The sequence below is a fragment of the Ornithodoros turicata genome, chromosome 4 (assembly GCF_037126465.1).
Source record: "Ornithodoros turicata isolate Travis chromosome 4, ASM3712646v1, whole genome shotgun sequence".
Lineage (NCBI taxonomy): Eukaryota > Metazoa > Arthropoda > Arachnida > Ixodida > Argasidae > Ornithodoros > Ornithodoros turicata.
In genome coordinates, this window is record NC_088204.1 from 52638471 (window position 1) to 52710559 (window position 72089).

General features: G+C 45.7%; 1 protein-coding gene and 1 long non-coding RNA gene across 3 annotated transcripts in view; both read left to right on the forward strand.

Annotated features, from left to right (window-relative positions):
* Positions 1-513, forward strand: part of LOC135393175 (uncharacterized) — a 763-nt gene extending 250 nt beyond the window's left edge. Inside the window, exons 1-3 of the long non-coding RNA XR_010422511.1 lie at positions 1-32; positions 329-408; positions 473-513. The exon at positions 1-32 is cut by the window's left edge and continues 250 nt beyond it. This is a non-coding gene — a long non-coding RNA (uncharacterized LOC135393175). The remainder of the gene's footprint in view (positions 33-328; positions 409-472) is intronic.
* A 30782-nt stretch (positions 514-31295) lies between these two features.
* LOC135393176 (uncharacterized) lies at positions 31296-44099 on the forward strand. Of its 2 annotated transcripts, XM_064623681.1 has the most exons (5): positions 31296-31376; positions 41810-41969; positions 43163-43259; positions 43385-43410; positions 44013-44099. In XM_064623681.1, exons 1-5 carry the CDS (start codon positions 31359-31361, stop codon positions 44090-44092), a joined length of 381 nt encoding a protein of 126 aa, XP_064479751.1. In that variant the 5' UTR covers positions 31296-31358; the 3' UTR covers positions 44093-44099. The 2 variants fall into 2 exon arrangements, with proteins under 2 accessions (XP_064479751.1, XP_064479752.1); XM_064623682.1 differs by lacking the exon at positions 43385-43410.
* The last annotated feature ends 27990 nt before the right edge of the window (positions 44100-72089 follow it).

Sequence of the window (72089 nt, forward strand, 5' to 3'; positions counted from 1 at the left end):
GGCTCTGTTGCAGCTGCGAAGACTGCTTCATCGTGAGTACTATGCTCAAGTGTTTTTTGATTCCTGCGAATAAAGCAGAAATATAAATAATGGTACCGTCCTGCTGCACGCAACGTTTGTCTCCCCAGTGTGTTGCACGAGAACATATTGACGCGTTTCTTTCACGACCAACGCCCGGTTTATGTAAATGCGATGTTAACGTTAACAAAGCAACTTTTTGCACACCACACGCTGTGAAAAGTCTCACTTGGTTTCTCGTTCTTTTATTCATCATGTGCCGTTAGTCTGCGCGTTCCCGCTTTTAATGCATGTCATTCTCGTGTTTCAGATCCTTCACACGGAAAACACGGGTTGCTCTAGAATCCGCATAGCTCACCAGAGTACTCGTGGCGTGGATCGGAAAAGCATGTGAGTCTGTCTGAGTAGTTGTGCCTTTCAATTCATGTTTTGGTGATAATATTGTGCTTCACAGGACGACTGCGAAGCAATATGTCGGACTCCACAAGCGCCTTCTCTAACGGGGGATACACAGGAAAGGTGAGTTTTCTGCGACATATGTGTGTATAGTGAACTAAATGAATTAGTAATGATAGCTCTTCTGCAGCTCTATACGTAGAAAACCAACTGATGACATGACTTCCACGGCTGCCCGGAATGCTTCCTGTTTTCCTCAACCGTTTCTGTAAAGTCAGTGAGAAACTGCATCGTGAAATACAAAATGTCTGTTTCAGAAGTGCACAATAAAATAATTCATGTTTATTTCAGTATCATTGCATCTGTGGGTTTCATCATGGAGATCCAAATGAGCTCCCGAGTGGCTCAGTTCCGCTTGGAGGAGAAACGTTGCTACTTCGGCTGCGACCAGTTGCAAGCTGGTATTTTGAACTGGGACCAGTTCAAGCTGGGACCAGCTGCCAACCGGTTTTGAACTGGTCCCAGTTCAAACTGGGACCAGCTCAAGCTGTGTTATTGAACTGGGACCAGTTCAAGCTGGGACCAGCTGCAAACTGGTTTTCAACTGGTCCCAGTTCAAACTGGGACCAGCTCAAACTGTGTTATTGAACTGGGACCAGTTCAAGCTGGGACCAGCTGCAAACTGGTTTTGAACTGGTCCCAGTTCAAACTGGGACTAGCTCAAACTGTGTTATTGAACTGGGACCAGTTCAAGCTGGGACCAGCTGCAAACTGGTTTTGAACTGGTCCCAGTTTGAACTGGTCCCAGTTCAATAACACAGTTTGAACTGGTCCCAGTTGGAAAATTTTTCATCTGGGTTGGAACTAAACCAATAATCCAGCTGGGATTCCCACTGCAGTTCCAGCTGAAACTTTTACTAGGGAGCGGACGGTCGAAAAACGTCTCAAACGGACCGCTGTCCCGATATCAGTGTTTCTCCTTGTGACGTCTGACAATGCGAACACCAGTGCACACGAAGTATGTATTTACCGATACACAGGAATAATACCAGTACTACATATATGATATGGTTGATTTCAAATTAAGATTGATTTTTGTGATGCTACGCAGCGTAATGTAGAGCACTGCACGGGCCTAGAGTGGAAAACCTCGCCACTTCATCATCAGAATATATCTGTTGTTGTTGCACGGGCCCCAGCTTACCCGCGGCCCGGGCCGGGCTGGACTTGGCGTTTTTGATGCGGGCCTGGGCCGGGCTCGGGTTTCGGCCACCGGCCACACACACACGCCGCCCATGACAACACCGGCCATGGTCGGGCATGTACACGAACATATTTCACGAGACCGGACAGCTGCCATTATTCATGTCAGTTTTTGTTTCATTGCGGGTTTGGGGATATCATGGTACTCTCATCTGAGAACTACCAGTTTCTATATATGTGATCATGCTGATTTCGTGTAATGGGTCTGGATTTCACACGTGCGCTCACACGCATTTGGGGACGATTGGTGTGGCGGGCGCGCTGAGATGTTTGCCGATAAGACGAAAGGAGTTGGCGATTTGGGCAACAGAAGGAGCGTCCTTCGCTTCACCCAAGCAAGAGAGTAGCAGTCGCGTAGGTGTTTCGGCATATTTCGTTCGCGTGAGAGTCCGGCACGAGGGTCAGTTAAGTTAGGTGCTCCCACATATTCGGTTCGCGTGAGAGTCCGGCACGAGGGTCAGCTAGTCCCCTCCCTCATCCGCTTTCATCCTTCCCCCGAGCAACGTGCCGCCAATCTAGGCAGGCAGACCGCTCCCTACGTCACCCACCTCCTTTCCCTCGCTGCCCTGTGCTCTAGTAAATCTAAATACAGCTCCGGGCCTCGAGGACACTTAGAGCAGAGGCGAGCTATTACCGGGCCTGAGCATGGGAACAGTCGGGTACGGGCTGGGCCGGGGCCGGACCCGGGTTGGAAATCTATAGAAGACGTCGGTACGGGCCGTAGCAGCCGGGCACGGGCCTGAAAATTAGGCCCGTACAGTGCTCTAGCGTAATGTACCAAACGGAACACACCCCTTCCATTGGGGAGCCCTGAGCTCTCGCAGGAGAATATCAGCATCAGATAAATTGTGCGCTATAGATACTGACCGTATTCTTCATTTACATCAGCGACACAGGCTTCCATCGTGACTGACAAGACAGTGAAAATCGGAAGTAAAAGCGTGCAAGCCGTCTGATTTACAGTCAACACCTCTCAACCTTTATAGTGATGATTTCAACAACTATTGCCCATACACCCTCATGCTCACAGGTGGGTCAAGCTGTTTTGTTTAACATTGTAAGTTCTGCATTCCTTGCAGGTGCATGATATGACAATATCTTCAATCAGTATGATCGCACAAAGTAGGCACAAATGTTTGCGTCACGCTTCTCACCGCAAAAGCTGAGTGCCCAAGTGGGCACGATTTATCTTAGAAAAATCAGCGAGAGGTGAACAAGATGGCTGCAGGGGACATTTTGCGGTCTGGCACAATCTTTTTCAGTGGGGCCAGTGCAGCCAAGGTGTGAATTCATAGCCTCTTATGTTTTCACAGATTCAAATGACACCTTCTAGTATTTGCTGTTGACCATGTTCTGTGGTTACTCGAGCAGATTAATAATAAAGTGATCTCACCTACAACGCCTACCAGAAAGGTTCCAGACGCCGTCTCGCGAGTCGCGACACAGGTAGGATTATCAGAACTCACGGCCGTGTTGCAGAACATAGAGTGGAAACCAACAGGCAAACATTGGAAAAGTCTAGCACTCGCAAGTGAATAAGATAACTATTTAAAGAGACTGAAACATTCAAATAATTTATTTTACTAAAACACAAGCTTTCGAATAGAGTCCGTCCTTCCTTCATCAGGTACGATACAGACACACACACACTTGGTCCAGGTATATAGTATACTGATGTACATTAGAGAAAGGGGACAAAGAGAGTGGTGAGTAAGAAATACAAATTCTTGTTAGAAAGGACTGACGGTGCGGAAAAAATAATACAAAAGAAGGCACACAAGCTTTGCGTACTTGAATTTTCTGTTACAATAATTCGATCTTCAACAATGGTGCAAAAGGTAAATGTCGTAAAAGGTAAAAAGAACTATCTTGTAGTTACTTATAGTAAACAATTGCAATATGGAATTGCCGTGCTTGGAAATGCTTATGGGCCATGTAGTTCACAAGAGGATCTTGCTATAGAGGGTTCAAAAAAAGCTTGAAGCTGCGTCCAAGCCCCGTGCATGTGCTGAGCTATACGTGCGGATGCAGCATACTTGTAACCACCTTTACAGCTGTAGTTCCAATTCAGAGGGAAATCCCGAGCTTCTTCTGAGCATATTGAGAAGTGTGAGCTTACGTATACAAATGAGCTGTCATTCAGAAAACACTGTACATACTAACTTCGAGGTCTAGGTTTGACCCAGCACGCTATCAACATCCACGACAGCCATGAGGTACTGCTTCGATATAAGGAGCATAGGGAAGACACTTAGCCATGACCATATTATATTTTCTTGGCAGAGGATGTAGATCATCTCCTGAGTGAAACAGCTACAGCTTGCAAAGATGTGAGCTACAGTGAAATAGTAGTGGTCTGCAAAAGCCCTGAGCCCGCACCAGTGACTGCAATTGGAATGGTATATGAGGGCAAACATGGGGAATTTATAATGAGAAATCGAGAAAGGGTTACAAAGATGGATATGCATTGAAAATGTCAAATTTTTCTTCACATGCTTGTGGAGTCAATGCTAGGGATGCCCCTGAAGAGAAGCCTCTGTTGAAAACATTGGCATGTCCCCACTTGAGGCCTTCTTATACTGATGAAGTCATGAACTCGTGATGTATTATAGGCAAGTTGATAGCCTATGTTCTCTTGGAACTTATGGACTGAATGTGTTTGTAGCAAACACCTGTGCACTAAAAAGAAAAAAAAGCATATATACATTGCGTTACTGGTTGGTGGGTGGTGATTAACTTGCAAATTGATATGGACACAGTATGAGGTTGTTCATTCATAAACACAGTGACCAATAAAGCAATATTTACAAGCTTTGATGTCTGTAGAATGTATTTTACTGTGTAGTGGCTGTCTGGTTACTCCAGAAGGGTATGTTGCAGACCTCTATTGTGCACGAAAGGGATACTGTTGTGACCAAGCAGCGTTCACGACCAAACCATATAGTGTACACTTGTCAAGATAGCAGGCACTCAATTCTGCCCACAAGCACCTGAAAGCAAAGTGAGAGCTCCACCTGAGTGCTCATGCTCAGTGCACATGCTTTGAGGACTTTCTGCAGTGCTTTCCTGATGGTCCCCAGAGCCACCTGGTAAACTGTTTGTAGGCAGCGTACCGAAATTTCCTGCATGTATCATGGCCAGAGTAAAATTATGATATGTAACTTTACTGATAGCAAACTGAAGGCACACGTGAATGAACTCACTTGTTCACTTCGCTGTTCCTGATAAGGGCGTGGTCGTCGCTTTCTCTCACGTAGCAAGGACACCTGGAGCACCTCAGTCTCCAGCCACAGTATTTCAAAGTACAGATTTCTTGAAATGCAACCGCTGCGGTGCTTCAGTAACCTCTCATTTCGCTGCAACAAAGGCATTCGTCACCCGCCGGCATCGGCACGCATTTGCCGCAAGGACACCTGAACCGAAGGAGCAATACATCTCAGCATTTTCATTACACATGAAGACTGTTTCCCACGCGGCCAGGTGACTGCGATGACGACAATTCATCCTCCGTCGACGATTCTGCGGATGACATCGTGTCATGCTGTGTCTTATTGTGGAAAAATCGACATCACACGGCGTGGACCCCAAAACATTCCGCCCATTACGGTTTCGCCACAGATCGGGACGCGAATGAGAAAGGCGAGAATAGCCGTAGCCGACACGAGCCAACCCAGTGTTGTTGCTTAGGGAGTACTCAGCTTTGCGCTCGAATGCAATCTTTGAAATTCGGTTACTCAAAGAAAAAATGGATTCCAAAAGATATATTTCGTAACTGAGATGTACTCTTCATATGCTTTCATAAAATCATAAGGTTACCCTGGGTTGAAATTCACTTTACAGTTCCTTTAACTTCTTGCAATAATTGGGTATAAAACATTTCAAGTACAGCTACACCGGGTTAAAACGAACGGATTCCTTCTCTACTTCAACTTGGACGGGAACAAATTTTCTTTTCTTCGAATTTGAACGAGTTGCGAAAAGGAAAGGTGCGCCTGGGGCAATTACGCTTCGCTAAAGCCCTGCCACACGCGGTCACCGTCCTTTTGATTTCCAAGTGTACCAAGCTCATGTGCATCGGCAAAGACCGCATGGTCACCTTCCCATAAAAAAATATATGAGAGCGACATCTTGGAACTCGTGTCCCTGAACCCCGTCGCTTCCTCCATGCTGAGAGGCATTAGCGCTTCCAACGAAACCTTGATTTACGCAAACCTGGTTATTTAATCATCTATACGGAAGAGCAAAGACAGCGCGGGCAGCACAGCGCGTTCTACCTGAAAAACTACGACGGGACTGCTGTGTTTTTCGACAGTTACGGCCTTCCCCCCATCGAAGCAAACCTTCGAAGATCTCTAGTGGACATGTATAACGACAAGTGTATTCGCCTTTTTTGCCTTACTGTGGGCTTCTTTGTATCTATGTAGCCACGCATATGTTGAAATGCTACAGCTTGAAAATTGTGTATCCATATTTTCCTGGACCCTCGAAGAGAACGACGAAAAATAAACCGTCTCCTCGTTAGAGAACTCGATTCGTAAAATAGTCTGTTTACTTTCACGAAATACACAATGCTGATGCGGACTTGCCATTTCGAGATGCGCCATCAGTGTATGCAGCGGCCGAGGTAGAAAACTGTGCTCGAAGGACTTGAGGGGGAACCTGATCGGGGGGCTGCGGTCCCGGAGGTCCGGAACACGTGCGAAGGTGGGTGGCACAGGCAGAGACCAGGGGGCGTTCGGCGGTGTGACGTCCTTAGGTATGGATTCAGTTAGAGCCTGGCGTGTCCTCTGCGCTAAGAGATGGAAATCACTTTCAGGACGGTATCGAATTTTCCAGAAGAGTGGGTGGTGTGGAATGTGCGCACGCAAACGTAGGAAGTGTCGCGCCGTTTCCCGCTCACGGAGGACCTCCACCGAGAGTTCACCAGCTCAGCTAGGACTTGCCGTGTTTCAACCATTCTTGGAACTTCAAGGCAGCGACGAAGGCTTCGTGCGAACAAGGTCCGAAGGGTCCGATGTTGTAGAAACCCTGTGCAAGACTGGAAGGTTGTAAAGCACAGTCGCTCTCACAAAAGTCGCGTGAACGGCTAGAGGGGAGCGTTGATCACAGCCCCAGCCTAAGCCAGAAAGATGTTGAGTTGCAGGAAGCCATCGCTGCACTTTGGTTTCAAGGTGCTTAATGTGGTGAGCCCAGCGCAGGTTCGAGTCCAAGACAACACCAAGGAAGCGATCGGAACGCACAGGCTCGAGCTTCTTTGCACCCACCCAAAGAGGGAAATTACTCATAGCCTTCTGAGTGAAAGGGAGCGCGACGCACTTTTCGGGCGAAAGGTCCGTTCCAAGTCGCGTAAGGTAGAGATAGACACTGTTTAAGGCTTGTTGCAAACGGCGCTGAATGGCTGGTCGTGACTTGCCTACTATCGAAAGGGCAACGTCATCGGCATACACGGAGAATGCTACTTTGCGAGGAGCTATCGATTTTCGTCTTGCCATTATCACATTAAAGAGTGTCATACTGAGAATGCTTCCTCGGGGTACGCCTTTATAAACAGGGTGTTGGTGCTTTGGCAGTGGGATGTGCGGGCGTGCGGCAGTGGATGTGCGACAGTTCGGTCGGTAAGGAAATCGTCGAGCCAGCTGAAGAGTTGACCAGATACACCAAAAAACCGCAAGGCGTGGGGCACACAGTTGTGCGAGACGGTATCATGTTCGCGCTTAATGTCCAGGAAGACCGATACAACGAACCGCCGATGAGCACGAGCATGTTGGACTGTAGAGACTAGGTCGAGAACAGGATCCATGGAGATTCGGTGGCGACGAAATCCGGCCATTTCTTGAGGGAACGCACCTTGTTTTTCGGGCTACCAGTCGAGGCGATGCAAAACCATTCTCTCCATCAGTTTTCCCATACAGCTTGTCAGGCTCACAGGGCGAAAGGAGGATAGGGCATTTGGGGATTTGCCTGGTTTGAGGATGGGAACAAGTAATGCCTCCTTCCAGGTAGATGGTACGAATCCCTGTCGCCAAGACGTATTATAAGCATGAAGGAGAGCTTGGAGTGCGGCATAGGTGATTTCATCTGGTCCTGGCGACGATCGTACATTCACAAGTTTCAACCAGCCTTAAGCTCGATTATAGTAAAGTCGCGGTCCATATCCTCCGGTGCACGGGGTCAGTCTTGGTGAATTTCTGTCGTGAAGCTCTGGACAATACTGTTGTGTACCGCAGACGTTGAAGCAGCCGTCGGTGTCGTTAGCGCGGCGGAGAAATCTGTCGCTAGCGTGATTTCGTCTACACCCTTAACGATAGCCAATGCCGCGAGAGGATTCTTTTGTGGGAGCGCATCCTTCAGAGCTCGAACTGTCCTCCATATCTTTGTGGCCGGGTCAAATGGTGAAAGCTATAGACAAAACTTACGCCAACGCTTCCGGTCTTCTTTCTTAAGTTCTCGTGTTACCTTAGCTTTCATCCGGCGGTATGCCACAATGTCAAAACTTGCCCAGTTCGGCGAGCCGTTCTCTCTGGTCGGTGTGCGTAATGCTGTAAGGTGGTTAATTGCTGGAGTATGACCGACGTGACCTGTTACCCCTTTAGACAGGACCACCGCGTCCTGCATGGCACAACGAATGCCTTGCAGGAGAGCCTCAGGGGACATACCCGTGTGCACAGATGTTCGAAGACCGGCACGAAAGAGTCTCCATTTCGTGAGAGGGATCAGTCCAGTAGTGGGTGACAGAGGCAGTCTATCGTGCGAAATATAGAGGGGAAAGTGGTCACTACCTCGGGTGTCGACATCGGTAGCGCATGACAAGTGGCGAATTATGTGTGCTGAGCACCACGCAAGATCAAGGACATCGAGTGCCGTTGGTGATCGCATATAAGTTGGCTGTCGGTTTTTTAAGTAGGCACACGTGCGCGGTCTCCATTGCTTCCAACAACCTCCTTGCCTTCGTCTGTTCTACGGCTTCCCCAGACCGTATGATGAGCATTGAAGTCACCTAGTACGACAGCTGGGGATTCCAGTGAATTGAATAAGCGTTCGAGGTCAGTTCACGGAACCTGTACCGCAGGACGTAGATAGATACTGACGAGTGTTAACAGCATGTGCTCAAGGCGGATGTTGCAGGTGACATAATCATAAGAGCGATGACAAGCTGACCCTATGGGTGTATCAACAAGGTCATTACGAACGTATAACGCTGTTCTGCTCTCAGAGCATTGATGAGATCGATAGATTGTATAACCATTAACGCGATCTGCAGCATCTATGCCATGTTCGCATACTGCTATGAAAGGGAACTTATACTGGTGGAGATGATATTTAAAATCAGGGAGCTTGTTACGTAGGCTACGAGGATTGCAGTGCATCGGGATGGCCTTTCTACACAATTCCATAATACGCAGGTAAAGATAATGCCTCTAATACCAGACGCGCTTGAACCTCGAGCAGTAGCGACGCACCAGGAAATACAGAGACAATTGCCTTGACTTCCTCATGCCTTTTATGGATCTGTTACACCGGCCTAAGTGCATGTAATTGCCTTGATGGACCAGGGTATGTCGGGTGGTTGGTTCTGATGGGCTTCGTTGCGGTGGTGTTCTGCAACCTTCGTTCGCCTTGTGCAGATCGAGGTGGGATTGTAGGAAAGTCGTGTTCATTCGTACGAGGCGTGTCGGTGGCATTACCGCCCCTGGGAGCGTCAGAAGGAAGTCGTAGTATCCGATCTTGATGTCTTTTTGAGGCGGCGGTTTTCACGGGACATAAAGAGAACGAAACAGGATGGCCGGACTTACAGTTAGCACAAATTGGCACTCTCTTATTATTACAGTCTGATCGGCAGCGCGTATGCCACACTTAGTAGCACCTCTGCAATTTCGAGCAATATGGCCAAATCGTTGACAGTTATAGCACTGCATGGGGCCTTCTATGTATTCGTGAACAATGAAGGTCTGAAATTCGAGGACAATTCGGTGTGGAAGAGGAACAGTGCGTTGAAAAGTTAGGATGACGCTGCGTGACGGGTTGAACACATCTCCGCCATCTTCTGTCATGGAGTGCCGAACCTGTCGCCTTGCAGATATAACCCCTGCGTCCTTCAGGTAGAGCACGAGATCGTCATTGGTGTACTCTTTAGGTACAGCATAAACCTTGCCCATATTTATGCCGTACGAATGAGGTACTGAAGGTAACACAGGGATTCGAGCTAAATACTGACCTGACAAGAGGTTGCGGGCAACCGCTTCAGACTGGACGCAGACGAAGAGAGAACCATCTCGGTGGAAACGGTGGTGCACAACCTGTTGTTGGGCTAGCAGGCATATTTCGCTAGCGACTATATTAGGATTGACCTTCCAGAAGGAGTAGTCACTAGTTGCTGGTCGAGACAGTACGGGAATGCCACCGGCCCGGTTCTTCCTGTAGGTGACATTGGTGAACGGGTCATGAAGTGAAGTGGCAGTATTGGGGCAGAAGTGGGGGCATAAAAGGTAGCTTACGGTTCTGATATCTATTTTCTAAATAACTAAGCAAGCTACTGCCGCCAAATATCTCGCAAAAGCTCGGCGTAAGGCTGGGTAACTCACAGACGCAAACTGCATGTAGGAAGCTTTCGTATTTTTACTGTAAAGAGGTGCAAGGATGAGAAAAGAAAAAAGAAATGGAAGGAGCTTCCCTGCATATATCCCATGGAGAGCTGAAGCACACCCGAACGGCATCCCACAAGTACGTCCGCTGGACATCTCTGTGATGTACTTTGGTGTTCCATTCGCACGTTATTGGGATTTCTGGGGGTTGAATTCGGACGTCCCAAGGATGTCCCTAACGTCCCTCGATTGAGGTCCCACCGGCGTGTTTCGGATTCGTTTGTGTTGTCTGCGGAGCGTGAGAAACACATGTTTCTAAAACACATACACACGCACAGTCTTCAGTCATAGAGTGACACTGATGGTCCATCTTCTCCATCTTGTTTTTCTTGCTTTATGAGTCGAAGTCCTTTACAACACACACCGAGCGGTACCGTCCGACAGCTGAGAAACGGGCATATCAATCGGTCCGTCCAATGCTTTTGCTTTGACAAAACGAAGTGATCGGTTATAGCATAGATAAAAACGAGAAAAAAGCGTACTGTTAAAAGTTATGTATGTATTTGTTGATGTTTCGATGGGCTTGAGAACATGAACCATTCGTCAACCATTGTATCCTCATGAGGTGATGAGGGTTTGTCATCACAAAGAGACTCCCTTTCTGGCATGTGTCCTTATGGTTGCTGATCACTGCAGAAAAAAAAAGAAAGAAAGAAAGAAAAAGCATTTAATGACAAGAAATGGATAGTGATATTTACTTTATAATGATTGTGCACAAGGAAAGAAGACTTTCGCACAGAAATCTGTACTTCTTGAGGTCTAACATCAAGTTACAAAATTCCAGAATATATAAGACATGTTATAAGGTAGAGCACAAGTAGAGTTATTGAGTTGTCGAGTTGAGTTGTTGAGTTGAGGGGGGAGTTGTACCCCTTTTTATTTTATTATATATGATTGTATAATTATTTTTATGTCTGTACCAACCCTCGCTCTCTACATTACAACATGTTTTATATATTCTGGGATTTTGTAACTTCATGTTAGACATTAACAAGAGCAGTCCTCTGCACGAAAGTCTCGACTCATTAAAATTTAGATGCTCTCAACAGTCTTCTTTCTGTTGTGAATCTCTATCGCAGCATACCTGCACATTGCTACGTAGTTGCGTTGCATCTGTTGCGTTTCTACGTGACTTTGCAGTAAGAGTATGGACTGTGGGTAAAAAGACTACACGGCACTGCTCACGTATTTTTGCCTATCGAACAGTATGTATGTATGCAGTATGCACATAGTATTTGTGCACCGGACCCACTAAAAATGTAATGAATGTGGCATTGCCCACGGTAATGCACGAAGTTCAACACAATTATTGTAGGATCCAGGTATTTTAGCTTACATGTCCATCCAGTACCACATCCAGTGTGAAGTTGTGACAGATAAATAGTTTCAATTTTTCTTAGCTCTCAGGACACAGACAGTGAATTAATAAGAGTAGACAATGTTAACATGAATTCTGGGCTATTCTTCAATTAAAGATTCACAGATAGTAAAGGCACCTTCCTCAATAGAAGTTGATGACACTGAAAATTCTAAAACGTTATTAGAGGCGACATCAGCTTCTGCGTGTCAGAAAGGATTGTATGTCCAACAGTAATCCAGCTAACAGTAACAAAAATGTGCAAAAGACAAATTAACTGAACTAATGTGACGTACCTTCTATATCAGACAGTGAAGCTTGTAACACCCCATCCACAGGAACCAGTGTCCAGACAGCAAAAGTGCTTGAACTGGGAGGTAGCAGCTAATCGGAATGGCGACCTTTGTTTTCCACCCTGAAAGCACAGGTTGTAACTTTGAGGGCAGATTTAAAAGTGGTGTCAAGATGTCTGCATGCGAGCGCACATGAAAAGTTGAACATAGGTGAATACTCAAATTATAACATCACATTGTCATACCTGTTGGTGGAGGTAGACTGCAACTGACGTGTCAGCAATTTCTTCATGCACCAGATGCAAGCCAGATCGTGCTTCACTTCCGCCTTCAGCGTGCACCTGTGATAATTCAGAAGTTAGATTATCAATACGATATGTATAATATATATAGTTATAATATATATAATATGTATAGTTTAGGTCCGCCACTCGATTTGAAACTTGAAATCTACATACCTGGATGTAATTATGCAAGGTGCATCGTAATCTGTAATTAATATGCGGCGCTCGGTTCCACAAATTCCTCCAGAGATCAGTTTCCCCGGGAAAGTTTCGGCAGCGGCGATCATGTCATCTCCATGCGCCTATTGTTTACCTATGACAGCTTACGCACACCTCGCACTGTTCCCAGCATGCCTTTCGCCTGTTCCCTCTCGCTTGTTGCCAAGAATGCACAATGAAAGCACTAGAACTCGACGGGTATCATTTGTGGTACTCGTACGCATCAGCCATAGAGCTTGGCTTTCCTCACTACACTTTAGTGAGGTTAGGTCAGGTTAGGTCAGTACATATTACACGCCCCCCCCGCAGTTGTTCGAGACTGTGCTGGCAGAAAACGGTGCCAATTTTGGCGCGGAGCAATTGCGTGAGGAGGAGGCCGACTATCGTCCGCTAGCGAGTCGCTGTGCGTCTTAGCAACGAACAGGCGAAAGGCATGCTGGGAAGAGTGCGAGGTGTGCGTAAGCTGTCATAGGTAAACAAGGGGCGCATGGAGATGACATGGTCGCCGCTGCTGAAACTTTCCGTGAATCACGGGTCTCTAGAGGAATTTGTGGAACCGAGCGCCGCATATTAATTACAGATTACGATGCACCTTGCATAATTACATCCAGGTATGTTTTCAAGTTTCAAATCGAGTGGCGGACCTAAACTAGACATGGCCGTGTCCCCTGTTCGACTTGGTGGTTTGAAATTGGAAAGACCACGATGAAGAACAAAACGGCTATCACAGTCACAAAGTGCGCAGTCAACGTACGGCAAACTCGTAGCTAACAACATGCTGAGGGACAGGAACCGGAAGCGTACTCGGCTGTGTCTATAATCTTACGTATTACTGGCAGACCGGGCGAATTGCTATATTAAAAATATGCATATTGGATTATTACACACATTATTCGCGCCTCCGATCAAATTATTTTTGTTTACCTTCGTAGTTTGCCCCTCAACAACCACGCTCGCATGTGTATCATTACAGTGGCTAGAAGGAGAAGTGTGCCGGGCGCCGGAAATAAGCGCACAAAACTGCAATGAAAGGTCCAGGTGGCGCTGGTCGCAGCAGGCGAGTTACCTCCCGAAGGGCTCCGACGTGGAAAGTTGCGGAGTTCGGCACTAAACCCGAGGATTTCACGTTAGCTTGAAAAGGAATCTTGTTAATACTTGATTCATGTCGTCTTAATTATGCAGCGATAACTATGAGAACGCGAGCACGCGCAATTTTTAAACAAAGAAAAAAAAAGAGTCATGATCGTACAGTACTGAACACATATTTTACCGAAACGTCATAGCGAATATTTTCAAATGGCATATTTTCAAGCTAAAATAGCGTATTTTCGTTGAACATAAGTGAGGGGACAAGCGAGCTGGTGTATACATGTGCGATTGAACGAAAACATATCCTTGATTTCCGTTCAAGCGTATTTTCAAATGCTTCCGTCGATCTCTTTTTGACACATTCTCCTTATTCAAGAAAATTTGAGAGAGAAAGAAAAAAAGAGACTTTGTAAGAGAATGCAGTCGTGTGACTAAAAAGATCTGAAGAACACGTCTAATCAGTTCATTGCAGTGCACGTCACAGCCAATTTGTTCAAGCCTTAGATTGGTCAAGGACTTGCATAAAGTCAAAGATACTGCGGGCGTAGAGCTTCTGAGTGGAAAAATATAACGTAAATGTTGCTTCCAGCACTGAAATGAGCTTGGCCAGTCCATGGCCAGGATATAGTAGACGTCGAAGCAGCTGGTGAACTCACATTCTTAGATCTGTGCGGCTTATGAAAATGATCTCTTAGTTTACACATATACAGCTCTTATAACCATGGCCTATCCAGCCTATTCGCTCCCAATCTAGCAGACAGAAACATGAATAAGGTGCGTACAGGGTTTATTATGCGCACTGTATACAATTTCTAAGCAGGAATTCCTAACCACTTTCTAACCAGCCCTTATCAAATTCTGTATCAAGCACACTGCATACAGCTTTTATACGGCATTTTTTTCCGTTTTGTAACCAGTCCAGCTAGACTAAGTCTGTGTGTAGCAAAAAGGGAATTTTGGACACGGAATTCCATTTGACTTTTTTCTGATGCGTAATGTCATTGACCATTCTTTCATGTGCCGTACGTTGACAGAGATTGCAAAACCGTTTCCATCACTGTTGATGCACAACGGGTTGAAGTTGTGCACCTGCGCACCAGAATCCAGGTTTATTTTGATGGGTGCACTTTCTTCGTGAAATACTTCGGCGCGTCCGGAACAGGGCTGGAACGGCATCGTCCGTTAGCAGCGACCTGTCCCTCGGAATTTCAACGTTTTCGTCGCCAATGTTGTGCCGAAGAATCCTCATGGTATACCCCTCCTCGAATTACCGTTCACACACAACGCAATCAATTGTCAGTCCTTTCTCCGCGCGCTTTACGTTACGCGTCGACTCTTCTCTGCGGATAGTTTCCTTCGGTGGTCGGAACAGGAGGACCTCATGTTCGTCCTCACGGTGGCATGGACCATGTCGTGAAGACTGGATACCCAGACTCCGCTAAGTGACACACAAAAGCGCCCAAAGAGACACAAATTGAACAAACAAATGCTCGAAACGATACACGTTGAGCTGACAAGTAAGCGTCTGCTCCCGCGACCCGACTCGCCTAGTTGGTTGCAGCGCCCTCTGCGACGCCTGAACTTGTCATTGCGGTTTGCGCTTCCCTACCGCACGGCGTGTATATGGCGCCCAACACACTTATCCTTCTAGCCACTGTAGTATCATGAAGGGCGCAGGGTTGCTAACACAGATTGGGTATTTTTTCTCGCCTTCGCTACCATTTATATGTACCTGTACCTGTCGTACCAGGCGCCGCAGGCGCAGTCGTCCATTTCTCCTTCGGTGACTTGGCCTGGCTTGGATTGTGCTTCAACTGGATCTTTAGCGCGCTACAATGCAACGCAAGCCAACGTCTGGTAACAATGGGGTATCTAAGGGCGGCCTCCGGCATTGCACGCATCAGGATAGGAACAAATACATGGGAAAATGGCAACCTTGGGGGACCTGGTTGCCGCCATCTTCCTTCGCGATGCAAATGCCAATCGGTCGAGCCGACTGAGAGCAAGCGAGTTGTTTGAGCGTAATCACGCGTCCTACAACTAATGCATGCGCGACAGCCCGAACGGACGTTTCATAGGGCTAAAATGTCGCTGGGTGCTGTAATGATAACGAAATTGCGGCAGGTCAAGTAAAAAACACAATGTTTGATAGGAAGGGATGGCTATTCTGTAAAGTTAGGTGATTTCAAGTTGCTGCAAGCAGTGTAAATTGCTCGGGCGTGTGTCCGTCACCGCCACGAAAGTGTTTCGCTGCTTTGTATTCTCGGAGCGGGTTGGAAATTGTTAGTCCACAGAATAATGAAGGTTTCTGAGGGATCTTTGGCATTGGCAGTTGTGTGGGACTGTTTGTGTCCTTCAGCAAGGCGGGCGTAGCACCTGTTCCTTGGGCAATGCCGTGTTTTTTTCGTTTTTTTTTTTAGTGATGTGAACGTGGATCAATTAGATCCGCAGAAATAAAAAAGCAAAAATCAGAAAAAAGTAGTATCAGTGGTGAATATTACACAGCATAATGCTTTATTATTACACGGACTCCCCGTTGGTGTTATCACAGAAATATTGGCAATATTGGCGCAAAATGGGCTTGCCAATATGGGCAGCCCATATTGGACCAATATTGGCAATCTTGGCAGCCCATATGGGTCCAATATTGGACCAATATTGGCGTGCTGCTTGGGATGTGTTAAAAACAGGTGGTTGCATTGTAAGATGCTTGTAACACAGGATTTATAGGCCTGTTGCGCTCAAGTTTGCCCGGCGACGCGAGCGCCAATCGGGACCCAAGCGGGAGCGGGAGCAGTGACTGGTCCGCACAGCCAGGCAGCCAAGCATGTATCGTGGTTAAATATGCCGCCTTTCAGATTGCCAACGCACGGCAAGCCACAACACAAGTCGGGCACACAGTATTGTTGTGTCGTTGGCTACCATAACAGATTCCAAAACGTCAAAAAATAAGGTTTTATCGCTTCCTCGGAAACCCTTGGGAGACAGAAAGGCGGAAAGCGTTAATTGCGTCTACCGTAAAAACGCCGCGAAGTTTCCGCTCTGCATTCCACCTGGAGATAATGTAGAGTTATACCCAAACAACTTGCGGTAGAAATTTACTTGGATATATTAATATTATTATATTATTGGATTATTATTATTATTATATCACAAATTTTGCCAAACAGTTAGTACTTTATATGCAGATTAGAGGGAAATATGAAAGGCTTACTGTAGGCATCGACTCCCGCCGGTTCTTCTTCTTACTGCTATGTTCGAGGGTCTTCGTGCAGTGTGATGTTTACTTAAATAAAAGCAATGACCTTACTTACTTACGTTCTTCAAGAGACCCGCTATGAAGCTACCCCCTGGCATTTTTGTTGGAATGCTATAATGGAACACCGTGCGTGTCCCTACCTTTAGGAGATCAAATAGATTCTCCGTTTGCTCTCCCGTTACTACATTGTCGAAAATGCCGTTCAGAACCTCTTTACAGTCCCACAGTAAGGCTCCCCTCTGTTCAGACTCAAGGACCTCAGCGAGTGGACAAACTATGTCTGGGTACGCGTGAATGATATGACCAGGCGGTTTTCTTTTTGCAGCGGGAGACATTTGGGTGATATACCTACATTACACAAACAAGGGGAAATATATTAGATGCAAGCTGTTTATTACCAAGAGCAATAAAGCATTGTTTTGAGGCAACGTACTAGGTACACGGTACAATACTGGTTGATGAAACATATAAAATGCTGAAGAATAACAGAATAGCCAACGATCAACGATGCAGCAGGGTACAGCAGCAGCATTCAGTAGAGAAAGATCATTGGCAAATGATCAACAATGCAGCAGAGATGACTGTAGCCTCATCAGCTCTAAAAATACAATATGAAAGGTCTGCACCCGAGCTCCTGCCTGAAGGAAAGCACATTGTCCACATTATACATACGTACTCGGAAATAAGTCGGCGATACCCTTTGTCATGTCATGCCTGCGGCTTTGAGCTTGGCTCGCCCCTCTTTTGTTGTTGCCCGTACATGTGGCGTCTTCTTCCTTGTTCAGGTAGCAGCAGACTGCTGCCGCGTGCTTACATTTTCCCGCAATTCCCGCTTTACAGGTACACGACGCAACATAAACTGTCACGAGCACTTCGACACCTGTGATGGAGAGGTACCGAAATTGAGTTAAATCAGTGCGGGTAAAATGTGCATTCAATGTTTTTCTGATCAGGTATATCATTTTGATGTACAGTTCACAAATATTACGTACGATCACGCCGACTCACCTCGAACCGGACGCTATAAACCACGCTGGCCTTCACTTCTTCCGAAATGCATTAACGACGATTTCGTTACCGTCCGATGCTTCGTCGACGCCGAAAACATTGATTAGTAACTTGCCCAATCGTCAATGACCTCCAGCTTTTTAACCCACGCAGGATGCGATACATTGCTTGCTTGCGCCAGAGCGAAACCCGCGAAACCGAAACACTCTTGTGCGGACCATTGTTTCGATTTGCTTCCACATGCGGCGCTGTCGTCCGCTGATCGCAACGCCGCCTGGCCGAGAGCTACAGGCCCATGGGAGTGCTGTCATTCTTTTTTTTTGACAGCGCTTTCTGTTAGAGAGTATTTCTACAGTTGGGCTAGCACACTCACGTTGGGAGACGGGCTGCTGTTTCAAACACGTTGATTGTTCAAACACTTCTCGTATCACAGCAGGCTCGTAGTCGAACAGCCAAGTCGCTATTGTGGACAGACGTTATACATGGCGGAACTGTCTGCTCATGAACTCTCTCAGGGTACGAAAGATAGCTTCATATACCCGAACATCTGTCTTTTCCTTGTGTGTGTGTGTTTCTGTATCAAGTTTCCCCTTAATTTTTCCCGCCGTCCACAAAAGGACAAAGACAAAGTAATTTGCGGCTGAGCCCATTATTATTGGTAGCACACTTCAGTTCTGGTATAACGTGGGGACGGCTGCGCCAATGGACACAAGAGTACAAAGCAAACTCCGAGTACAACAGTATACCCTGCATTTTGGGGTTCAGGTCAATGAACGTGACAGGCCAATGTTGATTGGAAAGCACAGTCAGACAGTATTTTACCGCCCGTCTGCCAGTAGAAGAATAGAATAACGTGAGAAGGATGGGGGACAATGAAAATAACGCGACAAGGAGAAGTTTTAAGTCCTGCGGCCTACGATTCTTTGTAAGTTGAACTCAATATTCTTGGTAACAAGCATCCGTTCTGGCATAGCGTGTTACGGCGCTAGAGGCAATGGACATAAACGTGGAAAGGCAAAAGGGGGACTCGCCGCCGTAACCCTCAGGATTTCCTCGCTTACTTTTTTTTGTGCGTGTGTGTGTGTGGTAAGAAGAGAGAAAACACCGAAAAGTCTTCACTGTTACCCGGCGTATTACTTCCTAACTTAAAGGTCAGATATGCCGATTTTGAAGTGACGCAGAACTGAGCGATACTCTCGCTGTGTGTTCGTTAGCGAAGACTGAATATATGTGCGAAATATCTTGGTCCAACTGTTCGTAGTTTTTTAGAAAACGTTTTTTTAGTTCTCAAGCCCCCCGTCAGACCGTCTGCAAACCCTGCGCACTGGCGCACCGACGTCACTGCTCTCGGTTTATCTGTCTTTGGCTTGGCATGAACTCTTGGCTTGGCCGCTTGGCTTCTTTCGTTTCGTCCTCTGTGCATCGTACATAAGCGAACAGATTGCTAAGCCGGAAACAAAGCATGTGAATATTTTTTTGGCACGGCGTCGTTTAGATAGTGCACTACCTTTTTCTGACCTTGCCTTCTATGGGCTGGAGCGATATGATACGTGATATGCCACGGCGAAGTTGTAGAAGATGCGACGGTGCTACGCTGTTAGAACAATTCATCGGAGCATTCAAGTGCTACCTATTATAAGCTGCCAAAAGACCACGCAGTGGGAAGCTCTGGTCCATGTCTAGTTTAGGTCCGCCACTCGATTTGAAACTTGAAATCTACATACCTGGATGTAATTATGCAAGGTGCATCGTAATCTGTAATTAATATGCGGCGCTCGGTTCAACAAATTCCTCTAGAGACCCGTGATTCACGGAAAGTTTCAGCAGCGGCGGCCATGTCATCTCCATGCGCCCCTTGTTTACCTATGACAGCTTACGCACACGTCGCACTCTTCCCAGCATGCCTTTCGCCTGTTCGTTGCTAAGACGCACAGCGACTCGCTAGCGGACGATAGTCGGCCTCCTCCTCACGCAATTGCTCCGCGCCAAAATTGCCACCGTCTTCTGCCAGCACAGTCTCGAACAACTGCGGGGGGGGGGGGGGGCTCCCCCCGCGTGTAATATGTACTGACGTAACCTGACCTAACCTCACTAAAGTGTAGTGAGGAAAGCCAAGCTCTATGGCTGATGCGTACCCACAAATGATACCCGTCGAGTTCTAGTACTTTCATTGTGCATTCTTGGCAACAAGCGAGAGGGAACAGGCGAAAGGCATGCTGGGAACAGTGCGAGGTGTGCGTAAGCTGTCATAGGTAAACAATGGGCGCATGGAGATGACATGATCGCCGCTGTCGAAACTTTCCCGAGGAAACTGATCTCTGGAGGAATTTGTGGAACCGAGCGCCGCATATTAATTACAGATTACGATGCACCTTGCATAATTACATCCAGGTATGTAGATTTCAAGTTTAAAATCGAGTGGCGGACCTAAACTAGACATGGACCGGGGACACTTCTCGGAGAACTAAGGTAAGGCAGGCACACACGAACAATGGTTAAAACACAACAGAACGCCGGTAAACCTGTTCCTGCAGGCTCTACTGGGAGACGCACTATGTCGAGGCGCGTACATAAGCGGTGCCTCCTGCAGGAGAAAGGAAACTGAGTCGCCGATGACAATATGGGCGATATAAGTTTCCACCGTTTTCCTCGGGACCCCTTGAGGTGAGTTCCTATATATTATAAGTGTCTACGGTCGAGAACGGAGCTGAGTCACTTGGTTGAGGACGTGCAGTGTTTGCTGAAGTACAATGCGTACCTCTCCCCCTGAGTTTTATTGAGAGCGGTGAAGTGAACATAGTGCAAGTTACATAAGATTAATAGCGTTTCAATGCTATCACCTGTTTTTCAGCTTTCAGACTGTATGGACACTCCCTTGATAGGTCATCCTTCCACAGTGAGGTGGTAAACATGTAAATATTTAAGCATGTGGCTGCTGGGCTGCTTTGAACGAGGAGTTTTGCAACGCTTTGCATGTACGGGACACAAAGGGCTGTGCTGCATGTGCTCACATGTACCCAATGCTAGCATGTTGACGGCTTGCTTTGCTTGCTGATTTTTTCTTTTCTTTTTGAGCTCTGAATGTAGGGCATACAGGGTCAGGCTGCTGTAGCCAGTGCATGTTTTTGTGGCACAGCTTTGCATAATTCTTCAACAATAAAACTGCTTCGCAGGTACAAGGCGTGGCTGGAGTTTTGCAACCTGGAGGCGGATACGAGTCTAATTTCCATTCGCTCTAAGGTCCTGTGCTCCTAGCACTTCGCACCAGTCGCTTATTTGCGCACAGGAAGGCTTCGATGGGATGCAGTTCCTACATTGAAGCGCACACTGCATGGCGTTGCTAAGTATAATACAAGTCAGTATGCTCAAGTTATCACATGAAAATGTTGTAACTCTAGAGGCAATTATTGCGAGTGCTACTGGTGGTTTACAGGAGGAAGTAGTGCCTACGCCAATCAGAGAGAGCAGTGGGCCTTCAACGGAGGAACGTGCGCAAGCTGTGGTAGCCTGCGATGACGACAGCACAGGAGCAATACACCTTCACCAGATGAGTCATCCTTGCCATGCTGAAGGTATACTTGAGTAACGTAGTTGTTGGGTTGGCTAACTGTACGACATCATCTGCTTCGTCAGAGTGTAGTACTGAAGAAAGTCAGCAACAGCGTGATCTGTCTCATCAGGACCATAGCTACGCACGACACGCACCAGCCTTGTCAACACAGAGCACTGTTGTCTCCCCACTAGCTGCAGTTGTCACTCCTCTGCCAGGAACGTCGTCTGGTGTACTGCGTGCAGTCTCGTCACCTCAGCACTTTGGAGGTATGTGACGAATACTCTACCGCCATGAAGTCCGCAGACTTGTGAATGCTTTTTGATCACCATTTGCAGGTGGAAGTGGCTGGCATCCCCCCAAAGATTGCCCATCGTCCAGTAGTCTGGCAGCTCCAGCACAGCCAACAAAAGGCAAGCTGGATAAACTCCGCAAGAAAGTGCACCAGTTGCAAGCCCGCAACAAGAAGCTTCAGAGAGACCTTGAAAGGCGTAGGCGAACGAGGACCATCCGTGACCTGATGGAGCATGTGAGGTGTCACGTCTCTGGAACTGTCGCAGACTTCATTGAGGCACAGATAAAGATGGGAGGTGTGTGCAAATTTGGGCGCCGTTGGTCACAACCAAACAAGACATTCGCGCTGAACTTGTACTGTCACAGCCCCCGTGGCTACAGGTACTGCCGAAAGCTGTTCCACTTGCCGTCAGTGAGGTCACTACAGCTGTGGATGAAACGTGTCCCACAACGACCTGGATTTTCAGATGAAGTCTTTGATGTTGTGAAGCGAAAGGTGACAAACTTCTCTGAAATGGACAAGCTCTGTGTGATAATCTTCGACGAGATGCACATCAAGAGGGAACTGCACTACAATGCAACAGAAGACTGTTTTGAAGGATTTCCGAGCCGTGGCAACTATGCTCACTCCGAGTTGGCAAACAAAGCACTTCTCTTCATGGCTAGAGGCATTTGTACCCCATGGAAGCAGGCCTTAGGCTACTTCTTCACTCACAGAGCAGCATCTGCTTCAGACTTGGAAGAGAAACTGCTTGAATGCTACCACCGCCTCCTGAGTGCAGGATTGAGGCCAAAAGTTGTGACATGTGACCAAGGAAGCCAGAATATCTCTCTACTGGGGAAGCTGGTTACAACTGCGAAGCCGTATCTCACTATTGGGGATGAGAAGCTGTTCTTCATATTTGATCCACCCCACCTGCTGAAATGCCTTCGCAACTTGCTGTTAAAGTATGACTTCTTGGTTGGCAACCACATCATAAGGGCGCAGCATATCCGGGATGCTTTTGCCACTGACAAACAGCTTGATATACGGTCCATGCCACGGCTAACTGATGGGCACTTCAATTTAACGTTCAGCTCAAAAATGAAAGTCAAACTGGCTGCACATATCTTCAGCAACCATGTTGCAGCCTCAATGTTCACCTTATCCACTTTGCACCAGCTACCACCTGATGCCATCCACACAGCCAGATTTGTTGAGCGCGTCGACCGTCTCTTCGACACTCTTAACAGTAGCCACCTGCATGGCAAGACGAAATATTCTTCGGCAATACAACAGGGGTCTGCTCACAAGGACTTCCTGCTGGAGTGCCTGTCCGAGTTTGAGAAGATTACAGTTCTCGGATGCAAGAGACCACCCCCGTGTATCCATGGCTTTTGCTTGGCCATGACTTCCGTGCTTCAGCTCAGCGAAGACCTGCGAAACTCTGGCATACAGTACCTCCTCACTCGAAGGCTGAACCAGGATGCACTCGAAAACACCTTCTGCATAATTAGGACAAAGTGTGGAAGCAACCCTGACTCCAGCTGCATTCAGTTCTAGGCAGCAGTAAGGCATCTGCTGCTCGGACAACTTTTTAAGTACTACGCAGGGCTTAAACTGTGCTGAAGACGTGGACTCCCTCCTGGCGGCAATACATATTGGTCCTAACTACATGAGCAGACTTGGATGTTCTGCTGCCACGCACATTACTGACGATGTCATCGTGGCACCCAGTGAGTCGCCATCACCGCTAGGGTCCAACAGCACAACATTCTTCGCAGGGTGGCTTGGTGCAAAATTTCTCGGTGCTCACACTTGCCCCTCTGAGCAGAAATGCAAACTGCTGGAAGACAATGCCACATTTCAGGACAGTAGCCAGCTATTACTTTATTTGAGTGTAAAGAATGTGGACAGTACTGACTTTGGAAAGCTGTTAGTTCCTCTTCCTGCCTTTGCGACGTTTGTGGGTGCGTGCGAGGAGGCCTTCAAAGCAAACGTCAAGACATTCTTCACCTCCCAAGGGGTCAGGTCCAAGCTGTGTGAAGTGTTGGACACACTTGTGCCAAAGACATTGAGTTTATGTCCTTCATCAGTGTATGATGATTTATTTCACTTTTTCTCAGGGTGCGACTGTTCTGGTTTACACGACATAGGAATGAGGAAGTACGAAATAGTACGTTACGTCAAAAGGCACTGCAGCAGGCAGTGAGACTAAGTTCATAATCTGTGCACGTTGTTTTGATGTAACCAGAAGTTATTTTCTTTCCATGCAAAAGCATATGCATGGTTCTGTTGTCTATCCAGTGCTTTCAGTTGTAACCTAGATTGCACATGATCTCTTGTGATTCTTTCATTCCTGTGTAGCGTACGATTGTCATAGTGCACTTTTACACATAGTTCCTTACTGTGTTGTTTGTATTTTGACAGCCATGCAGAGTTCAGTAGTGTGTGCCTATTTATATGTTTAGTGTATGTACACCTGTGTACATGGATACCTAGCATACATTTTCTATTTTGAATCTTCAGCAGTTTGCTATTCTTTGATACGTATTAGGTGTATCCCTGTGGAAGCCCCAGCCATCATCCCATAATAAAGTTGTTGTTTGCTTCCCCTTGTATATAGATTCCTAGCATGGATTTTCTATTTTGGATCATCAGCAGTTTGCCCTCTCTTTGATATGCATTTAGTGTATACCTGTCTACATAGATCCCTAGTACGTAATTTTATATTTTGGATCCTGTGCTGAGTTCAATAGTTGTGTGCACAACTGCCAGTATGTACGTGCAGTTATGTGCAGGGCTAAGCACTTTGTGCAGCTTGAAAACCTACACCTCGTGGCAAAATGTGCACAAAATAGCAGAAGCAGAGAACATTATCAATGCTTTGACATGCCTTTAATACAAAAATGCTGTTGTAATCAAAGTAGTAGTCATGAATAGTGTGTATGCTCTGAACAAGGTTGTCATTGCTGGAAGCTGATATTATTTTGGCTGTTTTGCAAGATAAAGTATCACAGGCTTCTAAACTGAGCTAATGGACTTGTGCCTTCTAATTCCTCCGTTGGGAGACATAGCACCACACAGCAAGTATCATATAATGTGACCCAAAAGTGCAAATATGTTCACTTCCACCTTCTTGGTACGAGAGATATGTGGAAAGCTCCAGATGTGCATGGGGACAGCAATAGTCCTGGGCCCTATCTGTGTTTGCTGGTATTTGTACATTATCCTTTTGTGCTTATTCACTACATAGACTGTCATACTGGTTATTGCACATTATTCTGTCGTGGGTGTTTATACTGGAGTTGGACGGACTACATAATACTGTTTATACTGTATTTATACTGTTTACAATGCCATGGCGAATTTACCTGTGATAAAAGAAAGCAAGCCCCCACCTGGTCTCCTGTGTCCTTTGTTGCACGCATGTCGCTAGTGTTAATTCATCTCTGTTTACAAATTGTTCATGAGCTTTTGCTTTTGGTTTTGCTATCAACAGCGATTGTGACATTCTGCGGCTCGGCATCGCGGTGGAAGGAACGCGCAACGCGAGCGTCTGGCCCGCCCCGTGCTATACGTAACGGTGACGTACCACGTGACGTCCAGGTGACGTCATTATGACGAAATTTGTAGTATGCCCAGCAACGGATGGATGGCGCTGACGGTCTTTATCATGGCCGCCCTTGAAGGCGTGGTGGCCAATGCAAGCTTCGCTACCATTTATATGTACCTTGACAGGTACGCTATGTGATGCACGCAGCCGTGCACTAGATCCTTCCGATCGCTCAACACGTTTAAAAACGGGACCAAAAAGTGAAACACGACACAGAAAGTTGTTAGACGCGTTTTATTTGGACATATAAAGACTATAGATTCATTCGCAGAAACAACAAAAACATTTTGCCGCTAAAGTTAGCGCGCTGAAGTGATCCGGAACGGCAACAGTGGGGTATCTAGTCGCGGCCTTCTTCGTTGCACGCTTTTCCGAGGTGAGTTTGGGGGACCTGGCGGCGACTTTCAAGACGTGGAATGTTGAGGTGTCGAATTCTAGCGAACTTTACGTTGGGAATGCCAAGTACGTTGACTGTTTCGAACAATGTGTATCATTCAGCGGGAAGTTGTTGAATGTAACGATGTAGTGAATTTTTTTTTTTTTTTTACAAGCTTCAATGTTCAATCTTACCGTGCTGCTTGGGCATTTGTGCAACGGGGCTACGTACCCTGTTCAGTCAATATGGGGTGTACGCGTGCAATATGGGGCCCATATTCCCAAGATTTTCCCAATATTGGCTCAAAGTGGGCAATATGGGGCCCATATTGCCAGGATTTTCCCCATATTGGCTGAAACTGGGCAATATGGGGCCCATATTGCCCATTTTCAGCCAATATGGGGAAAATCTTGGCGAAACGGGTCCCATATTGGACCCGTATCGCCAATGACCAGCCAATATGCTGCTTGGGATGTGACATAAGAGAACTGTTGGCTTTCCTTTGACTGCGCAATCTGTTACAAAGTAAGTAACTAAGTCAATAAAAATGAGATGTTGATTTGCCACCTGCATTTGTATTCTATTTATATAGCACGTAAAACGAGTCCCTCGTATTACGATACGAGTAATTTCTGCTTACCGATGTTAGAGTTAACGACGTAACACAAAGTGGTCAAAAGATCCAAGCCTGGCGAACCCTTAGACGAGTCAAGAGATCCAACCGGGTCAAGAGATCCAACGGGTCGATAGATCCATCGGTGATTTCATTATCGGCCCGGTTTTTACGGTAATACATTGGTAGATTTATTGCGTGACGTTTATTCCATCAAACTGTCTTGGGAGATGTTGAGCAGATCAAACGAGATAACGACGGAAAGAAAATCAAATACGGCATGTTTTATGATAATGTAGATTGAGAGATAGCATCACTAATTCTCGCTACACTTACTTCTGGGGACAAAGCGATCTGTTCTGTGATTTTAGGAACAACCTAATGTCAATTGAGAAGGGGTGACACCGAGGCAGGGAAAGGAGAAATTGGCCGCAAAACCCGCACAGTGCTCAATTATTTTGTATTTTCGCACATTTTTTCACTAGAGCACAAAAAGGCGTTGTGGTTCCGATTCTTGCGGGGTAGCCCCTCAGGGTTGTGCAATTACGCAGTCAACGTATTTTCACTAATTGTAAAGATTAATTATGAAAGTTAATTAACGGCTGCGCTATTTGCTGATACACCACTACCTTTGAGTAGGTCCCGTCCGGAATAGATATATTCTCGAGACGATTTTTGCGAAAAAAAAGTCAGTTTAATAAAAAGTCAGGATTTAATAAAATTTATTCTGTCTTACGTCACGTACCCTGTATATATGACAATAAGCAATCACGGTATTTTTAACATACTCATTATTTTGCTATCTAGAACGAGTTAACCCGTAAGGAGATTACGGCCTTGCACCATGCTGAGAACAAAAAAATTGGCGAGTTACAGAATAAAGGAAGTTCAAGACACATGTCCGGAATTTGTGTTAAATGATTGACATGTATCTACACTGCAAGAAACACGTGTGGGAAGTTGTTCATATTAATTCCCTTTACCATTAGAGCGCGTCACAGTTGGCCCACATAATTGATTCCGTCGTCACATCGATCTCAAATGAAAATTTGATGAGTTGTGTCTTTACAGGGAACAAAGGACGTTTAAGCCACAAGTTCGGAATTCATGTTAAAGGATTGACAATCATCTACATTACAACAAACATGCGTGGCATTTTTTACATCCTATTTAGTTTCACGATTAGGGAGCGTTGGCTTTCACATTAAGTTGGCTTTCACGAAGACTCCGTCGCCACATCGATCTTGACTAATGAAAATTTGGTGATGTTCGCCTTGACAGGGAACAAATGACGTTTAAGCCACAGATCCGAAATTTATGGTAAATGATTGACATGAATCTACACTACAACAAACACGCCTAGTAATTCGTTCATCTTAAGTATACCCTTAACATTAGAGCGCGTGAAAGCTGACCCGCATAATCGGTTCCGTCGTCACATCGACCTCGACTTCACAGGCAAGAAAGAACGTTTAAGCCACAAGTCCGAAATTTATGTTAAATGATTGACAATAATCTACATTACAACAAACACGCGTGGCACTGTGCAAAACGGGGATTCCTGTAACGGTGAAGTAAGTCGGAGTGCAAGAGAAAGTCATCTGCTATTCACATATTAAGTGCACAGGCGATCGCACAGCATTACCGCAACTAAATCAAACCGAACATCATTCAGTATGATATAGATCCAGTACGGCATTATTAAGCCAAAACTCTGACGCTCTCGCCCTGCCGTTACTCTCATAACTCTCTCAAAAAAAAAGAAAAAAGAAGAAGCAAGAAACGAAAAAAAGGAAACTAAACAGCCCGTAGATCGAACCACTGCCCTCGAAAGCTAGGACCAACATCTTCACCAGTGAGCCAAGACTGCCCGTTGCTATGACCTTCAGAAATTAAGATACAGACACTTGGCAAACCACACTGAGCCTGTCAACACGTCTTTTGTCGTGGGAACAAAATTGGAGCGTCCCACAGTTGCGCACAAAGTTGCAAAGCGTACAAGACAAATGCAGCTTTCAAGTCTTCCATGCGCTTTGTCTGGAGAACCCATTGTACAACAAAAGTAAAAAAACAAAAAGCCAACACGGCGAAAAAAGATAATGAAACAACAAAAATAGCACATCAGCGCATTCTGCCATGACGTCAACACCGCGAAAATAAGTCCCCCAGAAACAAAACTGTATCACTCTTGCGATTCCATTCCACTACTACGCAATCACAGCAACATCCATGTGCGGGCATTTCTTTCTAAAGGTCAGGGTCAACATATAGTCTAACAAAACCAGACGAAATGCATTGCTTCAATGGGGAGCAGAGAGTAGGCCGGTCAAGCCATCTTTAAGAAACTGTGTCCCGCATTTCTGGGAATGATCGATTTCCTCATGATTCCGAAGTGGGTTACGTATACGTTGTCGACTTGTCGTATCCCGAAGAACTGCACGCGCTCACCAGGCATTTTCCCCTGGCGCCCGAACACAGGCGCGTGGATGAGAACAAACCCTCCCCCTACCAAAGACACTGGAAACACGCGTTGGCGCTGAACGTCCCTCCCACAAAGAAACCCTTGCTGACGAGCTACGACAAAGTGCGCTACGTCGTTCATTATGCATTGCTCGGTCTGTACGTGAGGTTGGGCATGAAAATATAATGTGTTCACAGTATCCTCTCCTTCTGTCAAGACAATTTTTGCGAACCTTTGTGCAGGTAAATGTCGCGTTTAGGAATGTTGCAACCACGGAATTCGAGCGACTTCTGTACAAAACCATGGTGAACAGTACGTTTGGTAAGACGATACGAAATGTGAGACGCGTGAAAATGTGTGCTATAGCCTACGACAAAGAAGCGCGCTCCGAAAAGCTAGCCCCGTCGACTGTCAGCATTTTCACATTCCGAGTGAAAGTGAATCTTGTACGCGATGAAACAACGTAGCATCATATGCACGTACACCCTTTATATGGGGTTTGCCATTTTAGAAATATCCAAAGTGCGAATGTACAGCTTCATCTACGAGACACTCTTTTCTCTCTTGACGTGCCCAGTGCAATTGATCTATAGCGATATGGGCAGTGAAATGTTTTCTCACACGCTTGAAAGCCTGGGGGAAAAGCTGATGAAAATTGAGGATGAGTTAGATCTGTCTTCCTATCCAACGGACCACCCGTTTTCAAACGAGGAGCACGCGAAACAGATGGGGTACTTCAAAGACGAGATGGGAGGTAGTGTTATTTAGGAATTTGTAGCCATTCTAGCCAGAATGTACACATTCTCTTGGCTGAGACACACAAACAGATCGCGAGAGCGAAAGGAGTTAAGAAAGACGTGGCGAGGAAACACTTATTGCACGAAGTGTATCGAGATTCTCTGTTCAATGAAAGGATGCAGTCTCTTAGAACCAGCGCACCATCCAAGGTATAAAGCAAACAATGTACACCAATTCGAGACTCAAGAAGAGCTTGGACCCCTAAGACGACAAACGCTATCTCGGGGATGCCGTACGCTCCTTCCCGTTTAGAAGTTGCGAATACGGCAAGCTTTGCTGGTGTTTTAACGCGTATCGCATTACGGTAGTATTCTCTCTCTCTCTCTCTCTTTGTGTAGCATTGGAAAACCCGGAAGCGGGCCCGAGAACAAGGAGCAAGGCCTTAGTGCATGCGCATATCATCAAGAATACCAATAAAAAGTTCTAGACGAGATATTCTCTCTCTCTCGCAGACCGGAGAAGCACGAGTCATCGTGGCAGTGTGGCCGCTGAATGGGTGTATAAAAAGACTGACCATTCCGCCTTCGTGCTGTTCCCGTGACCCGCGCAATGATGCTGCTGCGATATTCTGTAACGTTCTGTTCGTGAGATCAGGCAAGTCAGGGAGGGTACAGGCATCTATCAACTAACTCAAGAGACATCTTTGTATGTTTTGTGGGAGCCTATTCCCACTCTCCGGGGCAAAGCCCGTCCATTCGATCCCAGTGGAAGGCGAGGCACAAATGCAAATACAAGATATACTAAACAACCGCTATTTTAATAACTCACATCTTACAGTGTCTTTTCTTCTCCGCTTCCACGTCCACACTGACCACACAAACCCCTCGTCGTTCACCTTTTACCCTCAAGTCTCTCACTTCCTCGTCGTCCCGCAACGTCCAAACTTCTTCCTCTACTTCGCCCCACACTTCCCCCACCGCAAAACGTTGAACACAAACTTGAAACTTGAAATGAAAATTGAAATGAAAATGAAACTTGAGACGTTGAAACTTGAAACTCGAATGTTTAGAGGTCGTCGTCATCGAACTCCAGGACCATGTCGTGCCCAGGGTTCGGTGGGGAGGAAGTCCTAAAGAGGTCGGGCCTGTGCCTCCTCAATGTCTCTAGCGCTGAGGCCACGTCCCCGCTGTTGGTGAAGCGGTCCTTGTCGATATGTTCGACGGTGCAGCTCAGGGACTTGACACAGAGGACACAGAAGTCTCTTTTCCTCCGCAGTCAGCGGAATCGGGGGGTCATTGAGGTGTCGGTCTGTCAACAACAGCCCTGGTAGCACATATTGTTGCCTCGATGTTGCAGCAATGTTGCCAATGTTGTCCAATGTGGGGCAACGTTAATCAACATTTGACAACGTTCCTGCAACATTATCAGACGTGGACCAACGTTACTTAACATTCAGCAATGTTCAAGCAACATGGCAGAGCAACGTTTGAGGAACGTTGCGGCCGAACGTTCCTGCAACGCTGCTTAGAGGTGGAGCAACCTTGCTAGACATTCGGCAATGTTCATGCAACATAGCATAGCAACATTCGGGCAACGTTGCGGACCGTACGAGAAAGTGATACAGAGACACCTGCCGTTCGGAAAATAAAACGAAAGAAGGCGTCATATCAACACAGGAATTGCAACGAGAAGCTTTCTAAATTATCAGTTACAAAAATGAATTATCTACCAACAATTTGGCATTAACGAAAGTTTTGAATTAGAAACCGAAACTTTCAACACAGCGTACCATCGGCATCGCTTTCAGGCTTCGTCACGTGCTCATTCCTCGTTTTATGGCGGCGGTTGGCGTTTGCGTAGTGCGTGACTGCGTCTTTCAATTTCCATAGATGACGTCTGTGAATGATGTGGGAGACGGTGGTGAGTATTTCAGTATCTTTTCTTTTCAACAACTTTGTTTTATGCGCAGAGAAACAAAGGGTCATTGAACGCCAGCGGCGTTCGCGTTTCACGAGCCTAGGCAGCAAACGCGTTGTTTTCAAATTGTTGGGAACGCATAGCGTCGTCCCATTTTCTAGACCCGGGAATCTTGATTCTTAGTGGGAAATGAAACGCTCTAGAGTTAAAAGTTGTCTGCGCGCTCTGACTCCTCGGCAGAGACGACGGCGAATTGCGGATGAGGTTTCAGGCGAGTTGGAAAGTCTATTGCAGGAAAATAGTGAAGGCGACGCAACCGGGGAATGGGAAGTTGTGGAAGTTGCTACGAGGACATCACCATCCACTGATGATCCTTCACAGAAAAGTGTAGGAAGTAACCTCTTCGAATGCGACCGTGGTAACCCTATCAATTCTGGTGCAGAAGCAATACCCATGGACCTAGGCAGCGCGCCAGAACATTGCACTTTGCAGACACCGAGCAGCGATGAAGGTTCCACCGCGGTTACTGCCAGTTCTGTCGACCACGGAAGCTCCGAAATAGGCAGCGTTCGTCCCAAATTGCAGCAGTGGGCACTAGCTGCCAGGGGACGCAAGAACACTCTTGCAGACACCGCGATCCACCGAAGTGAAGTATATCAACGGCGGCGCATACCATTACTTTGGGTTACATGTCATGCTGCTCCACCACGTTATGAGTGATTTGCCAAGTGGCTGCTCCACGCCGCTCCATTAATTATCAATGTTGACGGTCTTCCCATCTCGCGGAGCTCAAGGAGGCAGTTCTGGCCGATACTTGTCAAAGTAAAAGAAATCCCAAGCTGCTCACCATTCATTGCCGCCCTTTATGAGGGTGACACTAAGCCGCAGGACCTAGACGCATACCTCAAGGACTTCCTTGAAGAAATTGCTGAGCTCCTTCAGGAGGGCATCTCTCACAATGGTCGTTCTTTAAGAGTGGTGCTGCACGCATTCATATGCGATGCACCAGCCAGAGCATTCCTTAAATGCATCAAAGGGCACACTGCATATTATGGGTGTGAGAAATGCACTCAGAAAGGCACCTACTCTACCAGTGGAAACAAGGTAATCTTTCCCCTGTGTGACTGCCCTTTGCGAACTGATGAAAGCTTTAGGCAGAAGCTCCAGTTTCCCCATCATCATGGTGATTCGCCTTTGCTTGCTTCAGGCGTTGGGCTTGTAAGTCAATTTCCTCTTGATTACATGCATTTGGTGTGTTTGGGAGCAATGAAGAAGCTTCTTGTTGAGTATTGGGTGTCTGGCAAGCCGTGCTCTTCAAGAATGAGCCAGATGTCGAAGGCAACACTCTCGGATCTCCTTGTTGCTTTTGAGACGCATGTTCCTTCTGAGATGAAACGAAGACCAAGGGCACTTCTTTTTCTTCAACAATGGAAGGCTGTCGAGTATAGAAATTTCTTACTCTATTATGGCCCTGTTGCTCTGAAGGGTATACTGAACCGCCACGCCTTCAAACACTTCATGAAACTAAACGTGGCCATGACTATCTTGGTCAGCCCGAAGTTTTCTGCTACCCATGTTGACCTCGCTGAACAGCTTCTTCAAGAGTTTGTTGCCGAAGCAGGAGAGCACTATGGAAGCGGTATTTACGTGTACAATGTGCACTCCTTGCTCCACATAGCAAATGATGTGAGAAAATTTGGTCCCGTAGACACATTCTCTGCTTTTCCTTTTGAAAATTATCTACAAGAAATCAAGACTTTGCTAAAATCACATGCTCGTGCCCTTCAGCAAGTCGTCCGCCGGCTGAGTGAGAAAAACATGCTGCCCTTGACAAAGCCTGCTTCAGTGCAGCCAGTGCACCAGCTGTCAAGGCCGCACTCGAAGGGTCCAATCCCATCTGAATTTAACGGCACACAGTACCGTGCACTGCAGCTAAAGGATGCTCTCTTTACCATCGATAAGCGGAACAACTGTGCCTTGTTAAAAGATGGCAACATCGTGTGGATAATTAACTTCCTGGCCACCACGAATGGGATCAGCTTCTGCGCACGTTTTTTTAAGAAATTGGACAAACTCTATGACAAACCTATTCCATCGCCTGACCTAAGCATCTTCATGGCTAGGGGGATTTCATCGGACTTTGCTGTGTGGAGTGTAGCCGATATTCAGTGCAAATGTGTGTGCCTCCCAAATGGGCCAAGCTGCTATGCTGTGTTCCCTCTTCTACATACGAACAGTCAAGGAACTGTACAAAATTAGAACTCCTTCCACCGCACTTGCCCTACCACAAATCATCATCAGGTCAGAATTGTGTAATGTTGTCATTAAATTTATTTAAAATAACTTGTAACAAGATGCTTGTTTCATAAAGAACGGTCACTCGCATGGCAGAAAGAGATCGTTCTGTAGAATCACAGCCGTTGTTTTAGCCGTGTATCGGTTTCGTATGATTTATATCAAGCACCGCCGCAGAAAGTGTCTTTTAGTGAACGACTGCGGTGCTTTGCCTCGCAAATATGGACACACCGAAGCAGCCCAAATACGTTGTGAGCGTGATCTAATTGCTTCACGCAATTAGAATACGCTCGTTAGGACAGTTAATCAGGTAGTGATGTAAGCTTAATCAATTAAGTTACTTAAAAGTGGTAACACCTCCTTGAGACGCAAGATTTACCTCTTTTTGAAGTACAGCCCTTCTATGTTTGTTTGTTTCTTCCTTCATTTGTTCTGATTATTTGCAGGCGCGGTTGTGCCAAACTGAATGTCCTTCTCGAGTACTCACATGCTTTTGCTGAATACAACTGCAGCGTGAGCAAAGCTGCTTAGGAACGGGGGCCTGCTATCCAGTGCTGACTTTGTCATGCTTGTTATGTGGAGCACGTTCGAAAAAATGCAGCTGCACATCTGAAACTCCAATGAGTATCATCGTCATCTAAAAGAGAGCGTCGTAGCACCGTTGTGAGACCAGACACGCTTTCTGAATATCTTCTATGGCTCCTTCCGCAGTTTGCACAATTTTGTTCAGCATCGAAGTCTCTCATAGGAACCACTTTGCATTAACTGTGACTCCCATCTTACATTTTGATGTGCAAGGGCCTTCTTGCACTACACACGTATGGTCTGCAACAGGATAATTGCAGCAGGACGATTTGGAGCTTGAAACAGTTGTGATTTTGTCATTTTGGCCCTCGTGTACCCCGTCTGTGAAACGTAAACAAAAAAAATCTAACACGATATGCTTTTGTAAAGAAGGTCACTGATGGTGAGTAAAGAGAATATACAAGTTCAAGTTTATTCAACATTTTATATCATACATTATATTATTCAACATTTTATATCATACATTATATTATTCAACCTTTTATATCAAGTTAATACAACATCAAGTTTATTAAAGTTATTTCTTGCACTTATGCGTTTCAGGATACAATGAACGTGCAGGGAGGTCACAAAAGACTACATTTATTGTTTTATGACCTTGCTACAATGCCAATATATATTTTAGGAATGACAATGGACAGGTACTCTCTCTAAATTTGTAGCACTCAATTTTAGGTTAGAATGAGCAATGAATAGCAACTTCCCTCCTGGTATTTTCTTATATATGATGAATTTTGAATTTAATGTGATCAAATATGTGGTAATATAATAGTATATATAAGAATATAATACGTGATAAATGAATGTGATCAACAGTAGATGAAAACAACACCAGTAGCCAGAGAAGTGCATTCTCAAGAAATAATTTTCTTATAGCATATATGTGCATGCCTATTAACTGAAACAATTATCACGGTTTTAATTTCTGAGAGTGTACTGTAGAGACGGCTTAGATCTACAACAGTTAATACAATGTATTATATACTGTGAATACATTTAAAAATTCCATGTGACACATACTTTTTTGGAGGTCCTGTGGTAATCAAAGTTTGTGGGCATTACGCAGGTTCTGCACCCATTTCTTGAGTATGTCGAGGCAGCTGTGAAGTAACCTGCATTGATGATGATTATTCCAATTTTTATGGTGCATCGACAACAAAGGAAATAATACATCAGAACATTGGTTTGGGTGCAACCAGTTAAAAATGAATATGTTGTTTAATAAATGCATTGGACAAATGTTAAAACATCAGTTTAAAACATGGTTTACAATCCCTGTATCTTCTAAAAATTAAAAAGATGAAAAACTATTCTAAAAAGAATATGGGGAACTCTTCTAAAAAGAATTATAATCTCTAATTATTATATTGCTAGGTGAAGGAGCCTAAAGTGTAAGGTGTGTTTCTGATGTGAACATGTAAGAAAATATGCAAAACTGAGAGAGGCTAACCACAGTGCGTGCACTGAGGTTGTTCCTCCCTGTAAAGTAGAAACCAGTGGATGATGAACGTGATACTTACCTGTACACCCAGCCGTATCACACTGCACATATTATTCACTGGGTAGCCCTCATGACGAAACCTATATTGAGAGACCACTTTTGCCTTAAAAACTGCTTCAAATAGCACGACACGCTACAAATTATTACTATTGTAACAAGCTGACGATACAGCTCAGACAAAGGCGTTATTCAAGTCGCGCCACACCACCGTTACGTAGGATTCTTTGTCACAAATCAAACCAAGGCACAAAACAATACCAATACATGAAAAAAGGTGACAATCGTGGTCTCATTATGACGTAATACCGAACTTGTGCGTGAAGGTAATTCAAAGAAATGAATGTGGCACTTGCTTCCGCAGAGAACACCGTGTACCATGCTAGCAATGCATGCAAAAAAGCGCTCGAGTGCTCGCACATATATTGATGACAACACTACCTGTGTAGTGTAACGTGTTCTTTCAAGCATATTATGCACTCAAACTGTATTTGCCGCCGGGTAAAATGCAAGTGTGCTCGATTGAACGTCGGAAGAGCGATCAAGCAACCTGCATCCAGTGCTCGTTTTGGACAAAAAACACTTAATAATGGTCAACTAAATATGCAGAATGAACGCCTATTTATTCCTCGATAAAGAGTGACTCACCTGTATAAATTTAGGCCCTGTAACCTTGCCAGTACGGTTGGTACGACCGTAATTGCAAGAAGTTGCCATGATCGCTGCGGCGACTGTTGTGAGCACCGTAATATGGCGGCCGGTTTCTTCACGCTCGCGCTCCCTATCCGCGATCCAGCCTTTTACAATCGAGATCAGTGGTCTGTACCTTCATTCCTGGAGGGTTCGCGTGTGGCATCGTTGGCTCAGTGGTAAAAATGGTGGCCAGTGCTTTCGGGGTCCGTGGTTCGATCCACTGTCTGTTCGGCTTCTTTTTTTTTTCCTTTCTTCTTCTTTTTTTTGTTGAGGTAATTTAACAGAGGTAGGTATGAGAGTAACGGCTGGGCGAAAGCGTCAGAGTTTTGGCTTAATAATGCTGTACTGGATCTATATCACACTGCATGGCGTTCAGTTTGATTTAGTTGCCCTAATGCTGTGCGACAGCCTGTGCAGTTAATATGTGAATAGCAGATGACTTCTCCTTGCACTCCCACTTACTTCACCGCTACAGGAATCCCCGTTTTGCACAATACCACTGGCGTTTGTTGTAATGTAGATAGTCAATCATTTAAAATAAATTTGGGTCTTGTGGCATAAACGCCCTTTCTGACTGTGAACTCTAGGTCGATGTGACAACGGAGTCAATTATGTGGGTCAACTTTGATGCACTCTAATGGTAAGGGTATTTAAGATGAACGAATTACCACGCGTGTTTGTTGTAGCGCTGATACATGATACATTTACCATAAATTTCGGACCTGTAACGAATGCAAACATCTCAGGAAAAAGAGCTGTAGCTTAAACGTCCTTGTCCCTGTCAAGGTGGAACTCATCAAATTTCCATTGATAGAGGTCGACATGACACGGAATCGACACGCGGATATACTTTAACGCGCTATAATGGCGAAACTAATTGAAACGCACAAAATGCCACGCGTGTTTGTTGTTGTGTAGATGCCTGTCCATCATTTACCATCAATTCCAAACATGTGGCTTAAACGTCCTTTGTTCCCTGTCAAGGTGGAACTCATCAAATTTCTATTGATAGAGGTCGACCTGACAGGAAATCGCCAGGCGGGTACACTTTAACGCTCTGTAATGGCGAAAGTAATTGAAATGCACAAAGTGTCACGCGTGTTTGTTGCAGTGTAGACGCTCATTTACCATAAATTTGAAAGATGTGGCTTAAACGTCCTTTGTTCCCTGTCAAGGCGGAGCTCATCAAATTTTCATGGATAGAGGTCGACATGACAGGGAATCGTCACGCGGGTACACTTTAACGCTCTGTAACGCTCTGTAATGGCGAAACTAATTGAAATGCACAGAGTGCCACGCGTGCTTGTTGTAGTGTAGACGGTTGTCCATCATTTACCATCAATTTCAAACATGTGGCTTAAACGTCCTTTGTTCCCTGTCAAGGCGGAACTCATCAAATTTTCATGGATAGAGGTCGACATGACAGGGAATCGTCACGCCGGTACATTTTAACAAGCTATATTGGCGAAACTAATTGAAATGCACAAAGTGCCAGGCGTGTTTGTTGTTGTGTAGATGCCTGTCAATCATTTACCATCAATTTCAAACATGTGGCTTAAACGTCCTTTGTTCCCTGTCAAGGCGGAACTCATCAAATTTTCATTCATCGAGATCAGTATGACGACGGAGTCCTGGTGAAAGCCAACCTGGACGCGCTATGTAATGGTGAAACTAAATAGGATGCACAAAGTTACAAGCATGTTTTTTTGTAATGTAGATTTTTTATGCACTGTAGATCGAACGGCTTAAACGTCCGTTGTTCCCTGTAAAGACACAACTCACCAAATTTTCATTCGAGGTCAATATGACGACGGAACCAATTATGCGGGTCAGCTTTGACTCGCTCTAATGGTAATTGGAAATAAAGTGAAGAAATTCCTACGCATGCTTTTCGCAGTGTACATGTATTTCAATGATTTAACATAAATTCCGGACATGTGGCTTAAACTTCCTTTATTCTGTACCTTGCCAATTTTTTCGTTCTCATGCAGCACCGTGCAAGGCCGTAACCTCCTTATGGGTTAACTCGTTCTTATAGCAAAATAATGAATATGTTAAAAATATCATGCGTGTTTATTGTCATATACATGGTGTCCCAGCTAAATGTTACCATATTTTTTAAAAGTATATCTATAACTTTTTCCGAGATGAAATCAACTGCAATATATCATATGCTGAAGGGCGCTCTCTAGGAAGGCATTAGGAGACTTCTAAGGCAATGTCTTAACTAACTTTCAATAATCAACTTTTTCATTATGAATGCTACGAAGTTGTTCCAATGAGAACATCTGACCTCTTCGGTCACCAAATACCAAAGCCGTTTTCAGAACAAAAATCCGTTCGATAGATCGTTCGCAGAAGAAAATATCGTGAAGGAACACCAATTCTTTATTTTATTTATTACGCATCTCTAGAGTGGCGTCTTTCCTTCGCCCCCAACACGAGAGAATGAAAGAGCACACTGTCGCCTCTTGCGTCCGTGCAAAAGATTAAAAAAGAAGACGGAAAATGCAGCTCAAGATAAGCGCAGCTCTGATAGAGTCACCCCGATACATTTTTTTCTTTTTTCTTTTCCGCAAGTTAACCAATCTTCCACGCATGAGTCGGCACTGTGCTCTTTCACTCTCTCGCATCGGGGTCAACGAAAAACGCTTTTTCGAAGATGCACAATGAACAAAATAAAGAAAAAAAGGTGTTTTTCAGGAATTTTTTTAATGTGATATATCGAACAGACTTTTGTTCTGAAAACGGCTTTGATATGTGGTGACCGAAGAGATAAGATTTTCTCATTGGAACAACTTCGTAGCTTTTCTAATGAAAAAGTTGATTATTGAAAGAATTAAGGCATTGCCTTAGGAGTCTGCTAATGCCCTCCTAGGGAATGCCCTTCAGCATACGCTATATCTCAAATTGATTTCATCTCGGAAGAAGTGATAGATATATCTTTTAAAAAATGTGATCACATTTAGCTGGGATACCCTGCATACAGGGTAGGTGAAGTAAGACTGAATGAATTTGATAAAATCCGCGAATGACTTTCAAAATGACTTTCTCGCAAAAGTCGTTGAATATATCTATTCCGTACGCGACCAATTCTAAGGTGGTGGCATATAAACAAATAGCGCAGCCGTTAACTAACATTCGCGATAAATCATTATAATTAGTGAAAATACGTCGACTGCGCAATTGCAAAGGTGTAGAGCATAACCCTGAGGGGCCTACGCCGCAAGAACCGAAATCACAGAACCTTTTTGCGCTGTAGTGAAAAAATGTGCTAACATACAAAATAATTAAACACTGTTCGGGTTTTGCGGCAATTTCTCCTCTCCCTGACTCGGTGTCACCACTTCTCAACTGACAACAGGTGGTTCCTGAAATCATGGAACAGCCCGCTTTGTCCCTGGAGCGAGGGAAATAGCGATGTTGTTTCTCAGTCTCGATTATCAAATTTACCATAAAACGTGCCGTACTTGATTTTCTTTCCGCGTTATCTCGTTTGATCTGCACAACACAGTTCGCGATGTGATGCGATAAACGTCACGCAATAAAACTACAAATGCATTACTGTAAAAACCTGGCAGATAACAGAAAGGCAATCACCGATTCCGCTGCTTAATAAATGTCTGCGTTGTATCATATTTTAACGAGAGAAAAACAACGAGGACGCTAGGAAGCCGAGGGCCCCATGTTTTGAGGAACAGCGTGATGTCAGTATCGTCAAACGGTGACAGTGAAGGTGATAGGAAAGAGCGGCGGCCGAACTCGCGGCAACTCTCAACGATAGTGCATCTTCGCTCATTTTTTAAGGGCACAGAGAAGTGTTACTGTTTCGATTCCTGCTGACTAGACTTCTCAGGGTTGTGTTCTCCCAATTTCGAATTGCGCGCTCAGTTTGTTTTCAGGAATTATGAAGATTCATTACAAAAATAATTAACGGCCGCACTAATTACATTGATAATACACATACCGTCCACAACTATTGCACTCGAGACATTGTGCTGCTTGGGCATCTCTCTTCCTTTTGTCTTTGATTCGAGCGCCTATTTGAGCAACACCTACAGGATATGGAGAAGGCCTGTCCCTCGCGTCGCATTGGAAGGCCTGCTGTTACTATTGTGGATGCTACCATGAAGTAAATGAAAGAACGAACGAGAAGAAAGCTCGAAGCACGTCGTAGGCCTCCATATAGGCGACGTAAGCGTGCATGCCCGACATTATTTAGGAAGTGTTGGTTTCGGCACTTTCTTGTGCCGAACGAGACTCTGCTTTCACCTCTAGATGTTCTGAAAATAAGCAGACTTCCGCTTGTTTATTTTCTTATTTTTATTTCTCTAAGGGAGGGAGTTGATAACCGACAAGCATTCTTGATGGTGCCGGGAAGAGACTAAGACGCAAAATTTGGAATTAAGCATTGAAGTGTCCTCATGATAAGGCCAAGAACAAACTGAAGCGTACGGTACAGTGATCACTGAGTAACAAGGTGCAAGTACAAAGTGAGGTGCGGTTACTGAATTCGCTTTCTTAGCTTATAGAGCATAATTTCTTTTCAGCATAATGTAGGATAATTTCTGGGCTTTTCCTCAGACGCTGTCACAGATACGTCGGCACATTTCCCTCAGAAGTCGCCCCAGGACACACATTGGTCATCGTTGACGGCATCCCCATTCCCCACAGAGAGAACAAAAAATGGACCAGGGCTAGCCTTACAAGTGGCAATCACCCCGTTCCACACGCTACGAGCAGCACCCCGGAATTCTGAGCAGCAGCACAGCGAAGAAAAGTTTGGCAAAGCTTATCAAAGCTGATTCATCACGTTTTCATTCCGCGCTGGGCAATTGCTGCTGATAGCCGGGCTCCGCGCGCGATATCTGATGTACAAATTCCCTTTCTCGTCTGCCCACGTCTCATTCCATCTTCCTTCCTCCTCGCCGCATACTTTTCTTTCAAGTTGGCTTTCTTACACGTTCTTCTGCTATCAGGCAGAACCTGCATCAGAGGAGGTGTCCCTGAATTCTGGTCATGAATCCAAAAATGGAAAATTGTGCAACGTTTACAGAGTGATAGCCATTTCCCTAAGTTCTATTGCAGTTTTTCTCAAACATTATTTCACACAGAAACAGATTTTAATTACATATTCTCATTGCATGCATTTATGCATGCACTATGGGCTGTACCACTTGAAACCTCCCTAGCAGTTTTCATTGTCTTTCTAACTGTGCTGTGCTAACTTAAACTGTGCAACTTGCCCGATGTGGCCCTTGTTCTTGTGTCGCGTCTTGTGGTCGCACTACATGTCCTTCATATGCCTGTGAATGTCTCAGTTCATCAACGAGTCAAGTCATGTATTCGCAATGTCTATTGCTAGGTGCACTACCTTTCAAGAATAGGGGGTGCTTCCCCGAAAGACTGTTTAAGGCATGTCATGCGGCGGTGCATGAAGGATGACCTTGCGCAGCACTTCTGCCTCACTGGAAGAAAAGGCAAGCTCCCATTTCTGGGGCCACGACTCCTGGAAGTGATCACTGGTATGTTTGATTCATGTGGTAACACTAGACTGCATGCAATACAATGCTCATTCCTCTGAGGTTCATACAGCAAGTGCACCTCAGACTATGCAAGCTGTTGCGGCCCCTTTTGTCGTATGCCAATTACGCTGAAGCCTTAATAAAATTTAGGTAATTAGTCATCTTGTAGCTACATACTCTTTTCCAGAGGATGTCCATCTGGGCATATAACTCAATTACAAATTGATGGTGATTTCATGAAGAAAAAATTGAAAAATGGCACATATCTGCTCTCATACTTTTTTATGTGAGTCGAAATGTCTGTTACTAAATGTTATTTTGTGTTGTGTCGAGCATCCTAACTAATATTATCATAAAGCAACAGATGGACTCCACTGCAAACACAGTTGTCGAACTCGAATGTCAAAGCAAATGAATGGTGTTAAGAATTGTATGTTTCTGATTATACCACCTCGTTCATTAGGATTACGGGGCTAACTTTTTATGTGCTGCTTGGAGAGCCAGTGTGAGTCAAAAAGATTTGAAGATTTTGGAGAGTGCAATTTTCGTAAACATATTTTGCATTGAAAAAGAAAGCCAATAGAACACACAAGTCTACTAGGGGATATGTAGTAACCTCGACAACAATAGGCTGAAACAACAGGTGAGCGACAAAATTGATGTTGGAAGAACAAAACCACATTAACTGCGCGAGCAGCGTCGATCTGAAACATGCATGAGAGGTCTGTCAAAGCCCTGAATATGCTTGCACCATGTGGCACATTTTACTTTTGCATGCTGTAGACTTTCGTTTCTTATCAGAAACAATGCATGCAATAATTATACGCACTACCAAAAATACCAGAATTGGGGATTTCTCTAAGCTCAACTAGTTTGTCATTTTGGCCCTGGGTTTTAGACCTCCAGATAACACTAAGCCAGTGATACTAATTGATTAGCTCAGCAAGCACCGCAAAAATGTACTGTCCACAGAGACACATAACTGTCGATGGCATTCATTCATTTACGTATACACTTGCACAGCACTTTTTTCGAATTCTTTGTGGATTTTACTTCGCACGCTCTGCAAATCGTAGCATGTAGCACATATTTGTAACAAGCTTCCACGTGACATCATGTCTGCTATTAAACCAATCTAACGAAGTAAAGGTGCCATGCTGAGTTGACTGCATATGTTTCTTGAACATTATCAGATGCCATGCTCAGAACCTTCCCAGACATCACAGAAGCGGCTTTCAAGTCCCAGGTGTCTGACTGGTTGAGGTATGCACCATCGAGGTTGAAGAAACGGTATGTTATCAAACATGTTTTGTACTTGTGTTGTGTGTTTAGCAGAGATGTGACACACAAAAAGATGCATTTTGTGCTACATGTGGCTGGCCTTTTCTTTTGAATGCTTGGTTTTCCGATTTCAGAGGTTGTACTTTTTGCAGCATATCGTGTAAGGAATTCTCGCTTCAGGAGGCTAGAATTTACTTTCTAAGGGTATATGTGTTTGACATAAATATTGAAAGAGAATGAGACATTTATTTTATTGCAAAAAATAAGCTTTTGGACGAAGTCAATCCTTCACCAGCTGATGAAGGACCCGACTCCGTCCGAACGCTTGTTTTTTCAGTAAAATAAATGTGTAAAAATTATTTAAAAATTTAAAAATTCAGTGCTAGACTTCTTCCATTTTTTGTCCTATATATGTCTGCACAGAAACTGAATTCTCAGAGTGGATGTTTTTCGCCCAGGGTTCCGTGTGTAGTTACCCAGTGCTTGGGACTACACGTTTCAATCTGCGTAAATCCATAGACCTACTTGACTGGCATTTGGTTTAATAACCATTTTGCTCATGGAATTTTCCTAATACTTCTGTGTGGTCAGATGAGTTCAGCTGCACAGCATTCCCGCTGTGACCTCAGATAAGTTTGGTTACAACCGGTCAGGGGAGGAGGGGGTTCTGCGGTAATTTCTAGCGGACCCAGAAAGCTTGAGAACTTATGATACAGAAGATAAAAACATTGCATATATTAACAGTTCACATTTGCCTTGCAGCACTGCCACAACATGACCACAACGACTGCCAGTGCCTCGCCCCTCATTACGTGCAGCTAACGACTGCCAGTGTAAATTAAAGACGACTGCCAGTGTGCCAATAAAGGCTATTTGCTTATAATCAAGTGGTCTTGCATGTTCCTTTCTTGCATGTTTTAGTTCATGTTCCTGAATGTCATTGGGTAAGACCCGTGGGAAATGCCATAAAAATAACAGCTGCGTACTACCTGAAAAGCGCCACAGGCGACCTTTTAACAACATTGCCTAAACGTTGCGTGAATGTGAAAACGTTACATTTGTAACATGGCGGCAACGTTGCAAAACGTTGTCTAGCAACGTTACCAGAATGTGGCCTAAAGAGGACATTAGCGACGTTTACGCAACGTTCCCAGAAAACATTGCGGCAACGTTTTGGCAACATAGTGTGCTACCAGGGAGGCCTCTGAAAGGTTGAGGCACTTTCGCCGGGTCGTCGGTGCGAAGCGGGCGCGGTTGAGAGGTCCAGCGAGAGCGGGAGGCCCATGATACCGGTCTGTCTCCCGCTATATACGACGGTCCATGTAGCCACTGACCGGTGAGTTGGTGGCTCAGATCGGCTCGGTACCTGAGGCCGGGCGGTAAACGAGCTAGACCCTGGAGAGCGTTCACGCCCGCGACTACGCTTTCTTTGGGGAGGCATGGCCGCTGCGAGAAAGAATAGGGGACGACGGTGAGAAAGCAATTTCCGACCGCGAGAACCTGAAAAGGCTCTCCCCCAGAAGGTTATAATTGAAGACTGCGAAACAGAAATCACACTAAGAAAGACCAAGTATTCAAGAGCACTAGGATTTAGCGACTAGGATAGTGGCAGCTACGTGCGCCGCCTGCGGGGACGGAAACTGTAGCGCCTGGAAGGTCCGGGAACAGGATCCTTGTCCAGGTCTAGAGGAGGAAGCTGACCATTTGCTTCTTCACTCTCGGGGTCTCGGAGGTGGTAAGTCTTCAGGTCCGAGATATGTACTGGCCCAGTTTCTTCGCCCGTGTCACAACGACGAAGCCTGTAAGTGAGGCCGGAGGAGCACGCACTTACCTCAAAGGGGCCATCCCACTTATCTGCGAGTGAAGCTACAAAGCCACGTGACGCATCACTAAGCGGGTGAGTCCGTCGAAGGACAAGATCACCGACACTGTAGGTGAGATTCCGTCGTCCACGGTTGTACTGGCGAGCCTGGTCCAACCTTGCGACGTCCAAGTTCTCCCGAGCCGTCCGAGCTGCGACGTCCAGTCGGCTCTGGAGGTCCTCAGCGACCTTGTATAAGGAAGCTGGGTACTGCCATCCCGGAGGCCCAGGGCATTCTCTACTGGAAAAGGAGCCTCTCGTCCCAAGTTCAGGAACGCCGGGGTGAAGCCTGTAGATCTGTTGACCGTCGTCCGTGTAGCGAACGCCAGCTCAGTCAGGCGAAGATCCCAATCACGGTGGTGCTGACTAGTAAAAGCAACCAACATCATCTTCACGTTCTGTTTAACACGTTCGGTAGTATTAGCCTGAGGGTGATACGGGGAAGTCTTCTTGTGCTGAATGCCGAAGACAGCGCAAGAATCTGAGAACACCTTACTTGTAAAGTAGGTTGCGTTGTCAGTAATCAGCTGAGCGGGAAACCCGAACCGGCAAAAGGTGTCGAGTAGTCGATCGTTCCCATACTCTTTGGGAGGTCAGCGTCCTGAGAGGAAACAGCTCAACCCACTTTGTGAAATGGTCAGTAACCACGAACAGGTATTGGTTACCTCTAGGACTACGAGGAAAAGGTCCCATCACAAGCAACTATCTGCCAGGGCCTATTGCTCTGAACCGGCTGTAAGCGCCCGGGGGTAAACCACCACGAGGTTTTGCTCTCTGGCATATCGGACAAGTACGAACATACTTAGTTACGTCCTGCCTCATTCCTGGCCATGTCGCAACACGACATAACTTTTCATAAGTTTTCCTGCCACTGCTGTGACCTGCCAAGGCCGAGTCATGAAAGTAACGTATGAAAGACTTACGCAGCTTCCGTGGCACCACGACTCTGTATGGGGATGTACCGTCGTCGTCAACCGCCTGGGGTATGTACCTGAACAGGATGCCATCCTCGCCCAGCAGATAGGAGTCGTGCCGTCCGTCAGACGTTCCGGTGTCTGCCGAGACCTGCTCAGCTAACCATTGAGACACACGCTGACAAAGGCCGTCCGCTCTCTGAGCGTCTAGGAGCTGCTCTCTGCTCACGACCGTGCCCCAGGACGAGGATCCGTCCCGTGCCACTTGTGCTGCTGCCAGGACTTGAGAAGGCGCCTCGGTGCCTACCTCTTCCCCCTTCGGTAGAGGCGCACGGGATAGTGCGTCCGCTACCACGTTCGTGGAGCCCCGCCTGTACTCCACGTTGAAGGAGTAGCCTTGTAGCTTCAGGGCCCACCTGGCGAGACGTCCAGCTGGGTTGTGGAGCCGCTGCAGCCATGAGAGTGCCTGGTGGTCAGTCTGGACGGTGAAAGTGCTGCCATCCAGGTAGAGATCAAACCTTCTGAGAGCGAAGATGATCGTCAGGCACTCCTTTTCCGTGACGGAATAGTTCCGTTCTGCCGGATTGAGCGCGCGACTTGCAAAAGCCACTGGACAGAGAATAGCGTCATGCTCCTACAAGAGGACTGCGCCAACACCATAATCGCTAGCATCTGTTTGCACAACAAACTGTTTATTTAGGTCAGGCAAATATAGCCTGGCCGTATTAGCGATTGCATGAGATAGAGCTCGGAATGATTGTTCCTGCTGTTCTCCCCAATGCCAGCCTGTGTCTTTGCGCAACAACTGGTTAAGCGGCTGCGCTAACTGAGCACAATTAGGAATGAATTGCCGGTAGAAACCAACCATACCTAGAAAACGCTGCAAGACTTTTACGTTACCGGGAACCGCAAACTCCATGATCGCCTTTAGCTTGTCATCGCTAGGACTGATGGTGCCTCCGTCCACCACGAAGCCGAGGAGGCTGATCCTAGGCGATGCCAGCTGTACCTTGCGGGGGTTAATGGTTAGCCCCGCCTGTTTCATCCTTGCAAGGACGATTGACAGGTGTTTCAAGTGTTCCTGAAAATTTCTGGAAAACACTACGACATCATTCATGTACGCCATCGCGAAATTGTATTTCGCATCTCCTAATACAGTGTCCATCAACCGCTGGAAACTGGCTGGTGAGTTAGACAGACCGAAAGGCATCCGTACGAACTCGAACAGACCCCTATGACAGGTAAAGGCTGTCTTCGGGACATCCTCCGGGGCAACTTGGATCTGCAAGAACCCTCTGCTACAATCAATCGTTGAAAACACCGTAGCGTTGCCCAGGGAATACATGATTGATTCGATGGACGGGAAGGGATAAGAGTCCCTTACAGTTACTGCGTTAAGTCGACGACAGTCGACGCATAACCTTGCCGTACCATCACGTTTCGGAGCCAGGACGACAGGAAGCGCCCAAGGGCTCTGGGATCTCTGAACTGCACCGGTTTGGAGCATTTCTTCTAGAGCAGCGTCTAACAAAGCACGCTTATGTACGCTCAAAGGTCTTGGATTACAACGCCAGGGCCTAGCGTTACCCGTGTCTATGCTATGCTGTAACAGAGACGTCTTACCGGGTTTTTCCGTAAAGATACCGTCGTACTGCCGCAATACTTGTTGAAGCTGGCGGCGCCCCTCAGAGGACCATCGAATGGCACCAAGACAGTCGGGAGTGCAGACGGTTCGGTGGAGACTGCTGCAGCTTGCTGTGCTGTGCAATCGGCCGCTGCCGTGGCGAAGGGGAAGAACCCTGTCGAACCGTGGTATACGTATCCTCCATTGGGCAGGTCCAGCGCCAACTTGTGCCGGATGATGAAATCCCTGCCCAGGATAACGGGCACTGCCAGGCCAGAAAGGTGAATGAAGTGCTGCTTTCGCCGTCTCCCATCGAAACGGAGCCAGAGCACAACTGCAGATTGTGCTGGAATGACGTCATTGGAAGCAAGACGAAGGGTGACCTCAGTAGCCTGCAGAACTACTTGTCTTTGCAGGCAGTGCTCGTAAACACAGTCGCCGATGAGAGAAAGTGTAGCTCCCGTATCGATAAGGGCAATGTAATTTCTGCCCAAAATGCGAACTGCGATATTTGGTTCTCTGTCCTGAATGCCATTCCGAACAGAGAGAGCAAAAGGATCTAATGCGTCTTCTTTGGTTGTCTTGCTGCTTGCAGAGCCAGCTTTTGCATAATCAAGGCCGCTGCTAGCGACAGTTCGTTCGCTCTTTCGGCAGATAGCCGACGTCGTTAAGCGAGCGTTCATGGACATTGGCTGCGGCCGTTTCCCGTTGGCACATTACGGGTATTCGGACCTCGGTGCGGACAATCCCGACGGAAATGTTCGGGGCTGCCGCAATTCCAACAGCCGGCGGACCTTGGCGGCTGCGGGCGCGGCAGGCGCTGCCGTTCCCGCTGCCTGTCAGTAGTTTCGCCAGCTGTGTTGCCGGGTTGACCACTATAATTCGGCAGGACGGGTCTGTCATGACTCGTTCCTGCAGGGATCGCCCTCTGTCCATGACGGAAGGGATCAATTGCTCGGCGGGATGGCTCTGCATAAGGATTGCGGTGGTGCTCATCCTGTCCCACTGCAGGTAGGCGTTCGACCGAGGCTGCTCCCGCTGACCACGCACAGCGGGGTTCTAACGCCCATTCAGGCGGCGGCGGGGGCCGATATTCGAGTTCGGCTAGGAGGTCGCCCTGTATGGTACGAGCCTCCTGCGCCAACGCTTCAAGACTATCAAAGCGATCGGCTCGAAGGTAGGGCCGGAAGCGGGGGTGGCACTGACGGATAGCCCGTGCTACTCGCTGCTGCTCTGTTGCAGTTGGTTCTGCTCTGCTGTACAGCTCTTGCAGGGCCCGAACGAATTCTGCCAACGTCTCATCTGGATGCTGAGCACGTTTGTGCAGCTCCTCCAGGATACGATATTCGTAATCCGGGGGAAGGAATTCATCACAACACTTGTTCTTCAGATGTCTCCCAATCTCACTCTGGTCAAATTGCTGTCGTCCCGTACCATCACTCTGTGTCGCACAACATTTATGCAGTCGCCAAGGATTTCGGCATAAAGATCGTTTTTTCAAATGCTTTGAAGCTAAGCAAGTTAACACCATTTTCTTCTGTTTTTAAGGGATGCAATGTCAAGCACCGTGACCCGCTAGTGCCCTGTAACCGCTCTGTTGTCTATTCTATCCCCCTTGAATGCGGCTTTTGCTATGTAGGGCAAACGGGACGCTGCCTCAATGACCGTTTACGGGAACACTCGCGCAACAATGAACGGAGCTTTGTGTCGAGCGAACTCGTGCAGCATCTCCGTGAATGCAGAGGCTGTAAGCCGGTTTTCCCCGAGACCCAAGTTTTGTGCAAAGAAAAGAACACTTGGCGTAGGTTGCTCAGGGAGACCTGTGAGATTAGTACACGTGGCAACTGCGTAAGCAAGCCTTCCCTCCTTCCTCTTCCTCCTCTCCGGAGGTTTTTGAATATATAGAGCTCTGGTAAATAAAAAATTTTGCTGTGTTCGAGAATTCTTGTTGTGTCGTCTCTCTCCCTCCCCGTCTCGGGTACCGCCTCTCTCATCATGCACCAGCTTGTCAGCGCCCTGTCACTTCTTTCGATCATCTTACCAAATGCTGGAATTGTTAGTCTTCCCCACCATGCTCTATTGGATGGCCATGACCATGTTCTTCGCCAAGTCGCCCTCACAAACCTCTGCAAGATTGACTTCACTATTGCCCTCCTGGAGGCTGACATCTGCACTCTCAAGTATGCTCTCCGTCGCAAGGTCTCCCCTCCGGATCCGTTGCTGGGCTCTTCCACGAAGAATTTGCCATGGACCAAGGCCCGCCGTGTCCTCTCTATTCACAAGTCGGCTTTGATCAACCACACCAAGGACTTATATGCCATCTCAAACATCATCTGGACTGAAATCTTCGGCGACCGCTTCCGTTCCCACTCACTCTACCGTCATTGGTCTGCCCTCAAGAACACGCAATTTGCTAAGGCTTGGCTTCCCAAGAAGGCGCTGTTCTCAAAGGTTTGCACTCAACATGACAAGTCATGCCCCGATGTTCCCATTGTAAATCCGTCCAATGCTTTCATTTCTGTGCCTACTTCCCGCCTCCTTTCCTTAACTCCCAAGTATTGCCTACCTGTCAAGCCAACTAAGTTTGATGTCGCTGCTTCCCTTGCCAATGTTGCTTCTAAGATTGCCGATCCTGTAGACAAGAATGTTTTTGTAGAACGATGTATCTCGCGCGTCCCTAGAAGCTCATATGCAGTCAATGTTCGCACTAAAGCCTCCCCTGTTGTTAATGTACAGTCAGAGCTGCAGAGTTCTAACTTAATGTTGCTTGAATGTGACAAATCTGGTAAATTTGGTATTCTTCCCATGCCTATCTTTCACTCTAAAGTCCAGCTTGCTCTCTCCACTCTCTTTAAGCCCTTTGCGGGTTCCCTCAAGAAGTCCAAGGCTCTAATTCTTTCCATCCTTTCCAAAAATAACCACTCCTTGTTGAAACGTGTTGACAATTGCCGTGTCGACTCTCTTGCTGTCAAGTTCCTGCTCAAGGATCACAAAACTGACATGCCCCTGCGCGTTGTTGTTAGCGAGCGTGGCGCATGGCAAAGGTGTGTATCCGATTTCCTCCAACGTGTTCTCAAAACTTTGCCACTTCCCGGTTCCCTGTCTTTACGTAACTCCATGGAATTGATTGATTCCCTTAGACAATTCCATGGCACGCGCCACAGCATGTTTTCCCTTGATATCAAGGATCTTTATTACTCTATGAATGTCCCACTTCTTCTCAAGCGTATTTCAGATGTAATTGACAACAACTTGATTATGTTTCAGAACTCTGCAGGTATGCCTGTTGTTGATTTTTTGGCTATTCTTCGGTCCTATTTAACATCCACCGTCATCAATTGGGATAATCAGTCTTTCATTCAGGCTGAAGGTGTATGTATTGGGTCATCGGTAGCGCCGGTTTTGGCTGAAATCTATTTGAACGTTCTCGACAACACGATTCGGTCTTTCATCTCCCGTTTTGATGATGGTGTGTTATTTGTCCGAAGATACGTAGATGACATCATTGTTCTTTTTGATCCCAGTGTCTATTCAACGGAGAGTTTGGTCACCACCCTTACTTCCTTTGCCCCCGAGCTTAAATTCTCTGTTGAGTACCCCTCAGACAGTAAGCTGAAGTTTCTTGATCTAACAATTTTTTCTCTGTCAGGCATTTGTTGGTGTTACGGTAAGGATGGTGCCAAGCCTCTTCTGCCTCGTTCTAGCTCACACTCTAAGATTGTCAAATCCGGTATTATATCATCTTTGTTGAACGCTTCTATGACAAAAGTTGCTTCCATCATGTCAATTTCAGTTTGTTGCGCCAATGCTCCAGATTATGTTCTGCTGGGTATGGTTATGATGTCATTTCTGCTAGGGCTCTTATGTTGTTTCGAAAGCTATTTTATCACAACACTTGTTCTTCAGATGTCCCCCAATCTCACTCTGGTCAAATTGCTGTCATCCCGTACCATCACTCTGTGTCGCACAACATTTATGCAGTCGCCAAGGATTTCGGCATAAAGATCGTTTTTTCAAATGCTTTGAAGCTAAGCAAGTTAACACCATTTTCTTCTGTTTTTAAGGGATGCAATGTCAAGCACCGTGACCCGCTAGTGCCCTGTAACCGCTCTGTTGTCTATTCTATCCCCCTTGAATGCGGCTTTTGCTATGTAGGGCAAACGGGACGCTGCCTCAATGACCGTTTACGGGAACACTCGCGCAACAATGAACGGAGCTTTGTGTCGAGCGAACTCGTGCAGCATCTCCGTGAATGCAGAGGCTGTAAGCCGGTTTTCCCCGAGACCCAAGTTTTGTGCAAAGAAAAGAACACTTGGCGTAGGTTGCTCAGGGAGACCTGTGAGATTAGTACACGTGGCAACTGCGTAAGCAAGCCTTCCCTCCTTCCTCTTCCTCCTCTCCGGAGGTTTTTGAATATATAGAGCTCTGGTAAATACAAATTTTTGCTGTGTTCGAGAATTCTTGTTGTGTCGTCTCTCTCCCTCCCCGTCTCGGGTACCGCCTCTCTCATCATGCACCAGCTTGTCAGCGCCCTGTCACTTCTTTCGATGACTTTTTTTGTGTCTATTTTGGGACAATTCCTATGTGTACGCATATTGCACATGGTTTTCACTAATATTGTGGGTTTCTGCACCATAATGGGATACTGCGGGACTGTCAATCTGGATTTCGGTGTTGTGGGACTATAACCATGTCTACGAGCATTACCCATCGTTTTCATTAAAAACGTGGATTTGTGCATTGTAATGGGATACTCTGAGACTCTGTATATGGATTACGACATTGTGGGACTATTTCCATGTGTACGGATATTACCCATGCTTTTCATTAGATATTCGGGTTTCTGCACTGTAATGGGAAAATGTGAGACTGTCGATCGTCATTACAATATCCTGGGAATATAAGCAAGTCTACGGTTATTCCCAGTGCTTTCCATTAGAAACGCGTTTTTGCACTGTAATGGGATACTGTTTGACCGTCAATCTTAATTACGATATTGTGGGACAATTCCATGTCTATGGGTATTACCCATGCTTTTCATTCAAATGCAGGTTCCTGGAGTATAACGGGAGAGTGTGGGAATGTCTCTCTGGTTTAGGATATTGTGGAACTATTCGCATATGTGTGGTTATTACCCACGCTTTTCGGTAAATATGTGGGTTTCTGCACTGTCGTGGGATACTGTGGGACTATTCCAATGTGTGCGGGTAATACCCATGCTTTTTGTTAAATATGTGGGATTCTGCACTGTGATGGGATACTATGGGACTATTCCCATGTGTGCGGGTATTACCCATGCTTTTTGTTAAATATGTGGGATTCTGCACTGTATTGGGATACTGTGGGACCATTCTCATGTGTGCGGGTATTACCCATGATTTCTGTTAAATATGTGGGATTCTGCTCTGTGATGGGATACTGTGGGACTATTCCCATGTGTGCGGGTATTACCCATGCTTTTTGTTAAATATGTGGGATTCTGCACTGTAATTGGATACTGTGGGACTATTCCCATGTGTGCGGGTATTGCCCATGCTTTTTGTTAAATATGTGGGATTCTGCACTGTAATGGGATACTGTGGGACTATTCCCATGTGTGCGGGTATTGCCCATGCTTTTTGTTAAATATGCGGGATTCTGCTCTGTAATGGGATACTGTGGGACAATTCCCATGTGTGCGGGTATTACCCATGCTTTCTGTTAAATATGTGGGATTCTGCACTGTAATGGGACACTGTGGGACTATTCTCATGTGTGTGGGTATTACCCATGCTTTTTATTAAATATGTGGGATTCTGCACTGTGATTGGATACTGTGGGACTATTTCCATGTGTGTGGGTATTACCCATGCTTTTTGTTAAATATGTGGGATTCTGCACTGCAATGGGGCACAGTGGGACTATTCCCATGTGTGCGGTTATTACCCATGCTTTTTGTTAAATATGTGGGATTCTGCACTGTAATGGGATACTGTGGGACTATTCCCATGTGTGCGGGTATTACCCATGCTTTTTGTTAAATACGTGCGTTTCTACATCGTAATGGGATACTGTGGGACTGGCAATATTGATTACGATATCCTGGGACTATAAGCATGTCTATGGGTATTCCCCTTGCTTTTCATTAAAAACGCAGGTTACGGTATGGGATACTGTGGGACTGTCAATCTAGGTAGCGGTATCGTGGGACCATTACCATGTCTACGAATTAAAAATGTGGGTTTCTGCACTGTAATGTGATAATCTGGGACTGTCAATCCTGATTACGATACTGTGGGGCTATTCCCACGTCTACGGGTATTCCCCGTGCTTTTAATTACAAACGCGGGTTTTTGCGCTGTGATAGGACTCTGTGGGTCTGTCAATTTGGATCACAATATTGTGGGACTATTTCCATGTCTACGGGTATCACTCACGCTTTTAACTCAAAATGAGGGTTTCTGCACTGTAATGGGATACTATGGGACTGTCTATCTGGATCACAGTATCCCATTACAGTGCAGAAATTCGCATTATTAATGAAAAGCATGGGGAGTACCCTCACACATGGGAGTAATCTCACAATATCCTAAACCAGATAGACAGTCCCTCAGTATCCCTTTATACTGCAGAAACCCACATTTTGAATGAAAAGCATGGGTAATACCCATAGACGCTGAAATAGTCCAACGAAATCATGTTCCAGATTGACAGACCCACAGTATCCCATTACAGTGCAAATAACCACGTTTTTAATTGAAAGCTGGTGGGATACCCATAGACATGCATATAGTCCCAGCATATCGTAATGGAGATCGACAGTCCCACAGTATCCCATTAAGGTGCAGAAACCCGCACATCTAATAAAAAGCATGGGTAATACCCGCACACATGTGAATAGTCCCACAATATCGTAAGCAATGTTGACGGTCCCACTAACCTATTACGGTACAGAAACCCGTATTTTTAATCAAAACCATGGGTAAAATACGTAGACATGGGAATAGTCCCACGATACCGCAATCTAGGTTGACCGTCCCACAGTATCTCATTATGGTGAGGAAACCCACATTATTAATGAAAAGCATGTGCAATACCCGTAGAGATGGGAGTTGTTTCAAAATACCGTGATCAAGATTGACAGCCCCGCAGTATCCCATTAGTGCAAAAACACGCGTTCTTAATGAAAAGCAGGGGAATACCCATAGACACACTTACAGTCCCAGGATATCGTAATCAAGATTACCAGTCCCACAGTGTCCCATTACTGTGCAGAATCCCACATATTTAACGAAAAGCATGGGTAATACCCGCACACATGGAAAGAGTCTCAGTGTCCCATTGCAGTGCAGAATCCCACATATTTAACAAAAAGCATTGGTAATACCCGCACACATGGGAATAGCTCCACAGTATTCAAATACAGTGCAGAATCCCACATATTTGACAAAAAGCATGGGTAATACCCGCACACATGGGAATAGTCCCACAGTATCCCATCACAGTGCAGAATTCCACATATTTAACAAAAGCATGGGTAATACCCGCACACATGGGAACAGTCCCACAGTATCCCATCACAGTGCAGAATCCCACATATTTAACAAAAAGCATGGGTAATACCCGCACACATGGGAATAGTCCCACAGTATCCCATTGCAGTGCCGAATCCCACATATTTAACAAAAAGCATGTGTAATACCCAGACACATGGGAATAGTCCCACATTATCCAATTACAGTGCAGAATCCCACATATTTCACAAAAAGCATGGGTAATACCCGCACACATGGGACTAGTCCCACAGTATCCCATCACAGTGCAGAACCCCACACATTTCACAAAAAGCATGGGTAATACCCGCACACATGGGAATAGTCCCACAGTATCCCATGACAGTGCAGAATCCCACATAATTAACAAAAAGCATGGGTAATACCCGGTACTTGGGAATAGTCCCACAGTATCCCATGACAGTGCAGAAACCCACATATTTAACAAAAAGCATGGGTAATACCCGGTACTTGGGAATAGTCCCACAGTATCCCGTGACAGTGCAGAGTCTCACATATTTAACGAAAAGCGTGGGTAATACCCACACACATGGGAATAGTCCCACAGTATCCAATGACAGTGCAGAAACCCACATATTTAACGAAAAGCCTGGGTAATACCCGCACACATGGGAATAGTTCACAATATCCTAAACCAGAGAGACATTCCCACACTGTCCCGTTATACTCTAGGAACCTGCATTTGAATGAAAAGCATGGGTAATACCCATAGTCCTGGAAATTGTCCCACAATATCGTAATTAAGATTGACGGTCGAACAGTATCCCATTACAGTGCAAAAAACGCGTTTCGAATGGAAAGCACTGGGAATAACCGTAGACTTGCTTATAGTCCCAGGATATCATAATGAAGATCGACAGTTTCACATTATCCCATTACAGTGCAGAAACCCGCATATCTAATGAAAAGCATGCGTAATATCCTTACACATGGGAATAGTCCCACACATAATCCATAGTCCCATAATCCCACACATAGTCCCATAATCCATATACAGAGTCCCGCAGTATCCCATTACGATGCAGAAGCCCACGTTTTAAATGAAAACTATGGGTAATACTCGTAGACATGGTTATAGTCCCACAACACCGTAATCCAGATTGACAGTCCCGCAGACAGTCCCGCATTATGGTGCAGAAACCCACAATATTAGTGAAAAGCATGTGCAATATGCGTACACATGGGAAATGTCCCAAAATACCCAAAAAAAGTCGTGTAGCCCGCACATAGTCACTTGGACTAAATTGCATGAGAAATGGATTAAATTATGTAAAATGAGGATTAAAAATAATGAAAGGAGGATTAATTCCGATGGCAAACGGATTAAATGTCATGGCATAAGGATTAAAATGTACGACAAGAGGATTAATAACGCCGGAAAAAGCTGTAGACCGTCACGGCAGTGCAGCGCTGGGGATTGTACTACAGTACGTTTCCCAGCCAATATTTCAATAAGAAACGATGTGAGGTTAACAACAACCATGTGTGTAATATCCCGTGCTGCGTTCTGGACAAAAATTGTTCCATAAAGAACGGTCCGGGATGATATATACTCGCATGGCAGAAAGAGATCGTACTGTAGAATCACAGCCGTTGTCTTAGTCGTGTATGGGTTTAGTATGATTTATATCAAGCATCGCCGCAGAAACAGTCTTTTAGTGAACGACAGCGGTGCTTTGCCTCGCAAATATGGACACACCGAAGCAGCCCTAAATACTTCACGCAATTAGATCACGCTCGTTAGGACAGTTAATCAGGTAGTGATGTGAGCTTAATCAATTAAGTTACTTAGAAAGTGGTAACACCTCCTTGAGACACAGGACTTATCTCTTTTTGAAGTACAGCCCTTCTATGCTTGTTTGCTTCTTCCTTTATTTGTTCTGATTATTTGCAGGCGCGGTTGTGCCAAACTGAATGTCCTTCTCCAGCACTCACATGCTTTTGTTGAATACAACTGCAGCGTGAGAAAAGCTGCTTGGGGACGGGGTCCTGCTATCCAGTGCTGACTTTGTCATGCTTGTTATGTGGAGCATGTTCCAAACAATGCAGCTCCACGTATGGTCTTCAAATTGCAACAGGACTATTTGGAGGTTGAAACAGTTGTAATTTTGTCATTTTGTCCCTCGTGTGCCCAGTCTGTGAGACGCAAACAAAAAAGTCTAACACGATATGCTTTTGTAATGAAGATCACTGATGATGAGTAAAGAGAATATACGAGTTCAAGTTTATTCAATATTTTATATCATTCATTATATTATTCAACATTTTATGTCAAGTTTATACAACATCAAGTTTATTCAAGTTCAAGATTTATTTCTTGCACTTATGCGTTTTAGGATACAATGAACGTGCAGGGAGGTCGCAAAAGGCTACATTTATTGTTTTGTGACCTTGCTACAATGGCAATATATATCTTAGGAATGACAATCGTCAGGTACGCTCTCTAAATTTGTTGCACTCAATTTTAGGTTGGAATGAGCAATGAATAGCAACTTCCCCACTGATATTTTCTCATATATGCTAAATTTTAAATTTAATGTGATCGAATATGTGATAATATAATAATAATATATAAGAATATAATATGTGATAAATGAATGTGATCAACAGTAGATGTAAACAACATGAGTAGCCAGAGAAGTGCATTCTCAATACGTAATTGTCTTCTTATAGCGTATATGTGCATGCCTATTAACTGAAACAATTATCACAGTTCCCTGACAAGTTTTAATTTCTGAGAGTGTACTGTAGAAGCTGCTTAGATCTACAACAGTTCATACAAGGTATTATATACTGTGAATGCCTTTAAAAATCCCATGTGACACATATCCCTTTACTTTCTGGAGGTGCTGTGGTAGTCAAAGTTTGTGGGCATTACGCAGGTTCTGCACCCATTTCTTGAGTATGTCGAGGCAGCTGTGAAGTAACCTGCATTGATGATGATTATTCCAACTTTTATGGTGCATCGACAACAAAGGAAATAATACATCAGAACATTGGTTTGGGTGCAACCAGTTAAAAATGAATATGTTGTTTAATAAATGCATTGGACAAATGTTAAAACATCAGTTTAAAACATGGTTTACAATCCCTGTATCTTCTAATAATTCAAAAGATTAATAAATATTCTCAAAAGAATATGGGGAACTCTTCTAAAAAGAATTATAATCTCTAATTATTATATTGCTGGGTGAACGAGCCTAAAGTTTAAGGTGTGTTTCTGATGTGAACATGTAAGAAAATATGCAAAACTGAGAGAGGCTAACCACAGTGCGTGCACTGAGGTTGTTCCTTCCTGTAAAGTAGAAACCAGTGGATGAGGAACGTGATACTTACCAGTACACCCAGCCATATCACACTGCACAGATTATTCACTGGGTAGCCCTCATGACGAAACCTGTATTGAGAGACCACTTTTGCCTTAAAAACTGCTATAAATAGCACGACACGCTACAAATTATTACTATCGTAACAAGCTGACGATACAGCTCAGACACAAAGGCGTTATTCAAGTCGCGCCACACCACCGTTACGTAGGATTGTTTGTCACAAATCAAACCAAGGCACAAAACAATACCAATACATGAAAAAATGTGACAATCGTGGTCTTATTATGACGTAATACCGAACTTGTGCGCGAAGGTAATTCAAAGAAATGAATGTGGCACTTGCTTCCTCAGAGAACACCGTGTACCATGCTAGCAATGCATGCAAGAAAGCGCTCGAGTGCTCGCACATATATTGATGACAACGCTACCTGTGTAGTGTAACGTGTTCTTTCAAGCATATTATGCACTCAAACTGTATTTGCCGCCGGGTAAAATGCAAGTGTGCTCGATTGAACGTCGGAAGAGCGATCAAGCAACCTGCATCCAGTGCTCGTTTTGGGCAAAAAAACACTTCATAATGGTCAAATAAATGTACAGAATGGACGCCTATTTATTCCTCGATGAAGAGTGACTCACCTGTATAAGTTTAGGCCCTGTATCCTTGCCAGTACGGTTGGTACGACCGTAATTGCAAGAAGTTGCCATGATCGCTGCGGCGGCTGTTGTGGGCACCGTAAGATGGCGGCCGGTTTCTTCACGCTCGCGCTCCCTATCCGCGATCCAGCCTTTTACAATCGAGATCAGTGTTTTACCCACTGATCTCGATTGTAAAAGGCTGGATCGCGGATAGGGAGCGCGAGCGTGAAGAAACCGGCCGCCATCTTATGGTGCTCACAACAGCCGCCGCAGCGATCATGGCAACTTCTTGCAATTACGGTCGTACCAACCGTACTGGCAAGGTTACAGGGCCTAAACTTATACAGGTGAGTCACTCTTCATCGAGGAATAAATAGGCATCCATTCTGTACATTTATTTGACCATTATGAAGTGTTTTTTTGCCCAAAACGAGCACTGGATGCAGGTTGCTTGATCGCTCTTCCGACGTTCAATCGAGCACACTTGCATTTTACCCGGCGGCAAATACAGTTTGAGTGCATAATATGCTTGAAAGAACACGTTACACTACACAGGTAGTGTTGTCATCAATACATGTGCGAACACTCGAGCGCTTTTTTGCATGCATTGCTAGCATGGTACACGGTGTTCTCTGCGGAAGCAAGTGCCACATTCATTTCTTTGAATTACCTTCGCGCACAAGTTCGGTATTACGTCATAATAAAACCACGATTGTCACATTTTTTCATGTATTGGTATTGTTTTGTGCCTTGGTTTGATTTGTGACAAAGAATCCTACGTAACGGTGGTGTGGCGCGACTTGAATAACGCCTTTGTGTCTGAGCTGCATCGTCAGCTTGTTACGATAGTAATAATTTGTAGCGTGTCGTGCTATTTGTAGCAGTTTTAAGGCAAAAGTGGTCTCTCAATACAGGTTTCGTCATGAGGGCTGCCCAGTGAATAATCTGTGCAGTGTGATACGGCTGGGTGTACAGGTAAGTATCACGTTCCTCATCCACTGGTTTCTACTTTACAGGAAGGAACAACCTCAGTGCACACACTGTGGTTAGCCTCTCTCAGTTTTGCATATTTTCTTACATGTTCACGTCAGAAACACACCTTACACTTTAGGCTCCTTCACCTTCACCCAGCAATATAATAATTAGAGATTATAATTCTTTTTAGAAGAGTTCCCCATATTCTTTTTAGAATAGTTTTTCATCTTTTTAATTATTAGAAGATACAGGGATTGTAAACCATGTTTTAAACTGATGTTTTAACATTTGTCCAATGCATTTATTAAACAACATATTCATTTTTAACTGGTTGCACCCAAACCAATGTTCTGATGTATTATTTCCTTTGTTGTCGATGCGCCATAAAAGTTGGAATAATCATCATCAATGCAGGTTACTTCACAGCTGCCTCGACATACTCAAGAAATGGGTGCAGAACCTGCGTAATGCCCGCAAACTTTGACTACCACAGCACCTCCAGAAAGTAAAGGCATATGTGTCACATGGGATTTTTAAAGGCATTCACAGTATATAACACCTTGTATGAACTGTTGTAGATCTAAGCAGCCTCTACAGTACACTCTCAGAAATTAAAACTTGTCAGGGAACTGTGATAATTGTTTCAGTTAATAGGCATGCACATATACGCTATAAGAAGACATTTATTTATTGAGAATGCACTTCTCTGGCTACTCATGTTGTTTACATCTACTGTTGATCACATTCATTTATCACATATTATATTCTTATACATTATTATTATATTATCACGTATTCGATCACATTAAATTTAAAATTTAGCATATATGAGAAAATATCAGTCGGGAAGTTGCTATTCATTGCTCATTCCAACCTAAAATTGAGTGCTACAAATTTAGAGAGCGTACCTGACCATTGTCGTTCCTAAAATATATATTGCCATTGTAGCAAGGTCACAAAACAATAAATGTAGCCTTTTGCGACCTCCCTGCGCGTTCATTGTATCCTGAAACGCATAAGTGCAAGAAATAAATCTTGAACTTGATGTTGTATAAACTTGACATAAAATGTTGAATAATATAATGAATAATATAAAGTATTGAATAAACTTGAACTCTATATTCTCTTTACTCATCATCAGTGATCTTCATTACAAAAGCATATCGTGTTAGACTTTTTTTGTTTGCGTTTCACAGACTGGGTACACGAGGGCCAAAATGACAAAATCACAACTGTTTCAACCTCCAATTCCAAATAGTCCTGTTGCAATTTGAAGACCATACGTGGAGCTGCATTGTTTGGAACATGCTCCACATAACAAGCATGACAAAGTCAGCACTGGATACCAGGACCCCGTCCCCAAGCAGCTTTTCTCACGCTGCAGTTGTATTCAACAAAAGCATGTGAGTGCTGGGGAAGGACATTCAGTTTGGCGCAACCGTGCCTGCAAATAATCAGAACAAATAAAGGAAGAAGCAAACAAACATAGAAGGGCTGTACTTCAAAAAGAGAAGTCCTGTGTCTCAAGGAGGTGTTACCACTTTCTAAGTAGCTTAATTGATTAAGCTTACATCACTACCTGATTAACTGTCCTAACAAGCGTGATCTAATTGCGTGAAGTATTCAGGGCTGCTTCGGTGTGTCCATATTTGCGAGGCAAAGCACCGCTGTCGTTTACTAAAAGACTGTTTCTGCGGCGATGCTTGATATAAATCATACTAAACCCATACACGACTAAGACAACGGCTGTGATTCTACAGTACGATCTCTTTCTGCCATGCGAGTATATATCATCCTGGACCGTTCTTTATGGAACAATTTTTGTCCAGAACGCAGCACGGGATATTACATACATGGTTGTTGTTAACCTCACATCGTTTCTTATTGAAATATTGGCTGGGAAACGTACTGTAGTACAATCCCCAGCGCTGCACTGCCGTGACGGTCTAGTTTCGGAATGCAAAACATAACGTAATTAAGAATCGAACGGCAGGACACCTGTGAAACACTGTTAGGATACATCAGTATACTGGCACCTTACAAAATTTTGTGATGACAAACAACGATCAACGCCTGCAGCGCAATAAATACTCACAATCTCCGTTGCCTCCCATTGTTTTCTATGGGCGCACACTGCGTTTTAGGGCCTCCCAACATGGCGGCCCGAATGCACGCCTCTCCCCCACGAGCCCCTCTCCCATGCGCGATCCAGCCTTTATACATAGAGATCAGTGGTTTTACCCTCAAGCATAGCTGGGCATTTTCCTGCGGCCTCACTCATCCTCACCTCACGAAGCACGGACTTTATCAGCCTCACTCACCCTCACCAAATTTTCCTCACCAGTAACTTAACCTCAGTCGCCCTCACCCTCACATTCCATTTCAAATTTTTCCCTCACGAACCTCACTTCAGGGCATCGGGATCCCGAAAGGCCTCACCATCCTCATCCTCACATGCCTTCACCTCATGAGGCTATTCATGACCCTCATGGCCTCACGTATCTTCACCTCATGAGGGTCCTCATCCTCACTTGTCCTCACCTCATGAGGGCTCTCATGGCCTCAGGAGTCCTCATCCTCACGTGCCCTCACCTCATGAGGGCCCTCATGTCCTCACGGCGCCTCACGTACATTCGCCTAATGAGGACCCACATGGCCTCACGTGTCCTCATCCTCACGTGCCCTCACCTCATGAGGACCCACATGGCCTCATGTGTCTTCAAGTCACTAGGAGACACGTACGTGAGCCTCAAAAGAACTTTCCGTCATGTTCACATGAGACGTCGGCGTTTATCTACGGTGTCGGTAGTTGGTACTAATGATGCTGCGCGGCATTAAACTGTTTACAGGGTTTCGTGCTGTGCTTGGATAAATGTGCTGACAGTTGTTACTGTCACAGTGAGGTTTAACGTTAGTGTTTGGCATCAGTATAGTGGAGCCCGAAATACTACAGTGCAGATGTACCGTTACGGAAATGGTCAGGTGGTGGCGGGGAATTGTGCTTGAAGAGATCCTGTACTCAATTCTCAGAACCGTATGACGCTGCTGCCAGAATCGGAGGATACGCTCACAGCTGACGTGTTTGGGCACAACGATGGTACTTAATCGCACCTGCAATCAGGTCGTGCCTTTTTGTTGTTTTTTCTTCTCCTTCTTTTACATTTCAAAGGCGCGCTACAGTCACGGGGATGCCAGTTTTCCTGGCTTTGTTTTGAGGAGACAAAGAAACATTTTGAAAATTCTTACAACTCCATGATGAAAAACCCGAGACTGGGGAATAGACGAAAAACAGACGACGCACACAAACTCTCAATTTCAACGTCTGTTTTTCGTCTCTTCCCCAGTCTCGGGTTTTTCATCATAGATCTTTTTTATTGTTATGTGTTTGTTCTGCTTTGTTAGTTCCTTTCGTAGTACTTCCTTCATTATTGCTGTCGCACAGACTTTGGGGAGCCCGGTAAAGGCTGCTTTATATTGAGCTTTATACTGTTGAGAACAAGAGATGTCAAAATAAAAAGAAAGCCTCGTTACATTGCGAGCAGCGGTAACATTTGTTTAAAAAGAAAATACAAAAACACCGCACAATGCACCTTTGGCACGACACAGCACGCGTGTGTCCAGTTGCAATCATTCGAAATTACCGGAGGAAAGCAGCTGCACGCGCTTTCGAAAACGCGGTACAGGGCCTCTCCAAACGAGGCTGCTATTCCAGTAAACAGGCAGAAAAACGAATCCACAAGAGGTAGTGTGACGCTTAAAACACGACTTCAAAAACGTGTTTCCTATTCTCGGGGTTTTACCTTATGCAACAACATAACGTGAGCGCCTAAGAGAGTCATGACTTATTTGTAAGGTCACTAATGAAAAAGTCGCATGCCCCTTTGAAGTGAGATTCTTCATGGTAGCCTTCATACAGGGTGGTCCACCAACCCTGATAGAAATTCGTAGTAAAAAACGTAGGCCCTGGAGAGACATGCGGTGAAGGGATTTTTTTCTCCCAGTAACTTTTGTCACATATTTGTAATATTTTTATTTCATTTCAATTGACGGAAAGTTAATTTCTTGAATTGAACTCCGAAATTTCCCAAGGCAATCTAACGTATTCTTTGCGGAAATGGGTTCCCCGTCGTCATTTTACTCAGTATAGCGCATAACCCCACTCGTAATGCAATGGCAATTGCCGAAATAAATTCGCCGAAAATCGTGGAAATGAGAGCCCTTGGCACCGCCTCTTTTTTGACGGCTCTAAGTTTGAGCGCAAAGCTGCGAAGAAAGGAGTTTACATTGACACGCCACACGAGGGGGAAAGGGTTACGAACCCAACCCACAGAAGAGTTCCGCTGCCAGGTATCAGCTTTGCCCACGTCAGTTTCAGGGTCGCGCTCTTTTTCCTTTATCCGTGTTTTGCTCAGTGTGTTTGTTTGCTTTTGGGTGCGTACGCGGCTGTTTTCACTGTGACCGCTGATAGCGGTCTCGTAGTTTTTCTGCACCACCTTATTGTCATGAACCTGTGTATGTGTGTGTGAGAGAGAGAGTTGTATGCTCGAACACCTGTCAGCTCTCTTCTTTTTTCAATTCGTTTGTTTCAACATGCTACGGATTTCTTCACATTCAACACACTTCCTGTGTACTTTGATTAGGTTATCATTAGCGTAAAAGCGTTCGTCATCTGCTGCAATGCACAGGTGGGCTCTCCGAAATGTATCTTCGCTTTTGTATACTTCGTCTTTGATGCGACCCCAGAGGTAAAAGTCCATCGGCGTTAAGTCAGGAGACCTGGCGGGCCATCACACTGGACCAAATCGGCCAGCCCACTTCTCCCGGAACATGTGACGGAGCAGCCTTACTGCACGCCGCGCGCTGTGAGGTGGAGCCCCATCGTGCTGAAACCACACGCGGGTCTGTTCAGCAAGAGGCAGGTCATGAATAAAGCTGAACACGGCATCTAAAATTTCGCTACAGTAGCGGTTGGCATTTAGGGGTCCCGTGAAAAAGATTGGCCCAATAATGGTTCCGTTATAAATCCCGGCCCATACATTCAATCCCCACTCGTACTGATGCTTGCAGTCCCGTAGCCAGTGTGGGTTTGTTTGGCTCCAATAATGCGCGTTGTGTCGATTCACTTGAGCGCTATGGCAGAAGTGGGCCTCATCAGCCCAAATGACCCTGTTCACAAAGTTTCTGCTTTCCTGGGTCCGACATCAGATGCAGTTACAGAAATCCAGCCGTTTCTGGTTGTCGCCCGGCTGGAAATGTTGATGAAGGCTCACGTGGTATGGGTAGAGTTTGTGCTTGTGTAGTATCCTCAGCACACTTGACTCTGATGTCTGTACTGACTTTGATGTCTGTACTCACTTTGCCAGGGTGCGCAGACTTTACGTGGAGATCATCTCCTACTTCTTTCAGGGCCTGGTCTGTTTGTGTCGACTCACTGGCAGAGATTGGGTGTGACCGGCTCTGGGTACCGGAATGGAAACTTCCTGTTGTGGACAGTCTCACAAATGCACACCTTATGGTACAAGAGCTCACCACCCCAGTTCCTGGAAGCATTTCACTGTATTTGAGGACTGCTCTGTCATAGTCCATACCTGCAGCCCCCAGAGCAATGATCATCCTTGTTTTTTCTTGGTTGGAATACACGGTGCTTGCCATCACTGCCGTTTACTTGTTCACTGCATTCACTGAGACCGGAGTGCAAAACGGACCAAAAATGTATTTCCTTCCCTACCTGTCAACACGTCGGGTGACCTCATTTTTGATAAGATAGCTCTGATTCCCGCACTCACCGCGGGTGTTTGTTCCGTGGGTAAGGCTTGTAACCCTTTCCCCCCTCGTGTGGCGTGTCAGTGTAACCTCCTTTCTTCGCAGCTTTGCGCTCAAACTTAGAGCCATCAAAAAAGAGGCGGAGCCAAGGGCTCATCTCCACGAATTTTCGACGAATTTATTTCGGCAATTGCCATTGCATTACGAGTGGGATTATGTGCTATACTGAGAAAAATGACCACGGGGAACCCATTTCCGCAAAGAAAAAGTCAGGTTGCCTTGGAAAATTTTGGAGTTCAATTCAAGAAATTAACTTTCCGTCAATTAAAATGCAATAAAAATGTTACTAATATGTGGCAAAAGTTATTGGCAGAAAAAAAATCCCTTGGCCGCATGTCTCTCCGGGGACAACGTCTTTTACTATGAATTTCTATCATGGTTGGTGGACCACCCTGTTTATGGAGGAGTGAAGCCTAAGAACGGTACATGGCGATCCTCGAAGATCTTTGAATTTCCATTGGCCCTTCGCGCAGAGTGATGTCATCTGACGCACACCTTCTCCACGCGAGGGGATACAGTGGCTTCCTCTTCATCTGTGAGGCTCTTCACAAATGGACCCATGACCTCATGCGTGAGGTTCCTCACGAAAGGCCTCACGGCCTCATCCGTGAGGTTCCTCACAAAGGGACTCACGGCCTCAACCATGAGGTTCCTCACAAAGGGCCTCACAGCCTCATCGGTGAGGCTCCTCACAAAGGACCTCACGGCCTCATCTGTGAGGCTCCTCCCGGAATACGTTGTACCCTCACGTATTGATGGCCTCACGACGACTGGCCTCATGAGGGCCCTCACGGTGGGCCTCATGAGGGACAATGCCTCACGGCTGTCCTCATGAGGAACTTTCAGCGTGGTCTGGCCTCACTCACCCTCACCTCATCGTCGTGAGGTGAGGGTGAGGCGCCCTCATGAGGGTCCTCATGAGTGAGGCCGCCCAGCTATGCCCTCAAGTCTCTCACTTCCTCGTCGTCCCGCAACGTCCAAACTTCTTCCTCTACTTCACCTCACAGTTTAGGTTCAATAAAGATGTTTCCATGAGACAGAAAAAATACAGAGTCTCGTCAGAGTTATTGGGTCTGTTTAATGCGTTGCAGTTCGATAACCAAACGGTATTTCAATAAATCAGTGACAAAGTTCATAATGTAGGCTACTTACATATGGGTGACCGCCAAAAATCGCGAGTCAAAAACCGCGACAGACAAGATAGCGAGTCAAAAACCGCGATTTTCAAAAACCACGAGTAACAAAAACCGCGACAGGTAGAAACCGCGCGAGGCAAAAACAGCGATAGGCGAAACAAGCGACGTCCAAAGATAGCGATAGGCAAAAGCGCGATAGGCAAAAACCGCGATGGGCAAATCCCGCGAGCAATAATGCGAAGAATTGAAGAGAGTACCTCTTGGGTACGCCGGTGCTGGCTGGCATAGTTTCAGAGCTTGGACAAGACTTGAAATATGTTGGTATCCACCGAACGCCGAAATTAGTCGTTTATATACGGACAAGGAAGAGTTAGAGAACGAGATTCCTTGCCCGCGTCAGCTATCATGTTCACTCTCGGAACTGATCCGCGAAGCCTCCCGAAGTGGATGGAATGTAGATTGACGACTTCGAAAGCCCTTTGAAGGGCACTACATTTAGAATACATTTTTTTGTCATAATACTTTGTCCTGTGCCTCATGACATCTTCCTGATATCCGCCAGACATTTTTTTTCACGAATATTTTGTTTACCTTTCAAGATATAGGGTGGTACTACACGTATGAAACCAGCGCACCTTTGGTGTCAAAAAATCACCTCGTATGATGGTCTAGGAAACAGTTGGGTCCCTGCGTCATGCAGCCCGACATTGTACATTTCATGTCAAAACATCTCGTATGAGACTCGTCTAGAAAATCCGATCAAAAGAGGACAAAGATGTTGACCAGCACACGCTTCTTTTTCTTCACCTTTCTTCACTTTGATTTTCCCGCGCGCGCCTTGGCGCGAAACGAGCGCGTTTGCACCGGTATCCCCGAGATGGCGCTCCCTGAGCCGTCGGCTGACGTGGTTTTCAATGCAAAACCACTGCGCGCTTGAGGTACAGAAGGCGAAACGCGGGTGGTATCAGCATGAAACCACCGCCCTTCAAAGGGTTAAAGTAGCGCAGAAGACATTTTTAACACCCTGATTCCTTCCTATAAAATTGTTAATTAGGCCAGTAAGATGAGGAATGAGAAGTAATACACGCCACAGAGTCATAATTATAGCAGAAATTTAATTTAAAGTACGCCGCAAAAAGCGATCGGTGTGCGCAACGGTGGTGGAGAGCAGTACCAGACTGTGATCTGCCTGCGACCTGTGATTTTTTTTCTGTACTCCTTTTATTCCCGGAATGGAAGCTACCCTACTGTTCATGTCCTCATGACCTCTTTTCATCCTCCCTTCCAAAGGAGAATGCGTTTCTTCCTTCTGGGGACAGCTGAGACGTCGCGGCAGCTAGCCTGGTCAATCAGTTAGCTACACGGGTGATGGCAGCAGAATTTACCATCAGCAACAAGGGGAAGCCTATACTTGCCTCACTTGGCTTCACGCACAGAAAGGATAAGTGTTTTGGTGACCTGCAACACTGGAGATGTATGCTCTACGAAAAGAAGAAATGCACCGGGAAAGCGAAGCCACGTGGTAGCACCGTTGTCGAGGAGACGTCGCGCAACCACGTGCCTAACGCGGCGGATATAGAGAAACGGTGAGCATTACTCACTTCGGAATTCCTTTGAGGTCTCGCGGATGCACGAATTACGTTCACCGACCTACCGGAACAATATGAGCGCGGAAGTCAATCGTACAGAACATGTTCCACATCAGAATTGCTTATTTGCAGGAGGGCCCTGAACAACTTGAAGCGTGTCGCCAGAGCCTCAGACGCGGTAACGCAACGAGTCGTAGAGTTGTAGCCGAGGCCACACTGTGAGAGCCACAGGGGTGGCATCCAATGTATTGCTCCGTTGACGAAAGCGTGCTGGGCGAACGCAATGCATCCTGGACAGGTCCTGGTCGCACGTCACAGCAAACGTCAAGGCACACGTGACCTTAAAGATGGCGGCGCCCGTGATCGGTTGTTGATCCTGGACGACGTTTTGGATGTTTTTCGATCACGGTAATTATTTTTATCCGATAATTTCGCAGTAAAACGCGAAGTTTTACACATAAAGCCTCATATTGTTGACAACTTCCAAAGATGTGATGACGACCGCGCGTTAAACTTTACCGAGCCGATGCGATGTACTTAAACTAAGGTGAAATGGGCTACCATGTTGCGGAAGAAGCACCGCATAGTTTACGCTAGCAAAATACGGTCATCCCTTGGTGTTATGACGGTGGAAATATGTCGGTAAGCGGCAAAACGACATGTAAACAAAGTCACGTGACCTCAAAATGACGTTTTCTATGACGTGCGACCAGGACAAGATGGCAGTTTTGCCAAAAGCACCCGCTTGAGGGTAGTTACAACAATGGCGGGTTTGTGTCACCCCTGTGGTGAGAGCCAATCTGTTCAATTCAGCCTCACCGTCATTGTCATGAGTCAGCCAGCAGTGGCGCCGCTACCAACAGCCGGCTCTAATGTGAAACGCACCACCTCCAAAACACTGTCGCCACCGGCGCGCCTGACCTGGGGATCTCTGATTGGCTGCACATTATATGTGTAAATATTTGGATGCTCATTGGTATCCGAGAGCTGTCGTCAGTTTCCTTCGCGCTGATTGGGCGAGAGTCATTTGATTGAGGCGCGAGTATCGAAACGGTCGGTCGAACGGAGGAGTGAGGCAGACAACGGGAAGCCCTTTCACCATCACCACCACCACCGAACGGAGGAGAAAGAAAAACGACGGAGGAGACATCACGTCTGTCCGGCCACGCGTGTTCTCTCGGACTACAACCGTTGTGCACGCAGACGCTAGCGGGTAGTTTGAGGGTTTTGAATGCTTTAGATTTAGATTATGACGAACTGCTAATGTGAGAACGGAATGGCACATCCACCTGATCATCAGAACAGCGGGAAGACGAACATGACATGGAATCCCTGCACCTCCAAAGAACGCAGAAATCGTCAGAGAGGAAGTCTGCACTCTTTCCGACGTCACGCAGGTGAACGGTAAGACAAGTTTGCTTACTTTTTGTGACCGCAGGAAGTAATGCAAGTTTGTCACGTTAAGTGTGTTACGTACAACATTTACGAGTCACTCGGTACGTTAGCGGCGTTTAATAGTGCATTGCATTGCCGTAACTTGTGCGTTTCGGATATGCAGCTAATCAAATTATGTGTGGTTATGTTAGTTGCCCCTCATGCACGTCGCAGAAATCAACATCGATTGCCTATCATAAGAGTGATTTTTGTTCAGAGTTACGGATCATCAATATATTTTTTTGTTTTGTTTTAGTGCTCCCGCAGCCATCGGCAACAACGACGCACATGGCTCAGCCCGTTTTCGAAAACTGTATACCTCTACATTCTGGGTGTGCAACTGCGATTCGCTTCTGAACTTACCCTCGATGTCGAAGCACCTAAAGCTCCAGTGAAGCCTGTTACAAGACGTAAAAAGATATGTACTCTAGCTTTTTCGAGGCAGTTCCCGAGGACAAATAAACTCGCTTTGTCATACATAATCGCTTTTTGACTGCTCTACAGCAAGCGCCGAAGACAATCGCACGAGAGGCGGGGGGGGGGGAGGGGGTAGCGGGGACGAGAGGAAAGACGAAAAGCCCGAGGAAAGAAAAGGAAGGAGGTTTGGAAAGGAGGTCGGTCTGCGCATGCGCACTTGACCAGAGCTTTTTTCCCGCGCTGCAGATCTGGGACGCTGTGAGTGGCTCCTGCACATCACGTGGTTTGGGCGCCCGCCATTTTCCTGGACCGTTGCGTCAATGGGAGCTTCCGGCGGATGCCGCTACATGCATATAAGCGCGCGCCACGTGCTGTTGTGCGTTCCTTCATCGTACGACGTTCATCATCATACGCTGCTTGTCTGTTGGATCCTTGCTTTAGCTCATTCAACCCTTCATCACCCAAGTTGCTAGGTATATTTCTTTAGTCATTTTATCATTGTATGTATCTTACCAGAGTGCTAGTAAGCTGTGTTATCCAAATGCCGTATTCCCGAATCTTCTTTTGAGTTTGGCAGATATAGCCAGGGAATCGGGTCCGTCACCGACGCTTATCAACACTCTTCACCTCTTTCCCTTGGTCTATCTTGCCTCACATAGCGCAGTCGACATGATACGGCAAGTGATTATCCAGACTTTTCACTTCTAGTTGATACCATATTAATTGTTTGCAAGTACTTCGACTTTGAAGTCTTATGCATTTTTCATAGATCGATTTAGGCTGAGCGTCGTCATTCGAACGCATTGTTAAACATCTTTCGAACAGTTCTATCCCTTCGTAACTCCAGTTCATTTTTTTTGCCGTGTATTAACTGCATCTTTAGTTTTTTCGTTGCATTTTTTTCAGTTGTTCCCCACTTTGAACGCGACGTTCGAGTTCGATGTTCGAGTGCTGGTGGTTTCTGGAGCTTGATGCAGTATTTTTTCCGTCTCTGGATTTTTCGTTGTGTCTTCATGACAATATCCAGTATATTGAGTTCGTTCTGTCATAAAAAATCCAAACGTGTTGAGATTTCTATTGCGTCCACCAGAAGCGGAGAGTTTTCATTTTCCCGGGGGGGGGGGGGGGGGGGGGGGGGGGCAAGGGCGGACCGCGAAGTAAGTACTCTGGCGGGGGGGGATAAGAAAAAAACGTAAGCCAGATGGATGTCGGCTTGTTATTCCAAACCAAAGTGAAAGGGGAAGACAAAAAAAGGCAAAGAAAAAGAAAACGAAAAGAAGGAAAAGAAAGGAAATAAAGAAAATGAAGAACACAAAACTAAAGCTGAAGAATCACACACTCTGGCGGGATCCTATGATGTATGCAGAACTGGTATAGAAATAAGAGGAAGGAAGAACAGCAAAAAATAAAAAACAGGGGGAACGTAAACAGTGAACATGTGCACAACTGAAGGCATTACGCCTTTGAAAACTGAGTGCAAAAGGAACAAAATGCATTGAATCCTCGGTTTTTGACCCGAAATGCGCGTAATATAATGAATATGGTCAA

What these genes read in the sequence shown, in the direction of transcription:
- LOC135393176 (XM_064623681.1), top strand. An exon ending in CCATCGAGGTTGAAGAAACG is followed by an intron (nt 43,260 to 43,384) that starts GTATGTTATCAA and finishes TTCCGATTTCAG; the next exon opens with AGGTTGTACTTTTTGCAGCA. An exon ending in TACTTTTTGCAGCATATCGT is followed by an intron (nt 43,411 to 44,012) that starts GTAAGGAATTCT and finishes TTTGCCTTGCAG; the next exon opens with CACTGCCACAACATGACCAC.